Here is a 72,089-nt window from a genome sequence, read left to right as displayed (position 1 = left end):
TTTGGGACAGCTTTGTTATCAGAAAATTCTTCCTTATATTGAGCTAAAATCTACTTCCCCATCACCTATGTGAAGGGAATGGGGCTGGGAGAAAATGTCATTAGATCTGAGGCTGACGGGCAGGTAAGGACCAGAGTATTAAGTGCTTTGAAGGATATGTGTATGTATGTATATTAGTCACTCAGTCATGTCTGACTCTGTGACTCCATGGACTGTAGCCTGCCAGGCTCCTCTGCCCATGGAATTCTTCAGGCAAGAATGGGTAGCAATTCCCTTCTCTGGGGGATCTTCCCGACCCAGGGATCAAACTGGAATCTCCTGTACTGCAGGTGGGTTCTTTACCATCTGAGCCACCAGGGAAGCCCACCCACTTCTAAAGCTGATGTAGAGACAGACTCTGGTAAATGCCCATTTGTGAAGACACACCTTCCCATCCTGCAGCTGAATGGAAGGTTTTCTAACTTCAGTGCAGGAATTTACATGTATCCATCCTGCATTTGACATGGTTGGTTTCCACTCATCATTCCAACATCAAGATACTTTTGTCTTCCAATTCAACTTTTTGTGTATTTAGCTACCTTTTCTAGCTTTCCACATTTATCAATATCTTTAATCAAGCTACTGACAAGCTCCCAAGAAAGATATGACTGGATCATGTCTAAAAATTAAAATTGAAATCATCGATCACCATTAAGCTGTAAGTATTCATGCCTAGTGATAGAACATTTACCACTGGCTGCCCGCCCCCCCCCCCCCCCCCGCCCACTCTGTGCTATCCTGGGAGCTTCAGCAGCCAAATGACCACTGCGTAATAAATAATAAACATCATAAAATTTGGACTACTATTACCAGGGAGGGCATTTAATGGTGTTACACAGGAAATAAAGTGGTATTTATGTTTCTACTTAGTGGAGAATCAATATTTAGTAATGATCTAATTGGAAAGTTCCTCTTGCATACCAAAAGGGAAAAAAAAAAAAGTGTCATGGATCTTAGAAGCCTCCTCACTGCCACAGCTTTAAGAACATCATGGAGTCAAGTGGGCAGAACACAGAGTGACTATATGAGGCCAAAAGAACAAGAACACTGACTGGCTCAAGAAAGCAGTAGAAGAGGCCATTCCTGGCCATTGAATAACCTACAGCAGGCAGGCTGGCTTTCTGCAGGCTCTAGTCTTAGAAATCCTTAGAAATCCTGGTAAAGACTTTGCTGCTTAAAGTATCTTACTGGTTCTAGTTATAGAGAGGAAAAATCTCAGAAATTACAACAAACATTGTAATACAAAAAGCAATCATCCCAGCCCCTGGGAAGAGGCAGGATGAAACCCACAAGGGAAATTAACAAGTTCTGCTCAGAGAAGGAAGGAAGAAATTCTAAAGTACACCAAACCAGAAGCCATGCCCCTCAGCATTCCCAGCTGGCCAAGGATTCACCGGATAATACTAAAGACAGAAGGAAATGTAAGAGTGTGCCACTTATAACTTTTAGTTTACTATATGTAATTATTCTCAAGTTACTTTTTAATAAACTGCATATAGCTTTCACTTCAAAATGCCCCATCTATTTTCTCATGAAGTACTCTTTTATTGAAAGTTAATAATAATAATGCTCCCTGTCTAATGTCAGAAAGAGATCTGATCTGAGCTAATTCAAACTGAAAATCACATGTCAGACTCACATTTATGACTGAGGCTTACAATGAGCAGACCAGATAAGCAATCCCTTTTGCAATATTGTCTTACACAACTTACTTTCACCATACATATGTATGCTGCTATGTCTATACAAAAGTGAATTCTGTGACATCTGATGTTTGGAAGAAGGTGTCCTTTCCAGCTCTGTGCCCCTACAAAGCCTCAGCAATATCACTGGAGAAACCATCAATATCACAAGGATAGTTACAATTTACATGGCACTCAGTATGTGTCCTCACTTAATGACTTTATTTACTCCTTTTGAATTCTCATAGTAACTTTTTGGCATAGATCTAATCATCCCAATTTTATATTTGAAGAAAATGAAGTTCAAAGCCTTTAAGCATCTTTTATAAAGTCCACTAGCTGAGAGATAGGTGAGGATCTGCTTTCTACCATGGAATCATTTACACAGCTTGCAATTCTTAGGTTTTACTACCAATGCCTTTCCATTTTTTTCCTTGTGGCACTTCAAGCACTGTGATTCTGTCTTTATGCTCTGCCTTTTATGGACTGCTGCTGGCTTCCCACTCCACCTTGCTGGAGTGCTAGAAAAGCCTGCATATCTCAGTCTGGGCCATCGCTGGCTTCTGCTGGGCCCAGGGAAAGGGCATCAACGCAGACCCATATTGCATGTGTCTAAATATTTAATCTGTAGACCAAGATAACTAGCTGTTTAACAACATATGTTCAGTCCTTCTACCTTGACAAGAACATATTTATAATGACCAAAAATGCTTTGTTTGAGTTTAGAATGATCAGATTCCTTGATAATGTGGTGATGCCAAAAGAGGCAGCTCTTGGGCCCCAGGGAGCCTCTTCTCTCCACTTCTCTGCACCGAGAAGGGCCTCTCATGTTCACTGCCCTGGGCTGAGGACTGTGTATGCCAGTGATGTGATCCACCCTGAGGAGAACAGACCCAGAGGAAAACGCTGTATGGATCTTGGAAAAGGGTTTCCAGGCCACCTGGTAATGAATTCTGGGCACCTGCATCATGGCCTGGGAGGGGCAGGTACCAATTCTAAGGACATGTCCCACTGACTTCAAGGATGCCTTGAAGGGAAGTGAAGTGAAGTAAAAGTCGCAGATTCTTTACCAGCTGAACCACAAGGGAAGCCCCAGGGATGCCTTATTTTTAGGCAAAGGGCATGATTGAAATTAGTTCAGAGCGGGATGTTCTTACATGGCAGTATTGCTTGAGATTTCTCTAAATCTTGGCTTCTCTCATTGAGAATCATTGAAATAATGAGGAATCACCAGGCCAAATGCCAGACAAGTAGCTTTACAAGTCAAGCTGGTCTTTTTGAGCCAATTCCCTTTACCTCTTTAGAATCACTTCCTTCTAAGTACTCGGGGCTTTTCTGTAGATCCAAGCTATCCATCCCTAGAGGACATAATGTGAAAAATTCATCCTCTGAAATATGGTACTTTTCCTAAGGGACCTTATAAATTTTGTTTTAAAAGAAGCTGCAATCTAAACCAAAGGAATAAATTTGCTAATGGTGGACTTTCTAACAGCAGTAATGTATTTGGAGACAGGAATTTTCTTGATGTAAATCTGTGTTTACCTCCTAGGGCTGCCATAATGAATTACCACAAACTTGGTAGCTTCCAACAACAGAAACTAATCTTCTTGCAGTTGTGGAGACCAGAAGTCTGAAATCAACGTGTCAGCAGAACCATGCTTCCTCTGAAGACCACAGGGATGGTTCCTTCCCTTTGGTCCAGCCTCTGAACCAGGAGTTCCATGTGAGGCAGGAGATAGATGGGCTTCGGGCTAGACACTCACAACTGGCCTCCTATTTGCATTCCGTGGGAAGAAGTGGGCTTCTGGCTGGATACCTACAACCAGTCTGTTGTCTGCATTTCCTGAGACAAGATATAGGTGGGCTCCAGTTAAGGCATTTACAATCAGCCTTCTGTTTGCCCTCCGAAATGGAAGTAACAACAGAAGCAGGGTAAAGAGCTAGTGCTTGTCTCTTGTAAACACCTTAAGGTAAGAGTCAGGGCAGTAGCCAAGGTAATGGTCATGGCACGGACAACGAGAGGCAAAACCCTATTTGAGTAAAGGATTAAGGAATCTCCCTTCTCCCCCTTTTGGGGGCATGGGAAAACATGCACAGAAAAGCTCCCCGAGGGTCAAAAGTCAGGAAATAATGCCAGGCCATAATGAGTCTTGCTCCTGCCAGAAGCTTTGAGATCCACCTTGATTTGAGAAGTGTGTGCGCACCCAGGGTGGGTCAGGTGTGGAGAAAGAAACCAGATAATTGGCTGAAGGTAGACAAAGACCCAGAAAAACTGACCTGTATAAATGACATAACCACCTTTTTACTGTGCTCCTCCTCACTGGAGGAGGATGTCAACACCCTTTCTCTCTGGTATGTGTTTCTGCCTTGCTTCTGGCTTAACTAAACACACCGTTTCTCTGTGTGCTCTGACCCTTGTTGTGCTATGCCTCTAATGATAAACTTTCTGTGCATGCAGGCTGCGTGCTTCCCAGGTGGCTCAGTAGTAAAGAATCTGCCTGCCAATGCAGGAGATACAGGTTTGATCCCTGTGTTGGGAAGATCCCCTGGAGGAGGAAATGGCAACCCACTCTAGTATTCTTGCCTGGAGCATCCCTAGACAGAGGAGCCTGGAAGGCTACAGTCCATGGGGTCACAAAGAGTAGGACACTACAGAGCAACTAAACATGCACACACATCTCTAATGATAAACTCTGTACCTGTATTTATAGCTTTTGCTTTCATGATAAATGCATTTTTCACTGGGGACAAAGATCCTCCAGCTCTTGCTGGTCTGGTGGCTAGGATTCCTGGTTTCATACAGGTTGCATGGCTGTGCTATGCTCAGTTGCTCAGTAGTACCTGACTCTTTGAGACCCCATAGACTGTAGTTCACCAGGGTCCTCTGTTCATGCTATTTCCCAGGCCAGAATGCTGGAGCAGGTTGCCATTTCCTCCTCCAGAGGATCTCCCCCATCTAGGGATTGAAGTTGAGTCTCCTGCGACTCCTGCATTGGCTGAAAGATTCTCTACCACTGAGCCACTCAGGAAGCCCTCATCCAGGCTACCCAGGTTGAATTCCTTGGTAAGGAATTAGGAACTAGCTTCATGCCACTGCTCACTGCTGCCTTGCCAAGACCACTTGGTTTGTGGCTGCATCATTCCAATGTCTGCCTCTGTCTTGTAATACAGCAGGACCCTAGGGGGCCTTCCCAGGACGGGGTCTTCTCTACCCCCATGTCCTCTGCCTGCCTCTTGTTTGTAGAAATGCTGGAGTCTCCCAGGGCTCCCCTGAGTCACCAAGGCCTGCACTGAGAATTAATGATCAAAAGGATGTGAACATATAGTATCAAAAATGGTAGCTGGGCCACCCGAACTAGCAACAATTTCAGCAGTAAATCAGCCATTTGGGAATCACAGAATCTTTAGTTCCTCCCTGATTACAGAGATAATGGTATCTGATATATATTTCTGGAATTGTTTTACAGATGCTAAGATCCTCATCAAATGGGAGAAATTAACTATTTGATAATCATGAAGAAGTACCCCCCAGAACTACTAGAGCCTAAGGATTGATGTTACCCCATATGACACTGCCCTGATACTTCATCATCAGCCAATCAGAGAATTCTGCATGAGCTGACCACATCCCCTATGACTTTCCCTTTCTTCCCTCCCCTGGCCTTTAAAAATGCTTTTCTGAAACCCAAATGGACCCACATTTGGTTTGGTAACAATCTCACGTGGCCTTCTCCTCTCCCTCTCTCACATTTCTCTGACTTTTTAAAGGCACGTATTGGATTTAGGGCCCACCTGGAAAATCCAGGATAATCCATCTCAGGATCCTGAACTTAATTACATCTGCAAATCATCCTATTTCTAAAGAAAGTCACATTGTCAAGTTTCAGGTAGACATACCTTTTGGGAGTCACCATTCAACTCACTACACTCTCCAATTCTGCTACATGGACACTATTCTTATGCAACCACACACTAAAGACCACTCTGCTACAGGCAGAGGAAGAAGGAAATGTTAGCCTTGCAGACCTCAGGGAAAGTTGACAATCCTTCCCATATAAGATGAACCTCAACTGCAACGGAAAGATGAGAGAGAGCTACAGCATTGCAGAGCATCAAACGAAGGTTATGGCAAGGCTTTTTGGGAAGGTCTAGTCAAACTGAAGCAGGGTAAAGACCAAATCATTTCTTCTTGCTTTTCAAGGAAAAGAAGTCCAAAAGGGAGAGGATACATGTATGTGTATGGCTGATTCATTCTTCTGGACAGTAGGAACTAACACAGCATTGTAAAGCACTAGACTCCAATAAAAATTAGTTTTTTTTTTAAAGCATAAAAACAAACAAAAAACCCAACCCAACTAAACAAAGAAACAAATAAAACAGACCCTTCATTTTATCACAACTGTACCTGGAGATTATATGAGCTTAAGATCCAAGATTTAAATGCTATATTTTCCCCTAGGCAGGGGAAAGAACTATTAGTAATTGAATGCCTATTATGTCCTAAGATTTTTAACTCTATTACTTCATTTTATCTATATTCATGCTCACTGTACAAATGTGGAAACTGAGGCCATGACAGATGTTAAATAACCTTCCAGGATCCTACAACTAAGAATTATAGGTGCCGAGACCCTTAAAGTCCATGCTCTTTTTAGACCTCCACTGCCCTGGAATCAGTCTAGATAAGCCCTATCTACCCCTCTGACGCTGATTGCCTTGATCCGGCTGATTTTCCTCTTCTGAAATAGCAGTTAAGCATCTCCGCTTCCACAAGTAAGAGAAGCCAAAGGTAAGGAGCCCAATTTTCTTTTTGCTTACACTATACTGCCATCTAGTGGGAAAATAATTAATGGCAGAAAACCTAAACGAAATCAGTCCGGAATATTCACTGGAAGGACTGTTGCTGAAGTTGAAGCTCCAATATTTTGGCCACCTGATGCGAAGAACCGACTCACTGGAAAAGACCCTGAGGCCGGGAAAGACCGAAGGCAAAAGGGGGTGATAGGGGATGAGATGGTTGGACAGCATCACTAACTGAATGGACATGAGTTTGAGCAAACTCTGGGAGATGGTGAAGGACAGGGAGGGCTTGCATGCTGGAGTCCATGGGGTCGCAAACAGTAGGACACGACTGAGCGATGGAACTGAGCTGAACTGACACTAATTTGACAACAATTTTAGGGAGGAGTGCAGACAAAAATGACTAACAGATTTGCTTTTAATCATTTTTCATGCATGAAGACACAATTTCTATCCATCAAAAACAACTTCTATACTAAGCCCATGGCAGAGCTGATTCTCATACAAGTGGTGCCCAGGGCACAGGGATGTGAGTTGGCTGCTGGAGTAAGACAATCCTTGAGCTGTAGGGGAACAAAATTTGCCACGGCAAAATGTCTCTTTGCCATGCTGATTATTTTGAGCTGAAAACAATAAATGCCCAAAAGACTCAGGATGAAAACGCTGACCTTCCCCCTAACTCCCTGTATGAATGTAGATAAAGGACCTTCATGTTCCAGGAATGGAGATATCACCATGATTATAGTATGAACTCAGTGAGTAGACCAGAAGAAAACTAGCAAAGCTTGTTTGTTAAAATTCCTCTCTGTGTCCCATTGTCTCTGCCTGACCTAGCAAACATTTGTTGATCTCACTTTTCTGCTTTTCCGTCTCTATATGAGTCGCCTTCTTCCCCTCTAAAGGCCCAAACCACTACCCTCAACACCCTTTTTTTGTCTTTAGCTGAAGATGACATTTAAGGTGGGGGTTTCAGTCATTTGAGAGAGTTACTCAGCTTTTCCGGGTCTCTCTCATGTATACATGTTATTAGACTTTGGTTTCATTTTGTCCAGTTAATCTGTCTCACATTAATTCTTGGACCAGGCAGAGGAACCAAGAAAGACAGAGGATTTCTTCCTCCTCGACATTAAGTAATGCAATGATGAATGCCTTTGTGTAAATATAGACGGAAAGGTCCAGCTCTGACCACTCCCACTATAAAGTATATATTCTAAGGCTCTTAAGATGCCCATTAGTATTAGCATTAGTCTCCTGTTGCTGCTGTAACAAATTACCACACATTTACTGGTGCAAAACAACCCATATTTATTATCTTACAGTTCAGGGGGTCAGCAATCCGAAATGGATGTCAACAGGCTAAACCAAAATGTGAGTGGGCCTATATACCTTCTGCAGGCTCAGGGGAGAATCCAACCCCTAAACTTTTATTCCAGGTTCTAGAGACTATATGCCAGAGAAGGCAATGGCACCCCACTCTTGCCTGGAAACCCCACAGACAGAGGAGCCTGGTGGGCTTCAGTCCATGGGATTGCTGAGTCGGACACGACTGAGCGACTTCACTTTCACTTTTCACTTTCACGCATTGGAGAAGGAAATGGCAACCCACTCCAGTGTTCTTGCCTGGAGAATCCCAGGGACGGGGGAGCCTGGTGGGCTGCCATCTATGGGGTTGCACAGATTTGGACACGACTGAAGTGACTTAGCAGCAGCAGCAGAGACTATATGCAGGCTTGGGTCTCTTTTTCTACCTATAAAACCAGCAACATGGGGCCCAGGCCTAGTCACACTTCCACCTCTCTGGTTCTGTTTTGTCTTCCTCTTCCACTCTAAAGGATTACATTGTACCCACTGCAATACTCCAAGATAACAGCCAATATCCCCATCTCAAGAGCAACTGACTAAGCAACCTGAATTCCATCTGCTACTTTAATTCTCCTTTGCCATATAATGTACTGTATTCTCAGATTCCAGGAATCAAGGTATGGCGTCTTGGCATTCATGGGATGGGAAGGAGGGGAGTAGGAGTGTGGCAAGGAGGGTGGGGGGTGGATTGTTATGCCTCAACATCCAAAAGAGAAATCTTGAGTGAAATGTTTCATAATGGGTAATACACAGAGTTCTTTCTTTCTCCTCCCGCCCCCTCCTCACATTCATAAAGCACAAGGACCCTTATAAGCATGCATGAGGACACATTCACCCTGAAACTCTACCTTCACTTTAAAATAAAAAATTACTTATTGGCTACACCAGATCTGGGGTCTTTAGCTGCTCATGTGAACTCTCAGTTGTGGCATCTGGGATCTAGTTTCCTAACCAGAGATCCAACCCAGGGACCCTGCACTGGGCTCATGGAATTGTAGCCACTGCATCACTTTGTCCAAGTCACATTTAATAGTAGATAAGAGCATAGGTTCAGATAGACTGAAGTTTAAGATTCATCCCCAGATGTGAAAATGTGAGTACCTTACTTAGTATTAATATTTCACTTAGCATTTTTAAGTTCAGTTTCTTAATCCTTAAAATGGAAATTATATCTTCTTCATAGTATGATTGTAAGGCTTAAATAAAAGAATCTTCAAAGGTCTCAGTGGCAAAGAATCCACCTGCCAATGCAGGAGATGCAGGCTTGATCCCTGGTTGAGAAGATCTGCTGGAGAAGAAAATGGCAACATGCTCCAGTATTCTTGCCTGGGAAATCCCATGGAGAGAGGAGCCTGGCGGGCTACAATGCATGGGTTCTAAGTCCACACGACTCAGACGCTAGGCTCAGCAGAGCACAGGACACTACGTGATGATTTCAGATTGTCCAAAGGAACAATTTCTGGGAATGAGGATTTTTTTCCATTTAGTCTTCAAAGGGAGGTTAACTAAACACCTAACTAACCACTGCACTGGATACTTGGGGAACAAGGAAAGCATAAGCTTAGGGTTGCAAAGAGTTGGACATGACTGAAGTGACTCAGCACACAATGTTAAAGCCCAAGGATGTCAGATGAGATTCTTAAATACAGCTTGGCATACCACAGAGCTCTGTCTCAGCTGAGGCTGAGCCCGACTTGCGGAGGAGGTGGTCATGACTTGGGTAATGAGGCTCCTGCAGACTGTGGAGGCAGCTATACTTTTTTTTTTTTTTTTTAAACTTTACATAATTGTATTAGTTTTGCCAAATATCAAAATGAATCCACCACAGGTATACATGTGTTCCCCATCCTGAACCCTCCTCCCTCCTCCCTCCCCATACCATCCCTCTGGGTCGTCCCAGTGCACTAGCCCCAAGCATCCAGTATCGTGCATCGAACCTGGACTGGCATCTCGTTTCATACATGATATTTTACATGTTTCAATGCCATTCTCCCAAATCTTCCCACCCTCTCCCTCTCCCACAGAGTCCATAAGACTGTTCTATACATCAGTGTCTCTTTGGCAGCTGTACTTTGGAAAGACCATCCCATGATGCTGTTGCAAATATGCTAAGCACCTCCCTCAGAGAAAATCAAGGAGCTTTATATTTGAGAAGTCATCAACCCTCAGCTTCATGTAAAGGCCCAGGCAGCATACTAATTCAGTGTCACAAGACTGCCAGCTTGGTCCAGTGGGTGGTAGCTAAGGCCACACGGCAGCAGACTGAGAGGCAGTGGGCCCTGCTAGAGGCATGCTGGAAAGGGTTCACCCAAAGTCCATCATATTTTGTTCCTCTCTGCTTCACTGGGAATTTTTTGAAAACTGAAGTTGTATAGAGTGTGGCTTTTGGAAAGAAGCAGTTAGTCCATTTCAGAACTTGGATTAGACTGTCTGATAATATCTATTTAGTACCTTACAAGTGGTAAACACTCTACTAAATACATATGCATTTAGAATTGATGTTTTTGGATTCTGGTGCTTGAAAAGACTCTTGAGAATTCATTGGACGGCAAGGAGATCAAAACAGTCAATCCTAAAGAAAATCAATCCTGAATATTCATTGGAAGGATAGATGCTAAAACTCCAATACTTTGGCCACCTGATGCAAAGAGCCGACTCATTGGAAAAGACCCTGATGCTGGGAAAGATTGAAGGCAAAAGGAGAAGGGGACGGTAGGGGATGAGATGGTTAGATTGCATTGCTGACTCAATGAACATGAATTTGAGTGCATTCCAGGAAACAGTAAAGGACGGGGGAGCCTGGTGTTCTGCAGCCCATGGGATTGCAAAGAGTCGGACATGACCTAGTGACTGAACAACAGCTATATATGTGCATTACTTATTAACCACATACCAGGTGGGTAGAATTAATCACTGATGAAACTGAGGTCTAAAGAAGTCAAAAGACTTTTCTAAGTTCACACTGAGAGCAGAGATGAATGTTGATATTGCTTTTACAACTTTAACCCTTTGATTTCCTCTATGTTGTCTAAGAACATAGCAGCTAAAACATAAACCAACAAACTAATGAGTCTTAAGCTTATTTAATGGAGTTTCTTATTTTTTATTTAACTGATCAGACTCCTCAGATGCAATTTATCTTTGTTCCCTCCTCAACTTCAGTCTCCTCTTATATCCTCCCTACTACAATATAGACAGTGAGTCTGAGAGGGGTCAGTCTCATTTCGATTGTTATGGGGTAGATTTTCATTGAGAGCATTCACAGTGGGCCAAGAACTATCATCTTCCCCTTTGGACAAGCAATGATCCACGTGATAGTGGGATTATTAAATAAAATAAATAAATAATAAAGATGACAACATAAGTATATTTTATTTATTTTAAAGTATTTACTTACTTAAAAATAATAAAATTTTAAAATAATAAAAATAATTTTTCAATGAATAAAATAACAAAAGAATAGATGAGCAGATGACTGCAATAATTATTAAGAGTAACCAGTGGGAGAAAGTGGAAGTCAATAGAATGTTTTATCCCACCTACAAGATGAAGAAAGGATAACTGTGTAATAAGTTATATTATATGCCAGATAGTAATTATGACACACTTTCTTTGTCTTCTCTAGCAATACATTGAATTGAAATCTCATTTCTACTCTGTGATTCTTTATTTATAAAATCAGCAGGAAAGGTCAATAGGTATTTGTGTCAAACTTTTGTGAATAAGTTCAGTAAGTGGGAAGAATTGTTTTGAAGTAGATTCTTAATGTATTCCCCTTCATTGGCCTGAATTAAAGGTGAAATTCAATGTCTCATCACAAGCACTTCTTTCTCCTATAATGAAAAGGTGATGATGAAAAGAAATGCATTCACACAAAACAAGGCCCAGAATGTATCATAAAATATTAGCTAATGTTTTCCTTTTCATAGTAATCAATGTTTGGGATGGCTACTTGTCTACTTAAGAAATAGGCTATATTAGTCCCAAGTTTGTGTGGCTCGATGTTCTATAATACACATAGACCCAGTTCTAAGCTAAGGTGCTCACCACTGTTAAAGCCATTAAATTTTTGGATGATTAAAAATAAGAGCTATGGATTAACAATAATTAAATGTCTCTTTAAAAAGGTCAGTGGTTCAAAAAAATACTTAATTACACTGAAAGAATAAGAAGAAGAAAATTGAAGAGAATGTATTTTTCCAACCACAAAACAGTAAAAGCAATCCAAGCTGGGAGATTTACTAATTCATAGCAATTATGTAGTTAATTAGAAGTCTGTAATTATCCTTGCCACTTCATTAAGAACTCTGTACAGATTTCCCAGTATAACTTGTTGGAAACTCTACTTATCTTGCTTATTGCCATTTCATGAGGAAACTTCTTTCAAGGTGTTAGAAGGACCTCTCATTAAAACTTTGCTCAGCCATCCATGAAAGCACAAGTTGATTCCTGTGAGTCTAATAGTTTAGGGTTTGTTGGTGAAGTGTGACTGAAACGGCACAGGACAGCACAAGTAGCTCTCTAATTTCAGATCACCAGGGCAGATAGTCACCCATTATGCACAAACATAGCCTTATTGCTTACTTGTGCAGGTATACATTATGATGGGCTGTGGCATTGCTCTGATTGGTCAGTATGCATGCTGTTTTAGTTTTTAAACATCATGAAAATCATCTGACCACAAATGGATGACTACCCTTAGAGAAGCCAGAACCCATAACAAGATAATGACTCCAGGTCACCTATCTTGGCAATGAAATGGGAGCTCAACCTTACTTCTGTCTATGACTATAACAGCCTAGACCCATGGAGATCAGTTCCTCAAAAAATGATCAAAATGTCAAATAGTGATAGAGCTCTACTTTTCCATATTTTGTTTAATAGACGGGTCCTGTGATTATTATCAGTACTACCAGAAAGCTTTCTCAGAGTATTTACAAATGTAGTGGTGAAGTGCTCTGAGTAGGTAAATAGCAAAAGAATAGTATTAATGGTAATAGTAGTAATAATGCCAACTTCATCAAGTGATATGGGAAGAATGAAATTAATGGATGTGTGGAGAAGGCGATGGCACCCCACTCCAGTACTCTTGCCTGGAAAATCCCATGGATGGAGGAGCCTGGTAGGCTTCAGTCCATGGGGTCGTGAAGAGTCGGACACGATTGAGCGACTTCACTTTCACTTTTCATTTTCATGCATTGGAGAAGGAAATGGCAACCCACTCCAGTGTTCTTTCCTGGAGAATCCCAGGGATGGGGGAGCCTGGGGTGCCGTCTATGGGGTTGCACAGAGTTGGACACGACTGAAGCGACTTAGCAGCAGCAGCAGCAACCTCTTAACTGTGGCATAGAATAAATACTCAATAAATGGTAAAAACATGAGAAGTATTTCCCTATATTTTTCAGACAGGCTACAACCTAATGTTTAACTACATACATATTTATATTTCTTCACCAAATGAATATGCTTTGATGTTTTTAATGACCTAATTATAGCTAGACATTTAGGTGATTTTGAAATTTTTGCAATTATAAACAAATCCATCATGAACGTCAGTATATATAACACTGTTTCTGCATTTTGTGTTATTGTTCATTCCAGATTTTTCGAACTAGATTGGCTGCATCTAAGGGGTGTATTTTTGTTTATCTTTTTTTAATGTGAACAATTTTTTTAAAGTCTTTATTGAATTTGTTACAATATTGCTTATGTTTTAGTTTTTTAGCCACAAGGCATGTGGGGTCTTAGATCCCTCGAAGGAATCTAACCTGCACCTCCTAAATTGGCAGTTGAAGCCTAAGCCATCTGACACAGAAGTTCTAGGATATATTTTTAAATGCTTTGTTACAAACAGACTTCCTCTCTTTATTTATTATGAGAGAATTTAATTCAGATGACCATTATATCCTCTACTGTGGGCAGGAATCCATTAGAAGAAATGAAGTAGCCCTCAGAGTCAACAAGATTCTGAAATGAAGCACTTGGGTGTAACCTCTAAAGCAACAGAATGATCTCAGTTCACTTCCAAAGCAAACCATTCAACATCACAGTAATCCAAGTCTATGTCCTAACCACTGATGACAAATAAGCTGAAGTTGACTGGTTCTATGAAAAGCTATAAGACCTTCTAGAACTAACACACAAACACACACACATACACACACACACTCACTCACAAAGATGTCCATTTCATCATAGGGAACTGGAATGCAAAAGTAGGAGTCAAGAAATACCTGGAGTAACAGGCAAGTTTGGCCTTGGAGTACAAAATGAAGCAGGACAAAGGCTAACAAAGTTTTGCCAAGAGAATGCACTGTTCATAACAACATCCTTTTACAACAACACAAGAGACATCTCTACACATGGACATCACCAGATGGTCAATACAGAAATACAGGTTATGTTCTTTATAACCAAAGATGGAGAAGTTTTAGGTAGTCAAGAAAAACAAGACATGGAGCTGGCTTGGCCTCACTCAGATCATCAGCTCCTTATTGTAAAATTCAGGCTTCAATTGAAGAAAATAGGAAAAACTACTAGACTGTTCAAGTATGACCTAAATCAAATCCCTCATGATTATACAGAGGAGGTAATGAATAGATTTAAGGGATTAGAACTGGTAGACAGAGTGTCTGAAGAACTATGGTTGGAGGTTTGAAACACTGTACAGGAGGCAATAACCAAAATCATTCCAAAGAAAAAGAATGCAAGAAGGCAAAGTGGTTGTCTGAGGAGGTTCCAATTTTCTTAATGAGAAGCGAAAGGTAAGGGAGAAAGGGAAAGATACACCCAACTGAATGTACAGTTCCAGGGAATAGTAAGTGAGATAAGAAGGCCTTCTTAAGTGAACAATGCAAAGAAATAGAGGAAAACGATAGAATAGGAAAGACTAGACTCTTGAAGAAAATTAGAGATATCAGGGAATATTTTATGCAAGGATGGGCATGATAACTCCTCTCGTCGCTGCCCCTGGCCCTTAAGCCCGAGGCCAGGGGCAGCAGGTGGGAAGAGCTACCCCACTCAGTGGCTGGAGGCACAGGAGGGCCTAGAGGAGCTATCCCACGTTGAAGGTCAGGAAGGGCGAGGGTGAGGAGATACCCCTTATCCAAGGTAAGGAGCATTGGCTGCGCTTTGCTGGAGCAGCCGTGAAGAGATACCCCACGCCCAAGGTAAGAGAAACCCAAGTATGATGGTAGGTGTTGCAAGGGGGCATCAGAGGGCAGACACACTGAAACCATACTCACAGAAAACTAGTCAATCTAATCACACTAGGACCACAGCTTTGTCTAACTTAATGAAAATAAGCCATGCCTGTGGGGCAACCCAAGATGGGCGGGTCGTGGTGGAGAGATCTGACAGAATGTGGTCCACTGGAGAAGAGAATGGCAAACCACTACAGTATTCTTGCCTTGAGAACCCTATGAACAGTATGAAAAGGCAAAATGATAGGATACTGAAAGAGAAACTCCCCAGGTCAGTAGGTGCCCAATATGCTACTGGAGATTAGTGGAGAAATAACTCCAGAAAGAATGAAGGGATGGAGCCAAAGCAAAAACAATACCCAGCTGTGGATGTGACTGGTGATAGAAGATGCTGTAAAGAGCAATATTGCATTGGAACCTGGAATGTCAGGTCCGTGAATCAAGGCAAATTGGAAGTGGTCAAACAAGAGATGGCAAGAGTGAATGTCAACATTCTAGGAATCAGCGAACTGAAATGGACTGGAATGGGTGAATTTAACTCAGATGACCATTATATCTACCACTGCAGACAGGAATCCCTCAGAAGAAATGGAGTAGCCATCATGGTCAACAAAAGAGTCCGAAATGCAGTACTCGGATGCAATCTCAAAAACGACAGAATGATCTCTGTTCGTTTCCAAGGCAAACAATTCAATATCACAGTAATCCAAGTCTATGCCCCAACCAGTAATGCTGAAGAAGCTGAAGTTGAACGGTTCTATGAAGATCTACAAGAACTTTTAGAACTAGCACTCAAAAAAGATGTCCTTTTCATTATAGGGGACTGGAATGCAAAATTAGGAAGTCAAGAAACACCTGGAGTAACAGGCAAATTTGGCCTTCGAATACGGAATGAAGCAGGGCAAAGACTAATAGAGTTTTGTCAAGAAAATGCACTGGTCATAGAAAACACCCTCTTCCAACAACACAAGAGAAGACTCTATACATGGACATCACCAGATGGTAAACACCGAAATCAGATTGATTATATTCTTTGCAGCCAAAGATGGAGAAGCTCTATACAGTCAGCAAAAACAAGACCAGGAGCTGACTGTGGCTCAGACCATGAACTCCTTATTGCCAAATTCAGACTTAAATTGAAGAAAGTAGGGAAAACCAGTAGACCATTGAGGTATGGCCTAAATCAAATCCCTTATGATTATACAGTGGAAGTGAGAAATAGATTTAAGGGCCTAGATCTGATAGATAGAGTGCCTGATGAACTATGGAATGAGGTTCGTGACATTGTACAGGAGACAGGGATCAAGACCATCTCCATGGAAAAGAAATGCAAAAGATCAAAATGGCTGTCTGGGGAGGCCTTACAAATAGCTGTGAAAAGAAGAGAAGTGAAAAGCAAAGGAGAAAAGGAAAGACATAAACATCTGAATGCAGAGTTCCAAAGAATAGCAAGAAGAGATAAGAAAGCCTTCCTCAGTGATCGATGCAAAGAAATAGAGGAAAACAACAGAATGGGAAAGACTAGAGATCTCTTCAAGAAAATCAGAGATACCAAAGGAATATTTCATGCAAAGATGGGCTTGATAAAGGACAGAAATGGTACGGACCTAACAGAAGCAGAAGATATTAAAAGAGATGGCAAGAATACACAGAAGAACTGTACAAAAAAGATCTTCATGACCCTGATAATCACGATGGTGTGATCACAGACCTAGAGCCAGACATCCTGGAATGTGAAGTCAAGTGGGCCTTAGAAAGCATCACTATGAACAAAGCTAGTGGAGGTGATGGAATTCCAGTTGAGCTATTCCAAATCCTGAAAGATGATGCTGTGAAAGTGCTGCACTCAATATGCCAGCAAATTTGGAAAACTCAACAGTGGCCACAAGACTGGAAAAGGTCCATTTTCATTCCAATCCCAAAGAAAGGCAATGCCAAAGAATGCTCAAACTACCGCACAATTGCGCTCATCTCACACGCTAGTAAAGTAATGCTCAAAATTCTCCAAGCCAGGCTTCAGAAATATGTGAACCATGAACTTCCTGATGTTCAAGCTGGTTTTAGAAAAGGCAGAGGAACCAGAGATCAAATTGCCAACATCTGCTGGATCATCGAAAAAGCAAGAGAGTTCCTGAAAAACATCTATTTCTGCTTTATTGACTATGCCAAAGCCTTTGACTGTGTGGATCACAATAAACTGTGGAAAATTCTGAAAGAGATGGGAATACCAGACCACCTGATCTGCCTCTTGAGAAATTTGTATGCAGGTCAGGAAGCAACAGTTAGAACTGGACATGGAACAACAGACTGGTTCCAAATAGGAAAAGGAGTATGTCAAGGCTGTATATTGTCACCCTGCTTATTTAACTTATATGCAGAGTACATCATGAGAAACACTGGACTGGAAGAAACACAAGCTGGAATTAAGATTGCCGGGAGAAATATCAATAACCTCAGATATGCGGATGACACCACGCTTATGGCAGAAATTGAAGAGGAACTAAAAAGCCTCTTGATGAAGGTGAAAGTGGAGAGTGAAAAAGTTGGCTTAAAGCTCAACATTCAGAAAACGAAGATCATGGCATCCGGTCCCATCCCTTCATGGGAAATAGATGGGGAAACAGTGGAAACAGTGTCAGACTTTGTTTTTTTTGGCTCGTTAATCACTGCAGATGGTGTCTGCAGCCATGAAATTAAAAGACGCTTACTCCTTGGAAGGAAAGTTATGACCAACCTTGCCGGGATCCAGCCCCGGCTGAACCAGGGTATTCAAAGGGGAGACGGCTTAGGCGAGGATCAGGATACAATAGCTTCAATTAGATATTAATTAGAGATATAAAGAGTAATAGAATGAGGATAGCTCAGTAGGAAAATTCAGTGGAGAAAAGAGGCTGAGTAGCTTCGTTTACGCGGGAGACCAATAAAACTTCAAGACAAGAAGTTTGCACCACTTACATAGGCCGCAGGCATCCTTCCGTTCTCCTGAAGGAGAGGAGACACTGAGGCCTCCCTGGTCGGATCTTAGAAGCCCAGGCATAATTAGTAAGCATGGCGGGCTCCGCGCTCCAGATGGAAACTCAGCCAGAGTTTGAGAGAGAGAATGACATGGGGAGACCAGTATTTCGAGGAACTGATCCCAATTCTTTATTTTCCATGGTCTACTTTTAGACACTGAGATGTTATGCAAAAGTCACCCAGGGTCAGCAGTCCTGACTTTTATCAAAGTCAGGTGCTTCATACAAATGTATACAGAGGTCTTAGGGGTGTTACATCATCTTCTGGCCAGGGGGCCTGCTGACAATTTACGACCCTCTCCTTGTGACAGCAGTCAGTCAACCAGAACACTTATTTCTCCAGGGGTAATTATTTTTGAAACAGACACCACCTTCCAAAGGTACCAGATAAAGTTACATTCCTATAGGGTGAGGGTGTAGTGGGTTTTAATTAAGGAAAGAATTTACTTAGCCTAAGGTCTAACGTGATTAATATCAAAGTTTAATACTTATTTCTTCTATATATTCATTAATGTGTGTAAGGGCAGGGGATGTGGAGACTTAGCAACAAACATTGACTCAACAAATGAAAAACCCTTCACCAATACAATTTCTAATGAGCCCACTATGCTTATACTAATGGTTTTCTAACTTTTCTAAGGAACCTGTTTTTAGAAGGTTTAAAGCATCTCGTGCCTCTCACGGTTGGGAGGCCGTGAGCAATCACATGTGGCCGGACAAGCCTGTCAGGCAGGCTAGAGAACCTTCAGAGGAATTTGTAGGTTGAAACACTCCTATCACGCCCAGGAATTATTATTAACTGGAGCTCTAAGTTAACTCCTTCTCCAAAAGAGGTGGTGGGGGACAGCCCCCCATAAAGTCAGAGATATAGGTGAGAGCACAAAGTAGTAAAGTAGGCAGACTCTGGTTTTGGGGGTAGATGCTCGAGAATTTCCAGGGGGACTCCTGAGGCTCGATCCCGCCTTTGTGTATGTCAAGCCTCCTTCCTCATGACCTTTGCCATGGGTGAAGTGCCTCACACTGGCTCCCAACACAACCTAGATAGCATATTCAAAAGCAGAGACACTACTTTGCCAACAAAGGTTTGTCTAGTCAAGGCTATGGTTTTTCCTGTGGTCATGCATGGATGTGAGAGTTGGACTGTGAAGAAGGCTGAGCGCCAAAGAATTGATGCTTTTGAACTGTGGTGTTGAAGAAGACTCTTGAGAGTCCCTTGGACTGCAAGGAGATCCAACCAATCCATTCTGAAGGAGATCAGCCCTGGGATTTCTTTGGAAGGAATGATGCTGAAGCTGAAACTCCAGTACTTTGGCCACCTCATGCGAAGAGTTGACTCATTGGAAAAGACTGATGCTGGGAGGGATTGGGGGCAAGAGGAGAAGGGGACGACAGAGAATGAGATGGCTGGATGGCATCACTGACTCGATGGACTTGAGTCTGAGTGAACTCCGGGAGTTGGTGATGGACAGGGAGGCCCGGCGTGCTGCGATTCATGGGGTCGCAAAGAGTCAGACACGACTGAGCGACTGATCTGATCTGATCTGGGCATGATAAAGGACAGAAACAGTAAGGACCTAACAGAAACAGAAGAGATTAAGCAGAGGTGGCAAGAGTACATAGAAAAACTATACAAGAAAGGTCTTGTGTGTATGGTTATTTGCTCAATCCTGTCCAACTCTTTGTGACCCCATGGACTGTAGCACAACAGGTTCCTCTATCCATGGGGTTTCCAAGACAAGAATACTGGGAATGGTTGACATTCCTCCACCAGGAGATCTTCCTGACCCAGAAACCAAACCAAAATTGCTTGCATTTCCTTCACTACAAGAAAGCTCTTAATAACCTGGATAACCACAATAGTGTGGTCACTCATCCAGAGCCAGACATGCTAGAGCCTGAAGTGGGCTTTAGGAAGCCTTACTAAAAAAAAAAAAAAAAAAAATTAGTGACTATGACAGAATTCCAGCTGAGCTATTTAAAATCCCAAAAGATGATGCTGTTAAAGTGCTGCATTCAACATGCCAGCAAATTTGAAAAACTCAGCAGTGGGCCACAGAACTGGAAAAAAGGTCAATGCCATAGGACATTCAGACTACTGTATAATTAGAATCATTTCACATGCTTGTAAGATTATGCTTAAAATCCTTCAATCTAGGCTTTAGCAGTACATGAACTAAGAACTTCCAGATGTACAAGCTAGGTTTTGAAGAGGCAGAGGAACCAGAGATCAAATCACCAACATTCATTGGATCATGAAGAAAGCAAGAGAATTCCAGAAAAAACATCTATTTCTGCTTCATTGAATACACTAAAGCCTTTGATTTTGTGGATCACAACAAACTGTGGAAAATTCTTCAAGAGATGGGAGTATCAGATCACCTTTCCTGTCTCATGCAAAACCAGTATGCAGGTCAAGAAGCAACAGTTAGAACCAGACATGGAACAATGGATGGGTTCAAAATTGGGAAAGGGATATGACAAGGCTGTATACTGTCACCCTGTTTATTTAACTTCTATGCAGAGTACATCATGGAAAATGTCAGGCTTCATGAATTACAAGCTGGAATCAAGATTGCCAGGAGAAATATCAACAACTTCAGATATGTAGATGATACCACTCTAATGGCAGAAAGTGAAGAGGAACTAACAGCCTTTTGATGAAAGTGAAAGAGGAGAGTGAAAAAGTTGGCTCAAAACTCAGCATTCAAGAAATAAAGATCATGGCATCTAGTCACATCACTTCATGACAAATGAAGTGAAGTGAAAGTCACTCAGTCATGTCCAACTCTCTGTGACCCCATGGACTATACAGTCCATGGAATCCTCCAGGACAGAATACTGGAGTAGGTAGCCTTTCCCTTCCCCAGGGGATCTTCCCAACCCAGGGATCAAACCCAGCTTTCCCTCATTGCAGGCGGATTCTTTACCAGCTGAGCCACAAGGGAAGCCTAAGTAGGCAAATGACAAATAGATGGGGGAAAAGTGGAAGCCATGACAGATGTTATTTTCTTGAGTTCCAAAAGCACTGCAGACAGTGACTGCAGCCATGAAATTAAAAGATGCTTTCTCCTTGAAAAGAAAGCTATGACAAACCTAGATAAAATATTAACAAGGAGGACATTGCTTTGCCAACAAAGGTCTGTATGTTTTTTTTTAGTAATCATGTATGGATGTGAGAGTTGGACCATAAAGAAGGCTGAGTGCTGAAGAATTGATGCTTTCAAACTGTGGTACTGGAGAAGACTCTTGAGAGTCCCTTGGACTGCAAGGAGATCAAACCAGTCAATCCTAAAGGAAATCAACCTTGAATACTCACTGGAAGGACTGATGCTAAAGCTGAAGCTCCCATTCTTTGGCCACCTGATGTGAAGAGCCAACTCACAGGAAGATTCTGATGCTGGGAAAGATTGAGGGCAGGAGGAAAAGAGGGGGACAGAGTATGAGACAGTTAGAATATGAGGCATCACTGACTCAATGGACATGAATCCGAGCAAACTCCAGGAGATAATAAAGGACAGAAAAGCCTGGCACGCTACAGTCCATGGTGTTTCAAAGTGTTGGACATGGCTTAGAAACTGAACAACAACAACAATCTTATTTATTTTCTACTTACTGATAATAGCAAACTACATCTGGTGCCTGAATTTGTTGAGAGTTTTGTCATGTTTGTAGAAAAGATGAACAAAAATACTACATAGCAAGTCATAAATGTGAAAAAACAAACTATTATGCAGAAACTAAGGACCACAAAACTTCAGACTTAAAGTAAGAATTGAAAATGGAATTGTGAACTCAAGCATTAATTTAGATAAAAAAGAAAGGATAGGAATATGCAGCATACAGTATACTTGCATAGAATAAACAGATGAATTTTGCTGGAATGCATAATTCATTCTTATACAGAAATAACAAGGTATCAGAGAACTCTGACCTGGATTTTCCAGGCAAGAGTACTGGAGTGGGTTGCCATTTCCTTCTCCAGGAGATCTTCCCGACCCAGGGACTGAGGGTCTCCCGCATTGTAGGCAGATGCTTTACCATCTGAGCCACTAGGGAAGTCCACAAACTCTGACCACTCTGTATGAAATAGCACCCACCCTCTTTGGTCTTTATTCTCCTTTCTCTTGTTGTTGCTGTTGTTTAGTTGCTAAGTTTGTCCTACGCTTTTTGACCCCATAGACTGTAGCACACCAGGCCTCCCTGTCCCTTGTTGTCTCCTAGAGTTTGTCAAAGTTCATGTCCATGGCCCCTTTCTCTAATTATAGTCTTTGCACAGACCACCACCAAACCTGTGCTGGTGCCCCTGGTGTTTAATTCTCCCTCTCCTACCTCTAAAATGTAAGCTCTGTAAGAACAGGGCATTGCTGTTGTTTTTACTGTGGAAGTCTCCTGTTTCAGAGATTGAAACAGTACTTAACACCTAATAGATTCTTAATAAATATTTGTTTAAGGGAAAATAAAAAATAAATAACAGGGTATCAAAAGCAGGTAGAGACCAGATAGGAAAATAGATAAGACATCTTAGTTCTATTATCCAGGCAATTCAAAAAATTAGGATTAGGATTTCTCAGTAGGTGGATGTGTAACAAGTCATTATAGAAATCTATGATTTTTTACATTGCAAGGAGGGTATAGATTATAAGTGGTTTTAAAAAATGCTAGGAACCATTGATTTGTCATTAAAAATCTAGAAGCAGTTTGCTGTTAAAAATATTTGAAAGATATAACAATAACTTTTAGTTTATGTGTCAAGAATGTTGGATTAAATATAATATTTAAATTTTAACAGATAAAATACAAAATAACTATTCATAACATTGTTAGTGCTTGCTATGTATCAGACACTGAGTGAAGTATTTTATATTTTTTATCTCATTTATCTTTCATACAACCCTTTGCAGTAGGAATCATGGTTATCTCAGCTTCATGAAAGTGGAAACAGCAGTTTAGAGAAGATAAGTTTCTTACTTCATGAAGATGATAAGTGACAAAACCACGTTTTGAATCCAGTGGCTCTAGAGTGTACACACTCTCTTCCTTCAAGTGTGGACACATTCATGATGAATATGACTTATTTATTAAAAGAACTTTACAAAAGTCCAGGCAAAGGGTGGCTCCAGGAGAAATAAAGGGGAGGAAAAGATGCAAGGTAAATCACTAAATTCAATTCTAGAAGAAAGATGAGGACAAGGACAACTTCAAGTGTTTGAATAGGGGACGCATGGAGAGCAGGAGGGCCACGAATGGAAACAGTATTACAAACCAGAGAACAAGCTGGTTTCCAGTAATAAGTTTCCATTTAACAATAAGAAAACACTATGGGTTCATTTTAGACCAAATTCAAGTTTTATAAGTATATCCTCTGAGCCCAGCAATTCCCAAAATAATGTTGTTCTTTAGTCACTAAGTTGTGTCTAACTCTTTGAGATCCCGTGGACTAGTGGCCTACCAGACTCCTCTGTCCATAGGATTTCTCAGGAAGAATACTGGAGTGGGTTGCCATTTTCTTCTCCAGGGGATCTTCCTGACCCAGGGATTGAACTCGTGTCTCCTGCATTGGCAGGTGGATTCTTTACTGCTGAGCCACCAGGGAAGCCTAAAATAATGTTAATAAGCACTAAATAAATTGTTCCTAGATGTGGTTTCAGCATAGAGCTTATTTTTTTATTCTTCCTACGATAAGACTACACAGCAATAACTAAACACACCATTTGATGAAGCAGTTCAGCTACTGTGGACATTGGTGCCCTGGCTCAGATCATTTAAAATTTCCAACCAGTCCATTCTGAAGGAGATTGACCCTGGGATTTCTTTGGAAGGAATGATGCTAAAGCTGAAACTCCAGTACTTGGGCCACCTCATGCGAAGAGTTGACTCATTGGAAAAGACTCTGATGCTGGGACAGATTGGGAGCAGGAGGAGAAGGGGACGACAGAGGATGAGATGGCTGGATGGCATCACTGACTCGATGGACGTGAGTTTGAGTGAACTCTGGGAGTTGGTGATGGACAGGGAGGCCTGGCGTGCTGCGATTCATGGGATCGCAAAGAGTCGGACACAACTGAGTGACTGAACTGAACTGATATCATTTTATCATTGTTAAGAGGTTAGTCACTATGTATGTGAGGTAAAAGTCGCTCAGTTGTGTCCAACTCTTTGCCACCCCATGGACTATACAATTCATGGAATCCTCCAGGACAGAACACTGGAGTGGGTAGCCTATGCCTTCTCCAGAGGACCTTCCCAACCCAGGAATTGAACCAGGGTATCCTGCATTACAGGTGGATTTTTTACCAACTGAGCTATCAGGGAAGCCGTCACAATGTAGACATAGTATTTTATCTAACACCAAACAGGTCAGTGTGTGTGTGTGTGTGTGTGTGTGTGTGTGTGTGTTGTATGTGTGAGAAATATCAAATAGAAAATGCACTGTTCTAAACAATAGCCCAGTGAAATATTCATTTCTCATTTACTGCCTGAACGTGTAACTCTTTACTGGCCAAACATTCGTTTCTTCATTTCTGACCTCAAGTCGAAAAGTTGTTTTCACTTGTCTTGCTTTTTCTCTTTTGTTTGTGGTGGTGCTTTTCATCAAGTATATAGAGCAAAGGTGGGCAGAGGGGGATGGGTGACAAATACCAAATCCTTCATCCTGTGTGGTTTCATTCTAAATTACATGAAAAGCCAAGAGGTTATTACAATATTTTTAAAACACCCATTTTTCCACTTTTACACATTCCTCCTTTCCTGTGCTTTATTTTGCAGATGAAGGAAAATCACTCTGAAAAAATCACTCTGCGGTCACAAAAGTATAATATCTCTTGATTAATTTTACAGACAAAATATTTATGATCTTCATAAAACTTTATCTTACAGACTCACTGATGCTATAGTAATTGTCACCAATAGACCTGTAGCCGAATTTATTATTGAATATTCTTATCAAAGTTCCTTAAAATGTTAAACATTAGAATTACCATACGACCGAGCATGTCTACTCTTTGATACCCAAGAGAAGCATAGACATATATCTACACAAACACTTGCACATGAATGGCTAATACAAAGCTATTATAGCTTCAAGGCTTGAAGGGAAGCTGACGAGGGGTTGCCAGAACCTGAGAGCTACAGCTGTAACAGAGGGGCTGCCTAACAGGAGCTTTTGGTGTAGATGAACAGCATAGCTACTGTTAATTGGTGAGAGGCAACCTGAGGGATACAGAGCTTTCCTCTTTCTGCCCTCTATCTATCTATGCCCTCCTTTGGCCATTTCCAAAAGTCAAGTGATAAAGGAACAGAAGAAAAGGGTTGAAAGGGGATCAATCACCAATGTTATTGCCTTCTTTAGTTGTATGGTACCTGTGCTTTTAAAATCAACTGATATTTAGGACATCACTGCGCTATTCTGATTGTATCTTACTTTGCCATTGTCATGTAAATATCACAAGAAACAAAATGCAAAATGAAGTGCACTTAACTATTCAACCACAATGGAAATGTGTTTAAAGGATGCAAGCAAAAGCTCTGCAAAACTAGAACATTTCAGGGACAATTCACATGTCTTTTCTAGCTAGTATAATTAGAAACCATAAAGTAATTCTTTCAACTTTGTCATGAGGCTGAGACAATTTTCAGCTGTCCCATTATTCCTCATTGTAAAGAAGACAATATGTAAGCCATGGTTATATTTTGCAAATTGGTTTTTTTTCTTTTTTTTTGGTAGTGACCCAGTGGTAGATTTGAATTCAAATGCTATCTCTAGAATAAATGAATAGCTGCTCTTCAGGAATCCTAAATATTAGTCAGTCAGTCAATCAGTTCAGTTGCTCAGTTGTGTCTGACTCTTTGCAACCCCACGGACTGCAACACGTCAGGCCTCCCTGTCCATCACCAACTCCCGGAGTTTACTCAAACTTATGTCCATTGAGTTGGTGATGCTATCCAAACATCTCATCCTCTGTCGTCCCCTTCTCCTCCCGCCTTCAATCTTTCCCAGCATCAGGGCCTTTTCCAATGAGTCAGTTCTTCGCATCAGGTAGCCAAAGTATTAGTGTTTCAGCTTCAGCATCAGTCTTTTCAATGAATTTTCAGGACTGGTTTCCTTTAGGATTGACTAGTTGGATGTCCTTGCAGTCTCTCTCAAGAGTCTTCTCCAACACCACAGTTCAAAAGCATCAAATCTTCGGTGCTCGGCTTTCTTTATAGTTCTCTCAAGAGTCTTTATAGTTCTCTTTGTAGTCTTTATAGTTCTCTCTCAAGGGTCTCTCTCAAGAGTCTTCTCCAACACCACAGTTCAAAAGCATCAAATCTTCGGTGCTCAGCTTTCTCTATAGTTCAACTCTCACATCCCTACATGACTACGGGAAAAACCATAGCTTAGACTAGACGGACCTTTGTTGGCAAAGCAATGTCTCTGCTTTAGTCAGGATGACACTATATAGACGTAATCTACTTTGAATGCAAGTAAAATAAAAATTTGAATACTAATTCATTTCACTGATTAGTCAAAAAGCCACTCATTCCATTGTAAATCCAAATATCATCCTACAGGACTTTAAATAAATATGTAAGTGCACTGTAATGTGCACAAATTGCAATGTAAAGAAATACTGTAATGTAGAGGAGTGACCACGATGGCAGAGTAGGAACATCCTGAGCTCACCTCCTCCCATGGGCAAACCAAAGCCACGATTATTTGCAGAGCAACTATTGACGAGAAAGACCTGAAGACTAGCAGAAAAGATCTTCTACAACTAAAGGCATAAAGAAGAAAGTACAAAAAGGCAGATAGGAAGGGCAATGATATAAGTTTGTTAAGACCCACACCCCTAGAGTGAGTTATCTGTCAATGGGAAGATAATTACTGATACAATCTCAGAGGTTCTTCCTGTAAACCGCTCAAGGGATCTGAGCCCACATTGGGCTCCCCAGCCTGGAGGTTCATGTACTGGGAAGATAAGCCCCTGGAAAATCTGGTTTTGAGGGCCAGTGGGGCTTATTTTCAGGAGAGTCAGAGGGCTATAGGAAATAAGACTCCACTCATAAATGACCCATGCCAAATCTCACACACTCTGAGAGCCAGGGCAGAGGCAGTAATTTGAAGGGAACCTGGGTAGGACCTACCTGCTGATCTTGGAGAGCCTCTCAGAGAGGCAGGAGGCAACTGGAGTGCACCCTGAGGACGAGACACCGGCAGCAGCCGTTTTGGGGAGTTCATTCAGCCATGAGGACACTAATGTTGGTATATATCATTTTGGAATCTTCCAAAGCTTATTAGTGCCAGGACTGGATCCATCTGCCCACTAGCAGGCTGGCTGCCTCAGAACCCACTGAGCCTCTAGGAGCCTCGGCACATGGCTCCACCCACCAGAGGGCCCATGATTCGGACTCAACAACCAGAAACTAGGAAAAGCAGAACAAGCAAATCCCAATGTTAGTAGAAACAAAGAAATCATAAAATGAGAACAAAAATAAATGAAATAGAGACAATGAAGAGTATCAGTGAAACTAAGAGATAGTTTTCTGATAAGGTAAACAAAATAGATAAACTTTTAGCCATACTCATCAAGAAAAAGAAAGTGAGGGCACAAATAAATAAAAGAGAATGAAGACAACTGATACCACAAAAACACAAAAGATCATGAGATTACTATGAACAATGATGGGCTTCCCTGGTGGCTCAGATGGTATAGAATCTGCCTGCAATGTAGGAGGTCTGGGTTCAGTCCCAGGGTTGGGAAGATCCCCTGGAGAAGGGCATGGCAATCCCTCCAGTATTCTTGCCTGGAGGATCCCCATGGAGCCTGGAGCATGGAGGGCTGCAGTCCATGGGGTTGCAAAGAGTCAGATATGACTGAGCAACTAAGCACAGCACAGCATGAACAATAATATAAAGATAAAATAAGTAACTGACAAGAAATGAACAAATTCCTAGAAATGTACAATTTCTCAAGATTGAATGAGGAAGAAATAAAAAATATGAACAGATTGATCACCAGGAACTAAATTGCATTAGTTTAAAAAAAGCTGCCAGAAAACAAAAAGTCCAAGATCAGACAAAGAACACAAAGAAGTAAAATTACAGACCAGTATCACTGAGGAAGAGAGACACAAAAGTCCTCCACAAAATATTAGAAAAACAAATTCAACAAATATGAAAAGTTTGTATACTATGATCAAGTGAAATTTGTCTCAAGGATGCAAGTACAGTTTAATATTTACAAATCAATCAATGTGAAACACCACATTAACAAATTAAAGAATAAAAATTACATAATCATCTCCACAGATGCAGGAAAAGCTTTTAACAAAATTCAACATTCATTTATCATATAAACTCCCCACAAAATGGGTATAAAGGAAACATACCTCAGTATAGTAAAGGCCAATATATGATAATCCCACACCTTACCTGATGCTCAATGGTGAAAGGCTGAAAGCATTTCCTCTAAAATCAGGAACATGACATGGATACCCAAACTCATCACTTTTATTCAACGTGATATTGGAAGTCCAAGGCACAGTAATCAGACAAGAAAAAGAAATAAAAGGAATCCAAACAGGAAAGGAAGAAGTAAAATCGGAACTGTTTGCAGATGACATGATACATATATAGAAAATTCAAGAGACGCCATTAAAAAATGAGTAGAAACCATCAGTGAATTCAGTAAAGCTGTAGGACACAGAACTAATACAAAGAAATCTATTGCATTTCTATACAGTAACAGTGAACTATCAAAAAGAAATTAAGTACATAATCCCATTTGTAATCACATCAAAAAGAAAAAAATCCTTAAAATTAACCTACCTAAGAAGGTAAAAATTTACATTCAGTAAACAGTAAGACACTAATGAAAGAAAGTGAAGATGACTCAAATAGATCAAAAGATATACTAAGGCACATGGATTGGAAGAATTAATATTGCTGAAATGACAATACTGGATAAAACAATCTATAGATTCAATGCAACCCCTAATAAAATGATAATGGCATTTTTCACAGAATTAAAATATTGTATGGAAACTCAAAAGAACTCAAATACCCAAAACAATCTGGAGAAGAAATAAAACTGAGGGTATCATGCTCCCTCATCTCAAACTTCACTACAAATTTACAGTAATCAAAGTAGTATGATACTGACACAAAAACAGACACATGTATCAATGGAACAGAATAGAAAACCCCAAAATGAACACATACTTAAATGGTCAAATAATCCATGACAAAGTAGAAAGAGTATATAACGAGGGAAAGACAGTCTCTTCAATAAGTGATGTTGGAAAAACTGGACATCTACATGTAAAGGAACAAAATTAGAACATTTTCTCACACCATATTGAAAAACAAACTCAAAATGGATTAGAGACAAATCCAAATTGCAGAACACTTTGTAACACATCTGAACAGTATTCCTCAAAATTGTCAAGGTCATCAAAAGCACAGAAAGTCTGAAAAACTGTCTCAGTCAAGAGGAGCCTAAGGATACAGAACAGCTAAATATAATGTAGTATCCTGGATAGGATCCTGGGACAAAACAAAAAAAAAAAAAAAAAAGGAAATTAAGTAAAAACCTAAGGACATCTGAAAAAAACTATGGACTTTAGTTAATGGTAATATATTAGTTGGGCTTCCCCAGTGGCTCAGAGGTAAAGAATCCATATGCAATGCAGGAGACCTAGGTTTGATCCCTGGATCAGGAAGATCCTCTGAAGAAGGAAGTGGCAACCCACTCCAGTATTCTTGCCTGGAAAATCCCATGGATAGAGAAGCTTGGTGGGCTTCGATAGGGTCACAAAGTCAGACATGACTGAAGCAACTGAGCACAATATATTAGCTGAAACAAATGTATCATACGATATATTGTGCTCAGTTGCTTCAGTCCTGCCCGACTTTGCAACCCTACGCTGGGCTGGAAGAAGCACAAGCTGGAATCAAGATTGCCAGGAGAAATATCAATAACCTCAGATATGCAGATGACACTACCCTTATGGCAGAAAGTGAGGAAGAACTAAAGAGCCTCTTGAGGAAAGTGAAAGTGGAGAGTGTAAAAGTTGGCTTAAAGCTCAACATTCAGAAAACTAAGATCATGGCATCTGGTCTCATCATTTCATGGGAAATACATGGGGAAACAGTGGAAACAGTGTCAGACTTTACTTTGGGGGGCTCCAAAATCACTGCAGATGGTGACTGCAGCCATGAAATTGAAAGACACTTGCTCCTTGGAAGGAAAGCTATGACCAACCTAGATAGCATATTCAAAAGCAGAGACATTACTTTGCCAACCAAGGTCCGTCTAGTCAAGGCTATGGTTTTTCCAGTAGTCATGTATGGATATGAGAGTTGGACTGTGAAGAAGGCTGGGCACTGAAGAATTGATGCTTTTGAACTGTGGTGTTGGAGAAGACTCTTGAGAGTCCCTTGGACTGCAAGGAGATCCAACCAGTCCATTCTGAAGGAGATCAGCCCTGGCATTTCTTTGGAAGGAATGATGCTAAAGCTGAAACTCCAGTACTTTGGCCACCTCATGCGAAGAGTTGACTCATTGGAAAAGACTCTGATGTTGGGAGGGATTGGGGGCAGAAGGAGAAGGGGACGACAGAGGATGAGATGGCTGGATGGCATCACTGACTCGATGGACGTGAGTTTGAGTGAATTCCGGGAGTTGGTGATGGACAGGGAGGCCTGGCATGCTGTGATTCATGGGGTCGCAAAGAGTTGGACACGACTGAGCGACTGAACTGAACTGAATGTAAGGCATTAATAGTAAGGATTATTAGATTTAAGATACATGAGAACTCTCCTATTTGGGGGATTTTTTTCCCCATATATTTACAGCTAATTGAATATCAAAATTTTATTTTTAAAAAGTGAGAGTAGGGAGTTCACAGTACGGGTGATTGAAGTAAAAATGTGACATAACCTCTTTAATTGATTCTAGCTTCTGAATCATGTAGATATTTCACATAGTAAAAAACAAACACATTAAAAGGACTAAAAATTACATAGTGATAAAAAAGAATCACAAAGATATTTGAAATTCCACTGAGTACTGTTGCTGCTAATAGAAATAATGATACTGTCATTTTAAAACCATTTTTAATGCTTGAAAATCCTGTGTTATAGGATAAAGCAAATAAGTAAATTAGTCAATGCACTAGAAATCATATTATTCAGGGAAGAAAAAATATAAACAAAATGTTAAAACTGAAATGAAAATATCATAAATTGCCAGGAGCCAGCGTGAGGAACTCCGCCCGTGGCAAAGGTCATGAGGAAGGAGGCTCAGCATATGCAAAGGCGGGATCGAGCCTCAGGAGTCCCCCTGGAAATTCTCGAGCATCTACCCCCAAAACCAGAGTCTGCCTACTTTACTGCTTTGTGCTCTCACCTCTGACTTTACGGGAGGCTGTCCCCCACCACCATCTCGCTCTCGCTGAAAAAGAGTTAACTTACAGCTCCAGTTAATAAAGTTCCTGGGCGTGACAAGACTGTTTTAGTTCACAAACCCCTCAGATGGCTCTCTAACTTGCCTGACAGGTTTACCCGGACTCCTACGGCTATGCATACAATTGTTTACAGTCTCCCAACCGCAAGAGGCATGGGAAGCTTAAGATAGTCAAATAACTTAGAGCCTCTTGGAGAGTTAGAAGCTGTCAGAATAAAACTAGTAGAAGATTTCAATTGATGAGCCAATGATTGCTGTCAAGTCTTCACATCCCCTATATTGTATCCTTGAATGTGTATTAATATAGTTGGTATGCAGAAAAAATAAGTAGTGGCCTTGGTGTTAGCAACTTTGACCCTTAAGGTAATAAATTCTTTCCTTTGTTGTAAACCCACTGCACCTCTGCCCTATAGGAATGCAACTTTATCTAACACCTTTGGAGGATGGCGCCAAACTTTAAAATAATTACTCTTAGAGAAAATAAGTCTTATGGTTGACAAACCTTTGTCAGAGTCATAAAATGTTAATAGGCCTTCTGGCCAGAAGATGATATAAATCACCTAAACCATTTGTATACGATAAGTTTGCAGAAAAGAAACCCTGGTTTCGATAAGGATCAAAGACTGCTGACTTTGCATGATTTCACACCCCCTATTATCCTCTATGTACAACTTATGGTATAAAAGCCCCTGTTGAAAATAAAGCTATGGGCCTTGCTAACCAAAGCTTGGTCTCCCCATGTCATTCTTTCTCTCAACCTCTGGCTGAATTTCCATCTGGAGCACGGAGGCCCGCCAAGCCTACTAATTTTGCCAGGGCTTCTAAGATCTGACCGGGGAGGCCTTAGGGTCTCCTCTCCCTCGGGAGAACAGGAAGACACCTGTGGCCTATGTAGGTGGTGCAAACTTCTTGGCTTGAAGTTTTATTGATTTTTCACATAAACCAAGCTATTCAGCCTCTTTTCTCCACTGAATTTTCTCACTGAGCTATCCTTATTCTATTACTCTTTATATCTTTGATTAATATTTAATTAAAACCAGTGTACTCGCCAACGCCGTCTCCCCTTCAACTTCCCTGGATCAGCCAGGGCTGGACCCCGGCAATAAATAATTCATGATTCTGAACTATGTATGTGTGTATTGGTGTACTTCTAGTTCAGTTTACTGACCATTTCAGAGAGTGAGCTCATGCTAGGGACAATGGGTAAAACTAGCACTGTTATCTGCTTTCTACATTTCACTCTTCACTAAAAACAGTCAGAGCTATTGGCTACTTCCATGCTTGAGGCTGGGAAAATATAAGGTGAGTCTGGATATCTTATTGTTCAGTCGATCAGGCATGTCCGACTCTTTGCAACCCCTTGAACTGCAGCACGGTAGGCTTCCCTGTTCTTCACTGTCTCCCAGAGTTTGCTCAAACTCATGTTCATTGAGGCAATTATGCCATCCAACCATCTCATCCTCTGTTGCCCTTTTCTCCTGCCTTCAAACTTTCCCAGCATCAGAGTCTTTTCAAATGAGTCAGAAATTTGCATCAGGTGGCCAAAGTATGGGAACTTCAGCTTCAGCATCAGTCCTTCCAATGAATATTCAGGGTTGATATCCTTTAGTATTGACTGGCTTGATCTCCTTCTTGTCCAAGGGACAAGAGTCTTCTCCAGCACCACAGTTCGAAAGCATCAATTCTTCAGCACTCAGCCTTCTTTATGGTCCAATTCCCATATCCATACATGACTACTGAAATACCATAGCTTTAACGATTCAGATCTTTGTTGGCAAAGTGACATATCTGCTTTTTAATATGCTGTCTAGGTTTGTCATAGCTTTACTTCCAAGGAGCAAGCATTTTTTTTTTAAATTTCATGGCTTCAGTCACTGCAGTGATTTTGGAGCCCAAGAAAATAAACTCTGTCACTGTTTCCATTGTTTCCCCATCTACTTGCCATGAAGCTATGGGACCAGAAGCCATGATCTTTGTTTTTTGTATGTTGAGTTTTAAGCCAGCTTTTTCACTTTCCTCTTTCAACTTCATCAAGAGGATCTTTAATTCCTCTTCATTTTCTGTCATTAGGGTGGTGTCATTTGCATATTTGAGGCTGTTGATATTTCTCCCCCAATCTTGACTCCAGTTTGTGTTGCATCCAACCCAGCATTTCACATGATATAGTCTGCATATAAGTTAAATAAGTAGGTGACAATACACAGCCTTGACATACTCCTTTCCCAATTTGGAACCAGTCCATTGTTCCATGTCTGGTCAAACTGTTGCTTCTTGACCTGCATAAAGGTTTCTCAGCAGGCAGGTAAAGAGGTCTGGTATTCCCATCTCTTTAAGAATTTTCCAGTTTGTTGTAATCCACACCGTCAAAGGCTTTAGTGTTTCCAGTGAAGCAGAAGTAGATGTTTTTCTGGAATCCCCTTGTTTTTCTATGATCCAATGGATATTGGCAACTTAATCTTGTTCCCCTGCCTTTTATAAATCCAGTTTGTACATCTGGAAGTTCTTGGTTCAAACCTAGATTGAAGAATTTTGAGCAGAACCTTATTAGCATGTGAAATGAGTGCAATTGTACAGTAGTTTGAACATTCTTTGGCACTGCCCTTCTTTGGGATTGGAATGAAAACTGACTTTTTCCAATCTTGTGGCCACTGTTGAGTTTTCCAAATGTGCTCAAATATTGAGTGCAGCACTTTAACAGCATCATCTTTTAGGATTTGAAATAGCTTAGCTGGAATTCCATCACCCCCAGTATCTTTATTCGTGTAATGCTTCCTAAAGCCCACTTGACTTCACACTCCAGGATGTCTGGCTCTAGGTGAGTGAGTGGCTACATCATTGGGGTTATCTGGATCATTATGACCATATTTGTACACTTCTTCTGTGTATTCTTACCACCTCTTCATATCTTCTGCTTCTGTTAGGTCCTTACTGTTTCTGTCCTTTATTGTACCCATCTTTGCATGAAATGTTCCCTTGATATCTCTAATTTTCTTGAAGAGATCTCTAGTCTTTCCCATTCTATTGTTTTCTTCTATTTCTTCACTTAAGAAGGCTTTCTTATCTCTCCTTGCTATTATTTGGAACTCTGCATTCAGATGGGTATATCTTTAGTTTGTTTTCAAAAATTAATTGGACATTTAAAAAGGATATAGGAGATACCCTGAAGGACTTCCCCTCATCTGTTTTGTATAACTTGGGCATCAAGCAACAGCAGCATTATAATTGTAATCATTGTAGTTAATTGCAAGAAGCTGCATAAATATGTTAGATTTTACATATAAGTCATATAATTGTATACACATTCCCACATATATATTTCACAATGAAACAAAGTAAAATGATTTATTCAACATTTCCCACTGGCAAACTAGACTGATTTCCAGGGAAACTTCTATTAAATATTGATCTAATTGCATTGTTTTGGAGGCTTTTCAAACAACAAAATATACCAATCACTGGTAGTTCACATTTATGTAAGATCTAAATTAGATAAAATACTAAATGGCTCAAATATACTGCAGTGATAAAATGAATAGCTCAGTTCCAAATAACATTCTCAAGTATGAGTACTGAAAATTGCTTATAATATAGGATTATCCTTTTGAGCAACCTTGGGTTTTTCATAAGTCTATAATATAAAATTCCAAGAATATTACTTGAAATCTCAAACACAAGAACAGCTGCTCAGAATATTTGACTATTAGAATCCTCCTATAATTGTTGGTGTTTGGCCTTCCTATTTTAATATGACTCTTCAAACTAAACACAGCTGTGCTCACAGATACGTCTAAGAGCTTCAACATATGGCTATTGCATTTTTCACTTAGGGATGGATTTCCATTGGCAAACAGCCTCTGCTACTTTAAAAACCTACTTTTTTCTTGTCTTGGACATGCTCAGGAGCTTTTACTTAAAATGGGTACCCTCCTTTCACTTATGTTGGGGGCGCATAAACTGCTTTTTTGACAGCTATTGTCTGTGCCATGAGATTACATACAGCTGAATCCAGGATAAGCTGATGCACTCTTGTTGCCTTAGAAGTTTACCATCTTTGTGACAGGCTTTGCTAAAACAATCTAAACTCGTATGACATACGTATCCTTCTTTTTGTGATTATATGTAGTTTATTATTAGAAAATATTTTTTGTTATAAAAGATACATCATTAACAACTGCATTCAGGAGAATCAGTCTGAAAGAAAATGCATGGAAAAAGATAAAACCACATAAATAGCAAAAAAAAAAAAAAGAGAGAGAGAGAAAAGAAAGAAAGCTGGAATGCTATACTAATAGACAAAACAGACTTTAAGACAAAAATAGTTATTAGACTCAAAGAAGGATATTTTATAATGCTAAAAGGCTAAATTCATGAAGAAGATATAACAATTATAAAAATACAAAACTAATAAATGAGCCCTAATATATATGAAGTAAAACTGTCAGACTTGAAGGGAGAAATAGACAATTCAACAAGAAAAGTTTTAGACTTCAATGCCTCACATTTCATAATGGATAGAACAACCAGGCAGAAGATCAACAAGGAAATAGAAGATATAAATAGCACCATTATCTAGCTGGAATTAACAGACATCTGTAGAACACTACACCACAATATATGCCATACATCCTACTCAAATGCACATGGCCCATTCTTCACAATGTATTGTATGTTTGAAGATAAAATAAGTGTCAATAAACTGTTGACAGGATTGAAATTATACGAAGTGTGCTCTTTGACCAAAATGAAATAAAATTAGAATTCAATAAAAGAAGGAAATTTGGGAAATTCACAAATAATTGGAAATTAACAACATACTGCCAAATAACCAATGGATCAAAGAAGAGCTCTCAAGGGAAATTAGAAAATATTTTGAGATGAATAAGAATGAAGACACAACATACCAAATTCATGAGATGGGATAAAAGCAGTGCTTAAATGGAAATTTATATTACTAAATACCTTTATTAAAACTGTAGGTAGTTTCAAACCAGTAACTTTCTATTTAAGAAAGTAAAAAATGAAGAGCAAATTAAACTCAAAGCAAGCAGAAGGACAGGATAAGTATCACCGTGTGAGAAAAATACAGAATTGAAAACAATAAGAAACTCAACAAAACCAAATGCCGGCTCTTTACAAACATCAACAAAGTTTACAAACCTTAGTAAGACTGACAAAGAGGAGAAAAAAAGAAAGTTCAAATTGCTAAAGTCAGGAATGAAAGAAGAAACATTACTATCATACAGAAAAAAAGATTGTAAGGAAATATAAATATTATATGAAAAAATTTGATAATCTAGATTAAATGGACAAATTGCTAGAAAGATGCAAACTATTAAAAGCTGATGCAAGAAAAAAATGGAAAATCTGACTAGACCTACAACAAGAAATTGAGCTACCAATCAAAAACTTACCACAAGGACCAGATGACTTCACTGGTGAATTCTACCAAATATTTAATGAAGAATTAATAGTACTTTAAAAGATCTTTTAAAAATATGGGAAGAGAAAGTACAATTTATTTTATGAGGTCAATATTACCCTGATACCATAACCAGATAAAGACCTCACAAGGAAATAAATCCTGAAGAATAATATCTCTTATGAATGAAGACACAGAAATCCTCCACAAAATACTAGTATTACAAAGAAAGAATTATACAACATGTCCATGTAGGATTTGTTCCAAATATGTAAAATTAATGCAGAGCTATGAAAAGTCAATGTATGATAACCCCCTGTAAACAACAACAACCTAGAGATAAAAGAGGACTTCAATCTGATGCAGAGCATCTATGAAAACCCACAGCCAGTATTAATTATATTTAATCGTGAAAGACTGAAAGCTTTTCTCTGAGATCAGGAACATGACAAGAATGTCCCTTACTGCCATTTCTATTTAACACTATAGATTCTAGACATACACACACACACATCCAGATTGAAAAGAGGAAATAAATTCATCTAAGTTTACAGATGACATAATCTTCTATATAAAAAAACCTAAGGACTCCCCACAAAGGAACTAAAAACTATTGGAGTTAATAAGCAAGTTCAACAAGGTTGCAGGATACAGGATCAATAGATCAACATGCAAAACAACTGTACTCTGTACACTAGCAATACAAATCTGAAAATTGAATTAAGAAACAATTTTATTTTTAATAGTATCCAAAGGAATAAAATATTTAGGCACAAACTTAACCAACCTCGTTCAAAATGTGTACTCTGAAAAGTACAAAACATTGTTTAAAGAAGTTAAAGAAGACCTTAAAAAAATGGAAAGGCTCTCCTGTTCATGGATTGGAAGATCTGATATTTTTAAGATGGTAATACTTTCCAATGGTTTCCCTGGTAGCTCAGTTGTAAAGAATCTGCCTGCATTGCAGGAGATGCCAGTTTCATTCTTAGGTTGAGATCTCTTGAAGAAGGAAATGGCACCCACTTCAGTATTCTTGCCTGGGAAATCCCATGGACAGAGGAGCCTGGTGGGCTACAGTCCATGGAGTCATAAAAGAGTCAGACATGAAGTGACTGAGCAACAACAATACCTCCCAACCTTATTTACAGATTCAATGTAATCCCTGTCAAAATTCCAGCTGACTTTTTATTTTTGCAGAAATTGAGCTGATCCTAAAATTCATATGAAAATTTAAAAGACAGAGAATAGTGTATACAATATTGTAAAAGAAGACCATGTTGTAGGATGCACATTTCTCATTTTCAAAGCTTACTACAAAGTTACAATAATCAAGACAGTGTGCAACTTGTATAAGGGCAAACATGCAGGTGAATGGAATAGAACAGAGAATGCAGATAAACAAATGCATATATTTATGGTCAATTGATTTCAACCAAGATGCCTAGTTAATTAAATGGAGAAACAATAGCGAAAAAATAATACTGAGACAACTGAATATCCACATGCAAAAGAATGAAGTTGGATTACCTTTACCTAACACTTTATATAAAAATTAACTCAGAATTAAAGATCTAAATATAAGAGCTAAAAGGATTTAATTCTTAAAGGAAAACATAGGTGTGAATCTTTATGACCTTGGATTAGGCAATGGTTTCTCAAATATGACACCAAAAGCACAAACAATTGCCCAAAATAAAAGGGATAAAATGGATTTCATCAAAATTAAAATGAAACAAAAACACATATGTGTCAAAATACAGTATCCAGAAAATAAAAAGACAACCCACAAAATGGGATAAAATATTTTAAAACCATATATCTGATGTTCAGAATATATAAAGAACACATAAAGTCAATAATAAAAACACATAAAAGGAGCAAAGGATTTGGATAGATATTTCTCCAAGTAAGATGTATGCAATAAGCATATAAAATGATACTCAAAAACATTAAGCCAATGTGCATGCTCAGTAATGTCTGACTCTTTAAGAACCTTTGGACTGTAGCCTGACAGGCTCCTCTGACCATGGGATTTTTCAGGCAAGAATCCTGAAGTTGGTTGCCATTTCTTCCTCCAAGGGATCTTCCCGACCCAGGGATCAAATCCACATCTGCTGCTTCTCCTGCATTGCAGACAGATTCTTTACCCGCTAAGTCATCAGGGAAGCCCTCAATATCATTAGGGAAATGCATATTAAAACTACAATAAGGTACTATTTCACAAAAACTAGGTTGGCTAAAACCAAAACGACAGACAATAACTAGTATTGAAAAGTATGTGAGAAAAATTCGAACACATTCATTGCTTATGAAAAAATACAATGCTCAGGCACTTGGGAAAAGTTTGTCAGTTCATCAGTTAAACATAGTTAACATCAAACAGTTACATATGATACAGAAAATCCATTATTAGATACATACCCAAGGGAGATGAAAACATATATCCCCATAAAAATTTATACATGAATGTTCATAGCAGCATTATTCACAATAGTCAAAAAGTGAAAACAACCCAAATGTCCATCAACTGGTGAACTAATAAACAGAATGTGGTGTATCCAGAAAACAGAATTTTATTTGGTAATAAAAAAGAATGGATCACTGATACTGCTATAAAATTGATGAACCTTGAAAACATTATGCTAAATGAAGGAAACCAGTCACAAAAGACCACAAGTTACTATGTGATTTCTTCATATGAAATTTTCAGATAGAAAGCTTTCTAAAAGGACAAAAAGTATATAGTGGTCATCTGGGGCTGGTGGTAGAGGTGATGGGAGATTGTGAGATTATGGCTAAGGGGAGCAAGGTTTCCTATGGGACAATGAAAATATTCTGAAATTTATTTGGTGATGATATTCATCTCTGTGAATATGCTAAAAGTCACTGAATGTTATACTTTAACTGTGTGAATTGTATCACTATAAAGATGTTTATAAAGGGGCTGAGTGGAGAATGAAGCAGTAACATATGCTATCATGTGGACGAACCTTGAAAATATTATGCTAAATGAAAGAAGTCAGATACAAAAGGCCATATATAATTCAATTATTATGAAATGAAAATAGGTAAATCAATAGAGACAGAAACTATATCAGTTCCCAGGGGAAGGTATAAGTAACTATTGACTACTAATGGGTATAGGGTTTGGTGATGATGAAAATATTCTGGAATTAGAGTGATAATTGCACAACTCTGTGACTATACTAAAAACTACTGAATGGTACATTTTAAAAAGTAAATGCAATAATTTTCAATTAAAATAAGTGTCAATTTATAATGTATATTGCTTAATAAATAGTAAGCTTAATTATATGACTTTGTTTGATTGTTAATCTCCTGAGGATATTTAAAGTTTATTTTGAATCAATTACGTGCTCTTTTCTAACTAAAGCTCATTAACCTCTATGGCAAATGGGTAATGATTAACACTTATAGATAAAAACATTCTTAATGAACAGAAGATTGGACTCACAACCCTTACTATTCACACTATAGGTTTTACTCAAATATTAGCTTTCAAATTGTGTGTGCTGGAGAAGACTCTTAAGAGTCCTTTGGACTGCTAGGAGATCAAACCAGTCATTTCTAAAGGAAATCAACTCTGACAATTCATTGCAAGGACCGATGCTGAAGCTTCAGCTTCAATACTTTGGCCACTTGATGCAAAGTGCTGACTTATTGGAAAAGCCTCCGATGCTGGGAAAGATTAAAGGTAAAAGGAGAAGGGGCAGCAGAGGATGAGATGGTTGGACGGCATCACCAACTCAATGGCCACAAATTTGAGCAAACTCTGGGAGATGGTGGAGGGCAGAGAAGACTAGTGTGCTGCAATCCATGGGATCAAAAAGAGTCAGACATGACTTAGTGACTGAACAACAATGATTAGCTCCAAATTCAAATACAGAACCTGGTTGAGTCACAAATATACATTCATCAGCTCTGACTACATTTAGTTAAGTCATTAGTAACTTTGATAAGAGCAGTTCTGTACACAGAACTCATTAGTCCCGGTTTTGGGTAATAAATCTGATGACAAGATTTTGACAGCAACATAGTATGACTGTATTAATTTTAATGGTTATCTTGGAAAACGCAGATTGTATTCACACATCCAGAGTTGTTCTCCCCAAGAACAGTTGGTTGATATAGTCAAATAATATATATATATATATATATATATATATATATATATAGTCTATAAGCGACTGAGTTTTAAACCTTTTCAACCATTTGTTTTTTATTTTATTTATTTATTTATTTTTTAAAATTTTATTTTTAAACTTTACATAATTGTATTAGTTTTGTTTTTGACATAATAGACAAGGGTATTGACCAGCACAATCAAGGACAGACAGGAAGATTGATTAAAGTGGCACTTCAGAGTGTTTGGAAATTTTTAAGGATTCACAAGTGACACTAGTTGTAAAGAACCCACTTGCCAGTGCAGGACATGTAAGAGACACAGGTTTGATCCCTGGGTCAGGAAGGATCCCCTAGAGGAGAGAATGGTAATCCACTCCAGTATTCTTGCCTGGAGAATCCCATGAACAGAGGAGCCTGGCAGACTACAGTCCATGGGGTTGCAAGGAGTCAGACACAACTGAAGCAACTTAGCATGTATACATGAAGAAGCAATATGAATTCAAACTAAGAAGAATCTCTATTTTAGGTTATTGGTTACAATACTGAATAACTGGGCAAAAATTTCTGTCTGTATTAAGCTTATATTTTAGATGCTAAGGAGGTAAAAATATAAACCTAATAAATAAAGTTGAGTATATTCAAGATGAGAAATTATTAATGTATTAAAAATAAGTGGAGTAGAGTAAGTAAAAGAATGTGCAGGGTGGGGGTGGGGGGAAGAGTCAAACTTCAGTATTAAAGACTGTGATCAGAGCAGATCATTTTAAAGAATGGAAGTTAAACTGTATTTAAAGTGTCGAGGAAGAGTGATCCTGAAAGGGTTTCCAGTAGGAGTAAAGTTCTTAAGGTGCAGTGCTGTGACAGCTGGCTTTGTAATTGCTCACAAAAGCTGTTATTAATAGGAATTTTGTGAGCTGGTTGTTAAACATGTTCATCATTGAACATTAAATTAGAACTTTAAATGAAATACATTGTAAACAAAAATAATAAGTATTTATAAACTCATCAGTTATCTTACTATAATTATTTTACTACACTGTATTATGATTGATGCTCCTAAAGTTCTTCATATTTATTATGTCTATATTGTGAATACTGTAAAAGGATGTATTACATGGGCCAGAAAGTTCATTCAGGTTTTTCCATAAGCCCTTACAGAAAAACCTGAATGAACTTTTCGGTCAACCCAATATGTCTGTGCATCTCTTCCCAACACTCTCATACTGATACAGTTTGAAATCACCAATGGCAGAAGCATTTATACTTCAGACATTGGCAAACACTACAAACTCGGGCTTGAATTTTTGTTTTATTGATTGTCTAGTCTTAAAGAGATAGAATTGTCAGCAAAGCATTTTGAACTTAAAAGTGTGTATCATTTTTTTCAAGATTTTAGTCAACTTCATATACAGTGTAATACTTGCTCCTGGGTTGATTTTTCTAGGAAATTGCTCTGGTTTCCTTTTCTTTTGTGTCCCTAAGCTTCCAATGACTGAAAGATTTCTCCCACTTGTTGAAGGAGGACCAGGAAGGACTGAGTGAATGTGTATAAATCTCAGCTTCACTTTAGGGTAGGAGGATAGGAATCCAACTCTATGCTGTGTATAACGTGTGGACCATAAAGAGGAGAGTGTCAACACCCATCCTAATAACCACAATTTCCAAGTAGGTAATTTTATTTCTTTATGGAAGAGCCTTGCAGACTACTCCTGGGAGTGTTACAAAGTGCAGTGTTATCAGTGTATGGGAAGGAGATATGTAGAAGAAACTGGGATAGTCATACCACGGACAGACTTAATTAGTTCCCCACTGTCTCCCCACTTTCTCATGGCTCTCCAACATACTAACTGCAGAGCAAGTATTTCTGATATCTGGCTGTCAGATTTGCTTCTCCCTCCACTGCACTAGGGAGAAGGCAATGGCACCCCACTCCAGTACTCTTGCCTGGAAAATACCATGGATGGAGGAGCCTGGTGGGCTGCCGTCTATGGGGTCGCACAGAGTCGGACATGACTGAAGCAACTTAGCAGCAGCAGCAGCAGCAGCAGCCACTGCACTATGTTCTTACTTTCTCTCCTTTTCTATGAGCCTTTGCTCTGCTATCCATGTTCTCAGTTTTCTTCATACTGCATGTCCACCAATGATTTAGTTTTACTGAGAAAAAAAATCTTTCTTCAACTATTTATTCAGTGAGATTGTCAGTCTACACATTTGTGGCCAACTAAAAGCAAGAGAAGTATGATTGAGCTGCTGGAGCCACTAGGACATCTTGACATGATAAGAGCACTGTTGCTAATGAGACAGATGTTAAGTAGAAATTCAAGAACGTGCGAATGGAGGGCAAAATTTTTTCTACCAAAATCATCATTAAAACTTAATGAACTACACTAATGATATAACTTAAATGATTAAAACTTTAAATATCTAAAAAATAAGAAATCTAAACTTACAGATACAGAGAACTGATTGGTACTTATCATAGGCAGGGGGTGGGAAGTGAGCAAAATTAGTATTTTATATTAAATGTGGTATAATCTTTGTATATTCTTTAAAGTATTTGAAATGTTAAAAGTAATTCATGGTTCTAAGCTGTGAGAAAATACAATTAAGTTTGTAAACTGAATTGGAATATTTATGGGAACTCTGTTCCTGGCTTTTGTTAATGCATTTATTAGGATTCTTATGTCTAAAAAATGAAATAGATTTGTAAATTCAGTTCAGTACACTTAAGAGAATGTACTTTGCTAGTTTTGTGAGAGTTACAGGTGCTTAATTTCAGTTAACAGATCGTTAATGTCAAATAAAGTAAGAGACCGCTCTCACTTTTATTTAAATATTACTTACATATTTAATGGAGAAGGCAATGGCAACCCACTCCAGTACTCTTGCCTGGAGAATCCCATGGATGCAGGAGCCTGGTAGGGTGCAGTCTGTGGGGTCGCTAAGAGTCAGACATGACTGAGCGACTTCACTTTCACTTTCACTTTACATAGTTAAAAAATTATTTAAAAAACTAAAAGACTTAACTAAACCAATTTTTAGTAGCATGTTAGTCGCTCAGCTGTGTCTCTTTGCAACCCCATGGACTGTAGCCCGCTAGGCTCCTCTGGTCCATGGAATTCTCCAGGCAAGAATACTGGAGTGGGTAGCTATTCCCTTCTCCAAGGGATCTTCCCCACCCAGGGATCGAACCTGGGTCTCTGGCATTGCGGGCAGATTCTTTACCATCTGAGCCATCAGGGAAGTCCTAAACTGAATACTAATTTGAAATCTCCAAACATTAAAACCCATGTTAGTATGACACAACCCATAACACAAATTTGTATCTAACATAATTGGTTATCGCCATCTCTCCATCAAGTGTCAGAGCAGCCTATAGTTTTAAATGTTTGTGGGAATGGGAAAGAATGAAAGGAGGATCAAGGAAAAAGAGATGAGGCAGGGAAACAGCAAGTAAGATTGAATGCACATGTCTGTATATAACATATTGATTCTCTGGTGGCTCAGGTGGTAAAGAATCCACCTGCAATGCAGGAGACCTCGGTTTGATCTCTGGGTTGGGATGATTACCTGGAGGAGGGCATGGCAACCCACTCTAGTATTCTGGCCTGGAGAATCTCCAGGGACAGAGGAGCCTGGAGGGCTACACTCCATGGGGTCCCAAGGACTTGGACATGACTGAGAGACTAAGCACAAATAGATATATAATATCTATATATTCCACATACACAATTGATTTTTTTATTTACTAATGGATTTATGCTAATCTACCCATTACAGAAATATACCTTTTCTTATATGATTGTGGCTATGTGGTCCTGAGTCACATCTAAGCGAAGGGCTTATCACTCCAGCTGAATAATCTTGAGTTTCTCCCCTGGAGTTGTCTTCCATGTCTTTTTAGGTAACCTGTCTCCAAAGATATCTCTTGCCCTTGGGGTTGATATTAGTCTAACTGGCTGAACAAGAACTTCAGTGTAAAGAGGCTTCATGTTCTTCATATGTTAATTACAGTAGCCTTGTATAAAACAACCTGGAAAGGGCAGGGCAACTACAAGGATGAAGCTGTGATTTATATCAGCTTGGACAATATTGGTTGATCTGACCACCCAATATATCTTCTAATATATTAAACAAAACATGTACTGGCTCACAATGGAAACTTAAAATTTCTTAACATCATTCATTGGAGGCTGTCATACAGGTCTTAGGCATGCAGTAGGAGATTTCAACACCCTTTCTACAGCTGGAAAAAGAACACATTGATTGGAGCTTGTGGAGTCAAGCATCTGGTCACTAACCTGCAAATTAGGACTCAAAGACAGAACCACCTCTTTTAAAACTGTTCAGTATGTCTTTTTGGCTTTCATTGTGATGCAAATTCAGTTGATGGAGTTCTGCCAGTTACTAAGCCCAGGGGGAAAAATCCTCTAATCAATCATCTGACCCAGGGAGCAGTTCTTGGTCCCTGAAACAAATTTCAAAAATAAAGGAAGACTTGCCCCTGAAGGCCCTTGCTTGAGCATATCTGTCTTTTTTAATGGCATATTTTTCTGGGCTCCAAAATCACTGCAGATGGTGACTGCAGCCATGAAATTAAGATGCTTACTCCTTGGAAGGAAAGTTATGACCAACCTAGATAGCATACTCAAAAGCAGAGACATTACTTTGCCAACCAGGGTTCGTCTAGTCAAGGCTATGGTTTTTCCTGTGGTCATGTATGGATGTGAGAGTTGGACTGTGAAGAAGGCTGAGCACCGAAGAATTGATGCTTTTGAACTGTGGTGTTGGAGAAGACTCTTGAGAGTCCCTTGGACTGCAAGGAGATCCAACCAGTCCATTCTGAAGGAGATCAGCCCTGGGATTTCTTTGGAAGGAATGATGCTAAAGCTGAAACTCCAGTACTTTGGCCACCTCATGCGAAGAGTTGACTCATTGGAAAAGACTCTGATGCTGGGAGGGATTGGGGGCAGGAGGAGAAGGGGACGACAGAGGATGAGATGGCTGGATGGCATCACTGACTCGATGGACGTGAGTCTGGGTGAACTCCAGGAGTTGGTGATGGACAGGGAGGCCTGGGGTGCTGCAATTCATGGGGTCGCAAAGAGTCGGACACGACTGAGCGACTGATCTGATCTGATCTTGGAAAAAATTCCAAGCAATGTCCCATTGGTTAATTTTTTTCTTCCTAAAAAGGCAATAGCAGTAAGTAGTTAGTATTTGAGATGACTGGTAGGCTACTGAAGAAGCTTCATGGAATTTTAATGATATAATCTGGGTTAGAGGAATACACATTTTAAAGTGCTAGGGTTTCTTTCTATATGGGCATAATTTAAACAATTACTTTTGTAAAATCCACAAGGCAAAAGAGTTATCATATGATGTATTAGCAGAATGAGATGAATTTTAGTACTATGAAGCAATATTAACCAAGCACAAAGTGAAAGCTTTTTTATATAAGTAGTATAAATTTCTGTATTGACAGATAGGTACCTGTGGTCCATTTGTCAAGCTATAAGTAGTCAAAAAGTGTATTCTTTGAAGGGATAGAGAAAGTATCAAATCTTTTGATAAGTTTATCTAAAAAGTATCCCAATGACCTCAAACTGTGCTAAGACCTTTTAGATCTTCAGTAGATCTATGATTGACAACCTAGAAAGAGTCATACATTTTAAAACTTTTGTATCAGTGATTTTTAGTTGAATGGGTTTGTCTGGCTGTCTTAACATTGAATTTATGTACAACAGAATGGAATCAGAAAGTAGGTCTTTTTGGTTTCAAGAATGACTAAGAGAAAATCAATCCCTTAATTCCAAGTCCAAGAAATAACAAATTAAATCAATTAATAAATACTCTCTGGATATTCTCATTCTCTAACTGAATGCATATTTAACTAAATGTCACAAAAATAAAAACACAACACTACCTTCAAGACATTAGAATGGGACGGGGAGAACAGAGGGACAGTCCATAGTTAGTGGTATGGCAGAGGAATACAGGTATATACTTATCTATATACAAGGTGCAAAAACAAGCCTATACAGTTTATAAAGGCTTTGAAATGGAAATCTACACACATTAAGCCTATTATGTTCTAGGGGGAATTGACTTAAATTGAAGTCAAATGACAAAGGAGAATTTTAATTATACTCTATCCTATATTCTACATTTCTTACAAGTTATATATTACGTATCTTTCTTAGCCTGTATCTGGATATACAGAACTTTATTCAAATTATCTTTTTGTCCAGATTAGCTATCCCTTCTGATCAAAGAGAAGAAGGCTGTCTTTCTGGAGTAATAAACAGTCCAGCAGAAATTTTCAATGCTCTAAACAGGAAAAGCAAATCTACCTGTATAAGATGGGCAATGAGCAGTGTCTTAAGCACAAGGAGATATTAAATGATCAAATGATGAGTTTAGGTTGATCAATATTACACCAAAATGACAATAACTGAATAACTGATCTTCAACAATTTATGTAGAATCAAAGTTCTAGCTAACATCAATCTACTTGTTACTGAGAAAGTTCTCTTTGAACACAGTGGAGAAATTCATGTATTGGTTTCTGTAACATATTTATTGCATACTTAAAATTCAAAAAGTACTGTACCAGGAGTAGGATAGACAGACAGGGAGCAGACAGATGATAGCTGCCTTTATCAAACTCATTTTCTAGTATTACAAAAGTACCCAACTTTGACTCAGATGGTAAAGAATCGGCCTGCAATATAGGAGACCCATGTGTGATCCCCGGGTCAGGAAGATACCCTGGAGAAAGGAACGGCAACCCACTCCACTATTCTTGCCAGGAAAATCCCATGGATAGATAGTCTAGGATAGAGCAGACAGATGAAAGGTGCCTTGATCAGACTTATTTTCTAGTATTACAAACACTAAAGAGAGTAAATATATAAAATATGTAATTAGTAAAAACATATACTATGGAAAAAATTAAAGTATTTAATAGAGGTGTTTAAGTTTTTTGATGCAAGGGTATTTACCTTTAGACAGCATGGCCAGATAAAGTCTCACAGAGAAGGTAACATTTAATTAAAGACTTGAAGGGGAAAAACTATCTATCTATCAGATCAGATATTTTCCAACAAAGGTCCATCTAGCCAAGGCTATGGTTTTTCCAGTAGTCATGTATGGATGTGAGAGTTGGACTATGAAGAAAGCTGAGCACCGAAGAATTGATGTTTTTGAACTGTGGTGTTGGTGAAGACTCGAGAGTCCCTTGGACTGCACGGAGATCCAACCAGTCCATCCTAGAGGAGCTCAGTCCTGGGTGTTCATTAGAAGGACTGATGTTGAAGCTGAAACTTCAATTCTTTGGCCACCTGATGCCAAGAGCTGACTCATTTGAAAAGACCCTGATGCTGGGAAAGATAGAGTGCAAGAGGAGAAGGGGACGACAGAGGATGAGATAGTTGGATGGCATCACCGACTCAATGGACATGAGTTTGAGTAAACTCCAGGAGTTGGTGATGGACAGGGAGGCCTGGTGTGCTTCAGTCCATGGGGGTCACAAAAAGTCAGACACAACTGAGAGACTGAACTGAATTGATTATATATGTGTGTGTGTGTGTGTGTGTGTGTGTGTGTGTGTGTATAAAGTCAATGTCTATGTAACATAAATTGAACCAGTGTACATGTCAGAAATAAAACCAATTAATTTTTCTTCTGTTCAGTAGATGGAGAGTGCTAATTCATTTTAGAATTTCTCAAATTTACAATTACAAGATCTTTTAACAGGTGGCTTCTCTGGTTTTTTGGTCCTAAATGATTGAAAATCAACAGTTACAGCAGGCACTGTGGAGTTGCAAACCCAATACTTACTCAACCCTCCTCTCTTTTGCAAGGGATTATGTCCAATGGAAATCTATATGCTCCTTTTGACATAATCTCTTACAAATAGAATAATCCTATGACACTGGCAATTAAGAAGGAAACACTTTAGATTTCTTGAAAGACTGCCGGCACTGTGGCTTAGTCTCCTTCCTTTATGTTCTGGCCTTGAATACAGAAGTTAAGTCTCATGGTGGCTCAGAGGTTAAAGCGTCTGCCTCCAATGTGGGAGACCTGGGTTCGATCCCTGGGTTGGGAAGATCCCCTGGAGAAGGAAATGGCAACCCACTCCAGTATTCTTGCCTGGAGAATCCCATGGATGGAGGAGCCTGGTAGGCAACACCCCATGGGGTTGCAAAGAGTTGGTCACGACTGAGCGGCTTAACTAACTTTGACTACAGATAAGATACCTGGATTTGGGTAGGTATTCTGGACCACTGAGTGGCAAGGACAAAGGAAAGGCCTAAGGAATCTGAGATATTATCCCTACTAATATGGCTGTTAAATCAACACCAGAAACTGCTTTACTCAGACTTTTTTTTTTTTTTAATTCCTTGAGAAAAATACACCCCTATTCATTTGGACTGCTGTAACTCAGATTTTCATACACCTGTGGCTGAAAGCTAATCTAGCTTTTATAGACAGAAACACTAGCTCATACATCTATGGTATTCATGCTTTTATACACATCATCATGTAAACAAAAGCCATTCTTGTACCTAAGTCTGTATGTCTTCTTCCACAGTTCTTAAACTCATGGCATCTCACAAATGATGAATATATTAGCTTTTCAATTAAAAAACAGTCTTTGATAAGAAAACACTCTATTTTGGAGACAATTTTAGTTCATAAAGAAGTGAATGAGTTAAGTACAAACTTGGGAACATATAATCATATTCAGATAATAAGTATTACAATAAAACTTGACTTAATATAACCCTTCTTTCAGCCACAAAGAAAATGAAACTAGGTCTTAAGAAAATATGTTAATCAATGTCCAATAACACTAAGTAAATATGTCATGATGGAATAAGAATGCCATTTACATACAGATCTTGATCTTGTGCTGTCGACAGACACATAAAGTGTGTCTGTCAATTGTACAGATATATTCAGTAGCTTCTGCTTTTAAAAACCAAACTATAACCAGCAACAGAGCATTTTCTGACTTTTAATGAGAAAAAACAACATTTTTGATACAATTAAGAAAGTATTTACAGCATCCAAGGTAGTGTAAACATATATTATACACCCTACGAAGAAGGAAAATTATACTACATATTATCACAAATTTTGTCACATATTTATTTAAAAAGTTTCAGAAGTCTTCCCCTCTCCAACTGTAACTAGTTCCATCTTCCTCTACCCTCAGTTTTAGTGTCAGAATTATATAAAAGTGTAGTAAAAGGAATCAGTAGCATTTGCTTGACTTACATGGAAAGAAACTGGATTTTAAATATTCTTTAGTGAATTGCATCAAATGAATAAAATATGTGGTTGCTGTTCAGACACTAAGTCATGTCCAACGCTTGGTGACCCCATGGATGCTAGGCTCCTCTGTGCTCCACTATCTCTCAAAGTGTGATCAAATTCATGTTTGTTGAGTCTGTGATGCCATCAAACCATCTCATCTTCTGCCATCCCCTTCTCCTTTTGCCTCAATCTTTCCCAGCATCAGGGTCTTTTCCAATGAATCAGCTTTTTGCATCAGGTGGCCAAAATATTAGAGCTTCATCATCAGTCCTTCCAATGAATAGTCAGAATTGATTTCCTTTAGGATTGACTGGTTTGTTCTTCTTACAGTCCAAGGGACTCTCAAGAGTCTTCTCCAGCACCACATTTCAAAGCATCAATTCTTCAGAGCTCAGCTTTCTTCATGGTCCAACTCTCACATCTGCATGTGACTACTGGAAAAACCATAGCTTTGACTATATAGCCCTCTGTTGGCAAATGATGTCTCTGCTTTTTAATATGCTGTCTAAATTATGCAGGTAAATATTATTTTGTATAACTTCTAATTATTTATTTGTTTTATCCAATGAGTGATATTGTTACTCTCAAGTTTTCTAAATTTGCTTTGGTTTAAATATTATACTATAATCCACTCTGGAAGATATTTGAAATGTTTCAAGGGAAAACAGTGTAGCTATTCTTTAGATTACCTTACAGCCATCTGTAAATGGAAATGAACCTAAAAATATGAACTTTAAAGAATCAGTGCATCTGTGAAAAAATTTCTCTTTTGGAATTAGAAAGTTATTCGAAGTGTGCATGTGTGTGTTTTACAAATTGTGTGAATTGAAATTAACTAGACATGATGATTAAGCAATCACAACTAAATATGAATTCTGTTTTTCTTATACTCTAAGAAAGAAAAGTTTAAATGCCTTTATTTATGAGGTTCTAAGCAAATGTTACTATGGCAGGAGAATGGACTGTATGGCTGTAAAACTTTATTTTTTTAAATCTTCATCACATGTGTTCATTAACAGCAAAAATTTGGTAAAGAGTCCTGTACAGAAAAATGCCCTAGAACTAATTTATCTTACCTCTTCCATCATTGATAAACAATATTTCAGGACAACATGCATTTACCAGATAATTGTTCACTCTCAGAATGAGTCAAGATAACATACTGAGAGTTGTGAAGTCCAAATATTATATGCTTTTTGGTATTTATTTTTGCAATTTATTTCAAGTAATTTTATAACTGACTAGGTGAATCCTTAAGGCCACTGGAAAAGTAAATGGAGATACCATCAATATTTCTTTCCAAGGCTACTGAAGGAAGCATCTTTATTTCTTATAAACATATTTAAAATTATTCAGTTCTAAAATTGTAATTCTGTTTTTTATATAATTATTATTTGAGCATCAATTAAAACCATTTTTCTTATAAAGATTCATATTTTAAATACACATATATAAGAAGTCCTTTCTGAATGTCTATTCCACTGTTGGAGCTGCTTGCCATTTTTACTAGTTTTCAAAAGTAGAGAATACTTCTTCCCCATGCAAAACCAAAGGTTCTTGTCCCATAGCTGATATTCAGCAGAGGCCTGAGAGCTAGAGAAGTGACTACTGAATCTTATTCTTCTATTCACAAATTCTGTGAATACGTCACTTGGATGAATCACTGTGTCCTCAAAATTAATGAAGTCAGAGTAACAACATACATTAAACTACTATTGAAATGGGACTCTCAGTTATTATAAACAAGGTTTGTAATTATTATTCTATTAAGTATGGTACAGGTGCATGCAATAGTATATCTTAAGCACTGTACAAATATAACTTGTTAATATTAATAATTTGACAGTGGGAAGATGCAAACACTGTAAAATTATTAGATGCAAAATTATTTCCCAAAAACTTTTATTCAAAGATTTGAAATTCTGACTATATATTTAAATGGTCAGTTTATTTGTCCATGTTACTCCTAGCTGGTAAATTCTGAGGGCTACTGCACTTTTTATCTTAATTATTATTTTATTCCAGTATCTGGCACAGTGCCTAATATGTAGTAGGCACTAAATACACAAACACACAAATTATATACACAGTAATTAACTTGTAGATGACTACATGCATGAATAAAACAGGAAAACCTTTCCTTTCTCTATGCAGATACAGCAGTGAATGGAAAGGTATAGGTGAAAGAGTATAGGTGAAAAATTAGGAGGTACAGATAGAACCAGGAGGAAATTAGTAAACCCAAATTTCTAAAAATGTGTTCAAAAGCAGAAATATCTGCGATACCATAATGGAAAAGAATGTTGGAAAAGAATATTTAAAAAGAACCTATGTCTTACATTTAGATCTTTAATCCATTTTGAGTTTATTTTTGTGTATGGTGTTAGAAAGTGTTCTAGTTTCATTCTTTTACAAGTGGTTGACCAGTTTTCCCAGCACCACGTATTAAAGAGATTGTCTTTTTCCATTGTATATTCTTGCCTCCTTTGTCAAAGACAAGGTGTCCATAGGTGTGTGGATTTATCTCTGGGCTTTCTATTTTGTTCTATTGATCTATTTCTGTCTTTGTGCCAGTACCATACCGTCTTGATGACTGTGGCTTTGTAGTAGAGCCTGAAGTCAGGCAGGTTGATTCCTCCAGTTCCATTCTTCTTTCTCAAGATTGTTTTGGCTATTCGAGGTTTTTTGTATTTCCATACAAATTGTGAAATTATTTGTTCTAGCTCTGTGAAAAATACTGTTGGTAGCTTGATAGGGATAGCATTGAATCTATAGATTACTTTGAGTAATATACTCATTTTCACTATATTGATTCTTCCTATCCATGAACACGGTCTATTTCTCCATCTATTAGTGTTCTCTTTGATTTCTTTCACCAGTGTTTTATAGTTTTCTATATATAGGTCTTTAGTTTCTCTAGGTAGATATATTCCTAAGTATTTTATTCTTTTCATTGCAATGGTGAATAGAATTGTTTCCTTAATTTCTCTTTCTATTTTCTCATTACTAGTGTATAGGAATGCAAGGGATTTCTATGTGTTGATTTTATATCCTGCAAACTTTACTATATTCATTGATTAGCTCTAGTAGAGGAGAACATAGGCAAAACACTCTCTGACATAAATCACAGCAGGATTCTCTATGATCCACCTCCCAGAATATTGGAAATAAAAGCAAAAATAAACAAAAGGGACCTAATTAAAATTAAAAACTTCTGCACAACAAAGGAAACTATAAGCAAGGTGAAAAGACAGCCTTCAGAATGGGAGAAAACAATAGCAAATGAAGCAACTGACAAAGAATTAATCTCAAAAATATACAAGTAACTCCTGTAGCTCAATTCCAGAAAAATAAACGACTCAATCAAACAATGGGCCAAAGAACTAAACAGACATTTCTCCAAAGAAGACATACAGATGGCTAACAAACACATGAAAAGATGCTCAACATCACTCATTATCAGAGAAACGTAAATCAAAATCACAATGAGGTACCTTTTCACGCCAGTCAGAATGGCTGCTATGCAAAAGTCTACAAGCAATAAATGCTGGAGAGGGTGTGGAGAAAAGGGAACTCTCTTACACTGTTGGTGGAAATGCAAACTAGTACAGCCACTATGGAGAACAGTGTGCAGATCCCTTAAAAAACTGGAAATAGAACTGCCATATGACCCAGCTGGGCATACACAGTGTATGCTGGGCATACACACTGAGGAAATTAGAACTGAAAGAGACACGTGTACCCCAATGTTCATCACAGCACTGTTTATAATAGCCAGGACATGGAAGCAACCTAGATGTCCATCAGCAGACAAATGGATAAGAAAGCTGTGGTACATATACACAATGGAGTATTACTCAGCCATTAAAAAGAATACATTTGAATCAGTTCTAATGAGGTGGATGAAACTGGAGCCGATTATACAGAGTGAAGTAAGCCAGAAAGAAAAACAACAATACAGTATAATAACGCATATATATGGAATTTAGAAAGATGGTAATGATGACCCTGTATGCAAGACTGCAAAAGAGACATAGATGTATGGAACAGTCTTTTGGACTCTGTGGGAGAGGGCGAGGGTGGGATGATTTGGGAGAAGGGCATTGAAACATGTATATTATCATATGTGAAACAAATTGCCATTCCAGTTTTGATGCATGATACAGGATGCTTGGGGCTGGTGCACTGGGATGACCCAGAGAGATGGTATGGGGACGGAGGTGGGAGGGGGGTTCAGGATGGGGAACACATGTACACCCGTGGCAGATTCATGTCAATGTATGGCAAAACTGATACAATATTGTAAAGTAATTAGCCTCCGATGAAAATAAATAAATTTATATTTTAAAAAAGAAAAAGAATATATGTATATATATATATATATCTGAATCACTGCTATACAGCAGAAATTAATACATTGTAAATTGACAATTCTTCAACAACAGCAGCAACAAAACCCAGAAATATCTATGTTCGTAGTAGAAATTTCTTTGTAATAAGACATGTTCAACAAAGGTCAGATGGCCTCCCCATCATGGCAGTAGCAATATTAGAAGGATTCACTTTCACTTGTTTAGAGGGTGTTCAAGGTAACATCTATGATCCTTCCAATGCATTTCAAACCACAGTTTTTCAAAACTTCTTTGGATACAGAAAAATTAAAATATTTCAAAAAATTATCTGGCCAATTTAGTTAATATAATTGATTTTGTCATCTTGTATTCCAATCCAAAGAACATTTTCTACATCTGACATTTGTGTACCTCACTGCAGCATAAAGCAATGAATGAACTAAACTGTCAGGAAAGCTTAAATGCTACATTCCTTTTAAAGGCTGTAGTCTTGGTTGATATTTCCTTAGTGAAATGGAGTCCCCAGCAGGCATTTGCCTTCCTACCAGCTGACATACAACTAAATATTTTATTGAAGAATTGATCAGGATCAAGGACTTTATGAATATGGCCTTTCTTGACCTTAAAAATCTGTCAAAAGATCTCCATGAGTGTTCTGGAGAGAAAAGTGGGAGCTGGCTGACAACAAGCTGAGAGTAACAGTCATTAGTTCTAAATGCTGAGTAATGGAGCATAACATGTTTCATCAAGAACAGCCAGCAGAAATGGTCCTTAAAATATCTACAGTATCAAGTATTGCAAATGAACAATTACCATGTGATAGATAAGCAAAGTGTGAGCACATAGGTTGTTATTACTGTGATCTGCTCAACATTCAGAGGGAATGACACCCACTTCTTATGAAGGAACAGGCTTTTATATACATGTGAGAGTTACCTTGTAACAATCAAACCGCAGTAAATTACAGTCCCGGTGGAATGGTTTAGTTAAATGCACTGTTAAAAAGCACAGAGTCATGAAATAAGATAGTTGAGAGGAATTTAACGATCAACCTTTTTATGTCATATTTCAGGTAAGAAAACTAAAGCCCAGATTGATTAAGTGATTTGCCTAAATGGTTTGTTGTAAGTTATTAACAGGTCTATTTGTCCTTAATCTCAGGCCAATACACCTCCAGCTATCACACAGAAATTCATTAAAATATTGATATAGTTAATTAAGCAGTCTAAGTTAACTAAATGACACATTTCAATGTAATGTGGCAAATTGGCTTTACACGTTTAACTGCTTTCCCTGCTATCTCTCTAACTCCTCCAATTCACAGAAAAATATTTATACCACATTGGAAACAACAGAGAATGCCAGCCATATGCCAGATATTGTGGAATCCCTGAAAGATATAGTACAGATGAGATCAGAACAAGGGAAGACTGACCAGTTAAGACATCATGGGTAAAGTCAAAGTCCAAGCCAGCAGAAGCAAATGTCACCAAGTTCAAAGTTAAGTGCTCAGGCAAAGGCAGTAGATGAGAAGTAGACATTCATCTTTCCAGTTCTTCTGAGCAATTCAGAACTGGTACACACAATGTCATCCAAAAAACTGACTTCTACTTTGCCTTCACTGTGGGGTGCAGGACTCTGTGTGAAAATGTGGGTGTGTGTTATTGGCTAGAGTTGGGGGCCAGCCACTGACATCCACAGTCTTGTAGTAGAAAGGCAGTACCCCCCATTATTTGGTTTGTAACAACTGACATGGACAGAGCGCTTCAGCACAGTGCCACAATGCTTCCTCCAAGTCTCATTCTTTACTGATCATAAAATAATGGACTTGTCATCCGACAGCATAATACTATAATCCAAATGTTTCCATTCTCTTACTTCCTGGGACCCAAGCGTTTGAACAGATATCCAGAATACCCTGATAGAAACCATGTCATAATCATAAATATGAAGATATTGGATCATTCAAAGTAAGAAACTTATACTCTGTGCAGCTATCACCTGCTATGGAATAAGGACAAAATTATAAAGTAAGTCAAAGATAAATTTTATTTCAAGAAAAAGAATGTAAATGTACCCAGTTGGAGCATGCACTGAGGTCTGTTATATTTTATGGCCAATGAAGATTAGAACTCAGTCTTGTAATTCAGGTGGTCAGTCCTCAGTATACAGTCTACCGCACAAGAATCTATCTTGTACGGAGTCAGAAACTTATAATATGTTTATTGGTAAGACTCAAACTTTAAAAATGATAGAAAAAGAAAATCAAATAAAAATGGTAAAAAAAAAAAAAAAGGAAACTTCAGCCTATAATTTTAAAGATTTTCCCTTTTTTAGAGTCATAAAATATAAAGATGGATGTATTGCTTCTCTTAACAGAATACTAGATGACCAATTACTGCTGCTAAGTCATTTCAGTTGTGTCCAACTCTGTGCGAACCCATAGACAGCAGCCTACCAGGCTCCCCCATCCCTGGGATCCTCCAGGCGAGAACATTGGAGTGGGTTGCCATTTCCTTCTCCAATGCAGGAAAGTGAAAAGTGAGAGTGAAGTCGCTCACTAGTGTCCAACTCTTGGTGACCCCATGGACTACAGTCTATCAGGCTCCTCCATCCATGGGATTTTCCAGGCAAGAGTACTGGAGTGGGTTGCCATAGTTTTTTCCAACCAATTACTATTATTAACTAGAATAATTAGATGACCAGTAAGATATCTAGTCATCTAATTAATTCCTCTTACTAGATTCCTTTAGTTCAGTTCAGTTCAGTTGCTCAGTCGTGTCTGACTCTTTGTGACCCCATGAATCGCAGCACGCCAGGCCTCCCTGTCCATCACCAACTCCCGGAGTTCACTCAAACTCATGTCCATTGAGTCGGTGATGCCATCCAGCCATCTCATCCTCTGTTGTCCCCTTCTCCTCCTGCCCCTAATCCCTCCCAGCATCAATCAGGGTCTTTTCCAATGAGTCAACTCTTCACATGAGGTGGCCAAAGTATTGGAGTTTCAGCCTCAGCATCAGTCCTTCCAATGAACACCCAGGACTGGTCTCCTTTAGAATGGACTGGTTGGATCTCCTTGCAGTCCAAGGGACTCTCAAGCGTCTTCTCCAACACCACAGTTCAAAAGCATCAATTCTTTGGTGCTCAGCTTTCTTCACCATCCAACTCTCACATCCATACATGACCACCGGAAAAACCATAGCCTTGACTAGATGGACCTTTGTTGGCAAAGTAATATCTCTGCTTTTGAATATGCTATCTAGGTTGGTCATAACTTTCCCTCCAAGGAGTAAGCATCTTTTAATATCATGGGTGCAATCACCATCTGCAGTGATTTTGGAGCCCCCAAAAATAAAGTCTGACACTATTTTCACTGTTTCCCCATCTATTTCCCATGAAGTGATGCTCACTATCAAAATTTTCATCATTGCTATAGCTTTGCTTGTAGTAAAAAAAAAAGGAACCTACTCACATCCACACGAGTGTTTAGTTTTATATTTGATTGCAAAGCTGTGATTTGGCTTTCTCATTTTATGGGCTGGTGTGGAAGATGATGGAGAAGGCAATGGTAAGCCACTGCAGTACTCTTGCCTAGAAAATCTCATGGATGGAGGACCTTGGTAGGCTGCAGTCCATGGGGTCGCTATTAGTCGGACACAACTGAGCGACTTCACTTTCACTTTTCACTTTCACTTTTCACTTTCATGCATTGGAGAAGGAAATGGCAACCCACTCCAGTGTTCTTGCCTGGAGAATCCCAGGGACGGCAGAGCCTGGTGGGCTGCTGTCTATGGGGTCTCACAGAGTCGGACACGACTAAAGCGACTTAGCAGCAGCAGCAGTGGAAGATGAAGGGATGAGCATCATACTTGCAAACATGCATCAGTAAATAATGAATGAGCATCAGAATTCATGTGTGATGAAGAAGATTTAAAGCCCAAATAGGATAAAAAGGTTTCTTATGGATCATTGTATTGTTTATATATATTATGCAAATAAAACACAACAATACAATATGTAACTACAAAGACAAACTCGGAAATATCATTAACATGCGTCTTTCAGTGATTTGCAAATAATTTAAAAGAAAGGAAAATACAGATACAGCATATGTTATTATATATTCAATCAGATCAGATCAGATCAGTCGCTCAGTCGCGTCCGACTCTTTGAAACCTCATGAATCGCAGCACGCCAGGCCTCCCTGTCCATCACCAACTCCTGGAGTTCACTCAGACTCATGTCCATCGAGTCAGTGATGTCATCCATCCATCTCATCCTCTGTCGTCCCCTTCTCCTCTTGCCCCCAATCCCTCCCAGCATCAGAGTCTTTTCCAATGAGTCAACTCTTCGCATGAGGTGGCCATAGTACTTGAGTTTCAGCTTTAGCATCATTCCTTCCAAAGAAATCCCAGGGCTGATCTCCTTCAGAATGGACTGGTTGGATCTCCTTGCAGTCCAAGGGACTCTCAAGAGTCTTCTCCAACACTACAGTTCAAAAGCATTAATTCTCTGGTGCTAGCTTTCTTCACAGTCCAACTCTCACATCCATACATGACCACAGGAAAAACCATAGCCTTGACTAGATGGACCTTTGTTGGCAAAGTAATGTCTCTGCTTTTGAATATGCTGTCTAGGTTGGTCATAACTTTCCTTCCAAGGAGTAAGCATCTTTTAATTTCATGGCTGCAGTCACCATCTGCAGTGATTTTGGAGCCCCCCAAATAAAGTCTGACACTGTTTCCACTGTTTCCCCATCTATTTCCCATGAAGTGATGGGACCAGATGCCATGATCTTTGTTTTCTGAATTTTGAGCTTTAAGCCAACTTTTCACTCTCCCCTTTCACTTTCATCAAGAGGCTTTTGAGTTCCTCTTCACTTTCTGCCATAAGGGTGGTATCATCTGCATATCTGAGGTTATTGATATTTCTCCTGGCAATCTTGATTCCAGCTTGTGTTTCTTCTAGTCCAGCTTTTCTCATGATGTACTCTGCATAGAAGTTAAATAAGCAGGGTGACAATATACAGCCTTGACGTACTCCTTTCCCAATTTGGAACCAGTCTGTTGTCCCATGTCCAGTTTTAACTGTTGCTTCCTGACCTGCATACAAATTTCCCAAGAGGCAGATCAAGTGGTCTGGTATTCCCATCTCTTTCAGAATTTTCCACAGTTTATTGTGATCCACACAGTCAAAGGCTTTGGCATAGTCAATAAAGGAGGGTTCAGGATGGGGAACACATGTATACCTGTGGTGGATTCATTTTGATATTTGGCAAAACTAATACAATTATGTAAAGTTAAAATAAAATAAAATTTAAAAAAAGCAGAAATAGATGTTTTTCTGGAACTCTCTTACTTTTTCCATGATCCAGTGGATGTTGGCAATTTGGTCTCTGGTTCCTCTGCCTTTTCTAAAACCAGCTTGAACATCTGGAAGTTCACGGTTCACATATTGCTGAAGCCTGGCTTGGAGAATTTTGAGCATTACTTTACTAGTGTGTGAGATGAGTGCAATTGTGCAGTAGTTTGAGCATTCTTTGGCATTTCCTTTCTTTTGGATTGGAATGAAAACGGACCTTTTCCAGTCCTGTGGCCACTGCTGAGTTTTCCAAATTTGCTGGCATATTGAGTGCAGCACTTTCACAGCATCATCTTTCAGGATTTGGAGTAGCGCAACTGGAATTCCATCACCTCCACTAGCTTTGTTCATAGTGATGCTTTCTAAGGCCCACTTGACTTCACATTCCAGGATGTCTGGCTCTAGGTGAGTGATCACATGATCGTGATTATCTGGGTCGTGAAGATCTTTTTTGTACAGTTCTTCTGTGTATTCTTGCCATCTCTTCTTAACATCTTCTGCTTCTGTTAGGTCCATACCATTTCTGTCCTTTATCAAGCCCATCTTTGCATGAAATGTTCCTTTGGTATAATCAATAACACATATCTTATATGAAACTTCATAAAAAATGTACACATATTCTTTCCTACTATGCATGGCTTTTTTATACAAATCAAACCAAACCATCCAGAGAAAAATCTAATCATGAAAGTTTAGTGCCAATATTCCATGGCCACATTGCCATAAATTGAGGAATGATAACAAGTGGAAAAGAACTTCTCCAAACTATCTTGGAAATTTTAAAATCACAAATAGGTCACATCAAATAAGAAATAAAAACTACAGTAGCACACTACTTTGAAAATAAAGACAGTAACAAAATTATTCTTATCGAAACTTGTGAACACTCAAATTAGACTTGGAATAATTTACTTCAAAATGACCGTAATCTGTGAAGAAAGATCTAAAACTTTATTCCCCTGAGTTACACAAGACCCAGAATGCAAATCCTAGACTGTTTAAATGTTTCCAAATTATAAGTTCACAATTCTTTCTAAGAAGCTCAGATCAACAAAAAGGAAAATTTTAAAATAAAATATTGCTGAAAAACAAAACCAAAAATTGTACATAAATATTAACAATTGAATTGAGTGTGATATCAAAAGGAATGTAAAGGATTACTCCAGAACTATAACAGTTTACTCTAGATGTATAACAGTAATTCAATATTAAGTCATCATATTTTTCATAGTATCAGTAAGTGAGATGAAAAAATTAACCATATGGATATAGGCCCTGCAAAAAGTGTTCTATAACAGTAATTCAATATTAAGTCATCATATTTTTCATTGTATCAGTAAGTGAGATGAAAAAATTTAACCATATGGATATAGGCCCTGCAAAAAGTGTTTGATTAAATTTAAATCCATTCTTTATATGAAATAACAAAAAATAAACCTTTTAATACACAGAATATTTCCCTAAAATAACAAAGAATGTCTAACTCAAACCAGTCAATATGATACAGAATGGAGAAAAATAAAAGACTTTCATATACCTGCTCTTACTTTTCTGAGAAAAGAAATAAGAAGGCATAGGAGGCAGAGAAGGATAAACAGTATATTTGACAGTGTCTTTAACTTTATGAAATACTATTTATAACTTGTTAAGATGTTGTCCATAAATAGAATGTTTTTCTCAATTAATTATAGAAAGACAAGTTTATAACCATTGGCAAAAATGCCTCCAATAGGAATGTGTGTGTTTATATATAAAATCTTGAGAAAATAGGTACAGGATCAAGTGACTATGAGCTTTCTCTATGACTGGAGACTGAAAGGATAGCAACTGATGTTTGACTCTTGTCAGGATATTATATATACAATATCATTCAGCCAATCAAAAGCAATGAAAATAATGCCATTTGTACCAATATGGATAAATCTAGAGATTGTCGCGCCAAATGAAGTGAGTCAGACTGAGGAAGACATATGATATCACTGAAAATCTAAAGAGATGACACAAATGAACTTTTATGTTTTATAAATACAAAACAGAAAGAGATTCATAGACACTGAAAACAAACTTACGGCTGCTGCTGCTAAGTCGCATCAGTCATGTCTGACTCTGTGCGACCCCACAGATGGCAGCCCACCAGGCTCCCCCATCCCTGGGATTCTCCAGCAAGAACACTGGAGTGGGTTGCCATTTCCTTCTCCAATGCATGAAAGTGAGAAGTGAAAGTGAAGTTGCTCAGTCGTGTCCGACACTTAGCAACCCCATGGACTGCAGCCCACCAGGCTCCTCCGTCCATGGGATTTTCCAGGCAAGAATACTGGAGTGGGGTGCCATTGCCTTCTCCAAAACTTATGGCTACCAAAGCAGAAAAGGGGGAGAGATTAAAAATATATATATTTAAAAATTATGTATACAAATATAAATATAAATGAGTTTAAAAAGTGGCAAAAATATTTTTCATGTAAACATGAAGCACAAAGCAATATTCTATTTTTTTATGGATATCTTTATTATGAAAGTATGCAGATCAAGATAAGCACATGCACCAAGTTCTTTATACTCAGGCAAGATGGAATCCCAAATGAAGACAAAAATCTAGAAAAGGCTTTATAACATTGTGTAATATTCTAAATTCAAAAGGAACATATGTCATACATGTATGTATATTAATACATATATATGTTCAGATATACACTATACATAATTACATAATTATGTATACAGAATTACATATAGTAATTATATAGTACAGAATTACATATAGTAATTATATAGGACATTTCAAGTAGATATACATAGATAGATAGATGTGATAGATAGATAGATATAATTAAAATTACCAATGGAGAAGGCAATGGCACCCCACTCCAGTACTCTTGCCTGGAAAATCCCATGGATGGAGGAGCCTGGTAGGCTCCAGTCCATGGGGTCGCTAAGAGTCGGGCACGACTGAGTGACTTCACTTTCACTTTCCACTTTTATGCACTGGAAAAGGAAATGGCAACCCACTCCAGTATTCTTGCCTGGAGAATCCTAGGGACAGAGGAGCCTAGTGGGCTGCGGTCTATGGGGTCGCACAGAGTTACCAAACTTGTTGAATTTTAATCCTTCTTTCTTTCACTGTTTGGTTTTGAGCAAGTGACCTTACTGTTCTAAGCTTCTATTTTTTTAAATTTTGATTAGTACTAACCTCATAGGTTTATCATGAGGATTAAGTTAATTTATATATTTAAATGTTTAGTACAGTGACAGCAATATAGCAATCCATAGATATGAAATATCATCACCATTTTATAAGCAGAAGAAAAAAAAACACTGCAAGCAAATATAGTAAATATAAATAATGGTTAATTCTAGCTTGTGAAATATGACTATATGCTGCTGCTGCTGCTAAGTCCCTTCAGTCGTGTCCAACTCTGTGTGACCCCATAGATGGTAGCCCACCAGGCTCCCGCATCCCTGGGATTCTCCAGGCAAGAACACTGGAATGGGTTGCCATTTCCTTCTCCAACTATATGCTATATGCTAGCTTGAATTATTGTTCACAAATATTCACTGCCCTTCTCTAGAAAAGGACTGGACTTCTCCCTCATTGGCATCTATCTTCACCTTGCAATTTGTTTTAGTCCATGAAATGTGAGGGAAATTAACATGACTCTTCTGAGCAAAACCTTGAAAAATCAGTATGTGATTCATTCTTGCTCCCTTTTCCTCTACATCAGTGATCATGAACACATGGAGATGGAGTTCCCATCAGCCCAGAGCCTTGAGTCACTATGATGTGTAAAAATTCCTTGCAAATCTGCAATGGACATGTAGCATGAGTGAGAGATAAGACTTTTACATTTAAGTCACTGAGACTTTTGCTTTATTTACTATTGTAGCATAACCTAGCTTGTTCTGACAGATTCTAAAGCATTCACATTACACTTCTGTAAATGTTTAAATTATAACAAATGTGAGAGTGGTGTGTTGTTCCTGAACAAATAACGACTCTCACGAATTGTTTTTTTCCCCAAGCAAACCTGGTTAAGTATCAGGCCTTGTCAAATCTGAGTTAGGCACTTTGGGTACAAAGAAATATATTCCATCTCTGTTCTCAGTGTGTGAATATTGTGTGTGTGTGTGTGTGTGTTTGTGTATGTGTGTATGTGTGTGTGTGTGTGTGTATGGGGATTGAAGAGGAGTATTTCCGTGCCTGCGTGCATGCTAAGTCGCTTCCATTTCAGTCATGCCCAACTCTGTGATCCTAAGGACTGTAGCCCATCCACTCCTCTGTCCATAGAATTTTCCAGGCAAGAGTACTAGAGTGGGTTGCCATACCTTCCTCCAGGGGATCTTCCTGATCCAAGGACTGAATCTGTTTCTTTTACATCTGCATTGGCAGGCAGGTTCTTTACCACTAGTGCTACCTGGGAATCAGATATTTCTTAACAAGAGTATTCATAAAGGGAGGCCACAAAATTGGGGAGAAGAGATTTATAAGGTTTTGCTTCAAACCACTCCCTGATCACTTCAAGGTAAGTGAAGGCTTACCCCAAAACCACCTTAAAGGACTTGACGGGAACCCCTGGAGACTGAAAGGATAGCAATCCATGCTTGAATCCTGCCAGAAAACCTCTCTGGGGGAAGCTGGATAAAGTGTTTTGTGTTGCAGAGGAACATAATACAAAAATTATGTGGTTTTAGAATTTCAAAAGTTAAGGAAAGTGAGATTATCACATGGGAAAAGTTCATTTCATGGGAGGTGGCAGAACTGTGCTGTGCTGCGATTAGTTGTATCTGACTCTTTATAACCCGTGGACTATAGCCTGCCAGGCTCCTCTGTCCATGGGGATTCTTCAGGCAAGAAAACTGGAGTGGGTTGTCATGCCCTCTTCCAGGGGATCTTCCCAACCCAGGGATTGAAATCAGGTCTCCCATATTGCAGGCAGATTCTTTACCACCTGAGACACCAGGAAATCACGAGTACTGGAGTGGTTAGCCTATTTCTTCTCCAGGCAATCTTCCCGACGCAGTAATCAAACCAAGGTCTCCTGCATTGCAGGCGGATTCTTTACCACCTGAGCTACCAGGGAAGCCCTATAGTCACCTTATAACACCAGTGCAGAGAGGGTCTGCTAGGGTGAGGTAACTCTGCAAGTCCTCCAGGAGGCATACTGCGCCTGCAAACCAATGGTGCTGTGGGAGGTGCTGGCTAAAGTGTGTGTATTAGTGGTTCAATCACGTCTGACTCTTTTTTTAACCCCATGGATTGTAGCCCTTCAGACTCCTCTGTCCGTGGAATTCTCCAGAAAAGAAAAATGGGTAAACATTCCCTTCCCCAGGAGATCTACCCAACCCATGGCTCAAACGCAGGTCTTCTTGCATTGCAGGTAGATTCTTTACCATCTGAGCCACCAGGGAAGTCAGCTGAAACGGGCCCTCCCCAAAGAACAAGAGGTAACACCTAAAAGAGATCAGAATATGCCTCCCCACCCCACAAACCATACCACTTTGGTCTAAAGATTATTTTAAGTTGAAAACATTTGAGACTCAACAGATAAGAAAACAAACAAAAACACCAACCAGCCTTTTCAGAGCTTGTATCATGTGACAAAAAGCAGCACCATCTGGGAAATTGAGCTACCATAAATTCTTCTTCAGGGCAGATCTACTCCCAGAAGGAGAACACAAATAAGTCCACCAGAGTTTTATGGCCTTGAGGGAGACAGGACGATCACTCTGACTTGTATACCTGCGTAGACAAACATTATCACAAACTCTCTAATTTCCTGTTTTATTTTCCTGAAAATTCATTTATCTTTCCAAAGGGTCATTTGTTTTCCCATAAGTGCCCTTTCTCCCCTCCCCATTATCTACTAAACCAGATATATTTTAAACCCCAAGCTCTTGCCACTCTTGAAGCTACTCATCCCTTAGTTTCTCTCGTGAATGCACATTACACATGTAGATAAATTCTATTTTCTTTTCTCCTGCTAATCTGTCTCTTGTCTGTTTTGTTTGCAGGGTCCCAAACACTGAATTTTGGACTTTCCTGGTGGCTCAATGGTAATGAATCCATCTGCAATGCAGGACACTCGGGTTCAATCCCTGGGTTAGGAAGATCCCCTGGAGAAGGAAATGGCAACCCACTCCTGTATTCTTGCCTGGAGAATCCCATGGACTGAGGAGCCTGGTGGGCTACAGTCCATGGGGTTCCAAAAGACTCAGACATGATTGAGCAACTAAACAACAAGAATAAAACACTGAATTTAGGAGGGTAGAGGAAAACTTTTTTCTCCCCTACATATCCTAAAGACTAAAGAAGTAGACCATAGACATCTGCCACCAAGCCCCAGGTCACAAAGAGTTGGCCTTTCCTTCAAATCATCCCTCATTTCATCCCTATGCCTGACTTCATAGGATGCAACTAGTGAGTGGATGAGAACGGAAAAAAGAAAGATGAAAACTGCAATACCTCTTCCGTCCCTCTGCAAGTCTAAAGAAACTCAGGTCACACCTAAGAGTAAAGGGGGCGGTTTGGTAGAGTTGGAAATGTAGTTATTGCAGTAATTTTGGAGAGAGACAAATGCAAATTCAATTTAGGATGTATTATGAAGATAAAGCTGATAAGTTTCACCAACGGACTGGATGTGGTGGGTGTGTAAGAAACAGAGACCAGGCTGGCTCCTAAATTTGAGGCCCAAAGAACTAAGTGATTAGAGATGATATTTCTGCTAAGATTGGAAGTGAAGAGAAGGATTGGATTTGGGGCAGAAAGGAATCAAGATTTCCATTTGGATATCAATACTTCATGTTTATTATACAACCAAGTGGAGATGTTAATTCACCAGATAGATAACAGAATCCGGAATTTAAGGTGAGGTGAAAGCTAGATGTATTAATTTGGAGACAATTAGCATTTGTTAATATTTAAATCTGTGACACTGGATGAAATTACCTAGAGAGAATTTTTTGTTGTTGCTTAGTCACTAAGTCAAGTCTGACTCTTTGTGACCCCGTGGACTGTAGCCTGCCAGGTTCCTCTGTCCATGGGACTTTCCAGGCGAGAATACTGGAGTGGGTTGTCATTTCCTTCTCTAGAGTACCCAATCCAGGGATAGAACCTGTGTTTTCTGCATTGGCAGGTAGAGTCTTTACCACTGAGTCACTAGGGAAGCCCAGAGAGCATATGGATTTAGACAACTATGAATGTTCAGGAAGCAAGACTGTCCAGAATGGTTCAGGATACATATGACTTTATGTAGAAGACACATAGGAGCCTATATAGCCATACAGTACCCAAGAGAAGATGTGAGTGAGTCTCAGCATGGTTGTCTCTCTTGTTTACACAGAATACATGAGGCAATAAAAGATAATGACTAAGCTTTCAAGATGTCAAGTCAGACAGAACTGAGTACTAACTGAAGGTCTGCCACATGCAGGCCAGTTACATTAGGAAAGTGTTCAACCTTTCCAGGTCTGTTTTCCCACCAGCAAAATGAGCATCTTCTCATCCCTGGATCATAGAGTTATGAGAAATAAATGAAAACTGAATATAAAGCACTTAGCACAATGCTTGGCACTTCTAGTTAAATGCTCAATAAGTTAGTTTTTGGTTATGATATGATGATGACTCTGGTACATTTCTTTATATTTCCTTCAAATGCATTTGCCTTTTAAACTTGTTTCAGTAGAAAAGAACAATTAAAAATCTTAATAATGAAATGGGATAGGGAAAGGAAATTCACCTTAGCTTAAATATATTTTACAATAGCAAGGAATAAAACTAAATTAGAACAAGAGGACTGAAAATTTAATCACAGAGAGAAAGATTTTGTAAGAATAGCATAATCTCACACCACACAGAGTTTTGGCTACTTCTTTCATGAAAATGAGCTTCCCTTGTGGCTCAGATGGTAAACAATCTGCCTCCAATGAAGGAGATGTGTGTTCGACCCCTGGGTCAGGAAGATCCTCTGAAGAAGGGAATGGCAACCCACTCCAGTATTCTTGTCTGGGAAATCCATGTACAGAGGAGCTGGCAGGCTACAGTCCATGGGACCACAAAAGAATCAGATACTACTTAGCAACTAAACAACAGAGACAGTGATCCACAGCTGAAGTATTCATGTAAATTAGGATGAAATCCGAGAAACTATTTGCCATAATCATCTATCCAGCTTTCCCCACTCTGCCCTTCACTAGAAGAGGTGATCTAAAACTTTCACTTTCCAGAGAGGTGATTAGAAAGGATCTGGGCAAAGGTCAAGGCCAGGGGTGGGAATGGCAGGCAGCTCCTTCTCTGGAAGTAAGAAGTCTAAATTGAGTCCCCATGCTCCTCAATTGTTAAGCCCAAACTCCCCACATCCAGTTCACAGTAAAGGTACCCAGTAATGGGCAAATTCCTGCAACTTGTGCTTCTGATTGGTCCCAGTCTATCTCATTCTGCTTCCCTGATAGCTCAGTTGGTAAAGAATCTGCCTGCAAAGCAGTAGACCTCGGTTCAATTCCTGGGTGGGGAAGATCCACGGAGAAGGGATAGGCTACCCACACCAGTATTACTGGGCTTTTCTTATGCCTCAGCTGGTAAATAATCCAGCTGCAATACAGGAGACCTGGGTTTGATCTCTGGGTAGGCAGATCACCTGGAGAAGGGAAAGGCTACCTACTCCTGTATTCTGGCCTGGAGAATTCCATGGACTGTATAATCCATGGGGTTGCAAAGAGTTGGACACGGCTGAGCGACTTTCATTTTCTTTCTATCTTATTTCAGATATATATCTTCATCTTTGTGACTGATGTCAACATTCATACAACTTAGGTGCTGTTGTAGGAAGATACGTGTATGACTTTGCCAGCTCTGATTTAAGCATGGAATAGATACAGAACAGCTCTGCTCTGTGCTCTGTGAGGCTCCACTAAGGGAACAACTCACTCTGGGAAGGCTACTGCCTGCAGGGAATCAAGCAATTTCAGAGACTCTGAATGCCTTGTGTTCCCATTGCCAAGGGCTGCCTGCTTGGTCAAAATAGACCTTAGTATGAATAAATGAAGAAAAGTATATATTCTCCAGAGGGTCAGTGTATATAAGGTTTCAGTGGGAAAATACATCTTCCCAGGAGAGTGACCTGAATAGCTTAAGGCAGCATGAACTCCATATACTTAGACAACTCATTAGGGACAATGACAGTCAGAGATATAGCTAGTTTCTACTAATATTCTCTGTAAGCCAGCACAGTCTCAGATCTTTCAGGTCTAAAATTCTCTTCTTCCTCATTGTTAAATTTTAATAATCTCATTTACTCCCTGGAGAGAGGTGGAATATATATGTGTGTAAATATATATATAATATATGTATATTATATAATATATTGAAATATATAGAGATGTGGAGATGTATATGTGTGTATATATATATATATACATAAACATTGTGCATATATATACATACGTATGTATATATATATCTTCAAAGATCTTCCCATAAATTGGATGCAAGCTCACACCAGGTCTACTTGAGTTTGGATCTGTTAATATTAACCTTCAATAGCTAGACCACTTCTCTGGATATAATTTGCTCAAGGTAATAACTGATTAACATTACCAAAAATCAATGAAAAATAAAATAATAATATATATTATAATTTTAACATGCCATATATTATCATTTATGCATGCTCAGTCATGTCCCACTTTTTGCAACCCCGTGGACTGTAGCCCACCAGGCTCCTCTGTCCATGGGATTTGACAAGCAAGAATACTGGAGTAAGTAGCCCTTCCATTCTCCAGGGGATCTTCTTGACCCAGGGATAGAACCCAGGTCTCCTGCATTGCAGGAGGATTCTTTACCATCTGAGCCAATAGTAAATATAATATATAATTTTAAATTTAATTTAAAATGACATAAAAATGAGTACTATAGGCTAAAAAATGTATTTTATACCTGCATATATATATAGCATAGATATTAATATAAAAGGTAAAAAAAATAAATTAATATTTTAATAGAGGTGATAGGTGGTGGTATGGTGATGGTTTGATTTTTTTCCATATTCCAATATCTTAAAATATTATACAACTTAAGTAAATTGGAAAATAACCTTTTTTTTGTTTAGAAACAGCCTAGAGGGGAGTAAAACTTGCAGAAGGGGTATGACTTTTTGCAGATACTTCAACATGCAGATATTCTCTGAGAATAAAGAGCTCATATTAAAAGACAGAAGAAACCCAGCTCTTAAGGAACATGAGAGTCAGTGCCTACTTGTCACTGAGGGTCAGTCTATGGTCACCAGGAAAGCAATGGTCAGCTTTGGAAGCAATATCACAGGTGACATTCCAAAGCAAACATTTCAATTTTTTTTTTGCAATGCTACCTTGTCAAATTTAAATGAAATCTGTCCTATGAATAGAAATATTCTATTAAAAAATACAATCTCACATAAGTTAAAATATAAGGTTAGCTTCTCTGACAGTGAGAGTGTGACAAGATAGTGAAAGAATTTCAACTTTTGGCCTAATCAGCAGTTTCCACAGAGCAGGGAACACTGTCTTCCTGCAACCTTGAGTGCTATCCAGCAATTACTCCAATTAGTGGAATCTTTGGCCACGAGAGGGAGCCCTCACCCAGTGAGACAAAATCTCAAAAGCGCTAACAAAAACGCACAAGAAGGCGAAATACAATCTTGATCTCACTTGCTCAGCTTTCTGTGGCGTCAGCATTCCATTTTAGAGTGAACCAGACTTTACTCTGGAGATGTTACATTCCCTCATGTCCAAAAACGTGTTACAAGCTTCACTGGCTTGGAACAAGCCCAAACACAAGGATGGAAGTCACCTCTTCAGAAGCTTGTTGCCTCACATCTGGATGCCCCTCTGAGAAAGCTGCACCTCTGTGATCACAAATCTCCCATAACAGGACAGAAAGGACTGGAGTGCTGCTAAGTTTAAGACACAGGCCAACATCGACATTGAAGCCAAAACGTCAAATACAGAACAGACATTTGCCTAGATGTATCAGAGCTGATGCTAACTTGCCAAAGCAATTTAATAGATGAGACTTGTGTGCTCCTGTTAGCTAAATATATCATTGTTGTTGTTCAATCGCTCAGTCGTATCTGACTCTTTGTGATCACATGGAATGCAGCATGCCAGGCCTCCCTGTTCTTCATTATCTCCTGGACTTTGCTCAAATTCATGCCCATTGAGTCAGTGATACTATCTAACCATCTCATCCTCTGCCACCCTCTTTTTGCCCTCAGTCTTTCCCAGCAGCAGAGTCTTTTCCAATGAGTCAACTCTTCGCATCAGGTGGCCAAAATATTAGAGCTTCAACTTCAGCATCAGTCCTTCCAATGAATATTCAGGACTGATTTCCTTTAGGATTGGCTGGTTTGATCTCTTTGCAGTCCAAGGGACTCTGAAGAGTCTTCTCCAGCACTATAGTTTGAAAGCATCAATTCTTCACAGACATTATATTATACTTACTTTTCCTGGTCTACCAGTAAGAATGGAAAAGAGGGGATGGTGGTGTTAGAAGCAGTTTCAGGCTATAGTTATAAGAAACTAAGTCTAGGATTTGCCAAAGAATATTCTGTAAGCAAAAAAGATATTTCCTTCTCAGTTATAATTCTTATTAGTGTTTTTTAAGCTGTGAAGTCCTCAGCTGTGTAATTCTGAGAAAAATCAGTCAACCACTTGAACCTCAGTTTACTCAACTATATTTAATCTGTACTCTCAAGAATTCCTCTCAAGGGAATACCTAAATCTTTGGCACAGAACATTTGGGAGCTGTTATCTCTCTCTGCACACTTCCCAATTTAAAGAGGGAATTAAAAAAATTTTTTTCCTCATGATCTCTGGTTTAAAATCTACCTGGCAAGTAAATTCTTACTTCTTCCTGCCACTTTCTGGTTTCTTTTAATAATTATTTTTGAATTAACCTATTTCTTCAAATGGCATTCC

This window comes from Bos javanicus, chromosome 2 (assembly GCF_032452875.1).
Source record: "Bos javanicus breed banteng chromosome 2, ARS-OSU_banteng_1.0, whole genome shotgun sequence".
Taxonomy (NCBI): domain Eukaryota; kingdom Metazoa; phylum Chordata; class Mammalia; order Artiodactyla; family Bovidae; genus Bos; species Bos javanicus.
Note: the sequence above shows the minus strand (reverse complement) of the source record.